The following is a 72,089-nucleotide window of genomic DNA, read 5'->3' on the forward strand; positions in this document are numbered from 1 at the left end:
GATTCCGAGGTGGGTGTAAGCTGTTTATTGCCTTAACCTGAGCAGGATTCACTTCAATCCCCCGGTGAGTCACCATATATCCTAGAAACTTGCCCGATCCCACACCAAAAGAGCATTTAGAGGCATTGAGCCGCAATTTATACTCTCTTAGCTTCTGAAAAGTGTTGCTCAGATCTACTAGATGTGCAGAAACTTCATTACTCTTTACCACCATATCGTCCACGTATACCTCAATAGTTTTTCCTAGCTGTGCCTCAAACATTCTCGTCATCATCCTTTGGTAGGTAGCCCCTGCGTTTTTCAAACTAAAGGGCATTACCTTATAATGATAATTTCCCGTAGGAGTGACGAATGCAGTCTTGTCCTGGTCCTCAACGGCTAAAGGTATTTGGTGATAACCTTGGAAAGCATCAAGAAAACTCATCCAAGGAAGTAGCGTCAACCAATTAATCAATCCGAGGCATTGGGAATGAGTCATTCGGGCAAGCTTTGTTTAAATCTGTGAAGTCTACACGGACTCTCCACTTCCCATTCTTCTTTTTCACCACCACCGTATGGGCTAACCATTCAGGATAAAACACTTCTTTGATAGCACCTGCCTTTTTGAGTTTGAGCACTTCCTCTTTTACGGCTTCGAAATGTTCTTTGGAGGACCTTCGAGGTGGTTGCCTTCTCGGTACTACAGTTGGATTGACCTTTAAATGATGACATATGAAGCTTGGATCAACCCCAGGGGCCTCATACGCATTCCAAGCAAATACATCCATATTTTTCCTTAAAAATAAAATCAGCTCCGTTTTCTCTTCCTGTGGCAATTGAACTCCAACCTGAAAGAACTTCTCAGGGTCATTGTCTATGAGAATTTTCTCCAATTATTCACATACCGCTTCATCTACCTTGGCTGCGGCAAGAGACTTTGATTGCTATGCTTCTCCGTTAGCCGAGGCCGAGGAGTCTGGTTCTGGTCGACGCAGAATTGCAGCCGTGACACACTGTCGAGCCACAGATTGACTCCCAAGTAACTCCACCACCTGGTCTCCAGAATGAAATTTGACTTTGACATGCAAGGTTGAGGAAACAGCCCCTAACGCATGCAGCCAAGGTCTCGCTACAATAGCCGTATAGGGAGAATAAGCATCGACCACGATGAAATCTACGTCTACCACCTCCGGACCTGATTGCACAGGCAGTCTAATTTGTCCCTTCGGAACGACAGCTCTCCCTTCGAAGCTTATCAAGGGTGAGTCATATGCCATAAGATCTTCAACTCTTAAATTCAAGCCTCTAAATAGGTCAGGGTACATGATATATGCGCCACTGCCTTGATCAACCATTACCCTCTTTACATCATAATTCCCTATTCTGAGGGTTACCACTAAGGCATCATCATGAGGCTGGATGGTCCCCATCTTGTCCTCTTCAGAGAAACTTAGGACTGGCAGGATGCTTGCCTTAATCCTCTTCGGCTGATCCCGTGACTCTTCGGCCAATGTTCGAGCCACTGACATTACCCTGAAAGGAGCTGAGCCAGTCCTTCCAGGTGCTGCAAAAATGAAATTGATAGTACCTAGAGGAGGTCTTGACAAAAAGCCGTCGTGGTTTGCTACTCCTGATTGGTTTCCTCGCCCATTAGGTTGGTACAGGAACTGCTTCAGCTTTCCTTCCTTAACCAATTGTTCCAAATGATTCCACAAAGTGCGACAATCCTCGGTGGTATGACCCCTCTCCTAGTGATAATGGCAATGGAGATTTTGGTTGCGTCTCAAAGGGTCCCTTGCCATTTTATTTGGCCATTTGAAAAAAGGCTCATGCCTTATTTTCTCCAACAGCTGCTGCACCGGCTCCCTGAAGACGGTGTTGACCACTTGTGGGGGTATGTGACCAGCTTGCCTGGAAAAATCCCGTGCAGGCCTATTGTTGTTGTATCTGTCCGACCTGAAATCCCTCCTTTCTTGTGGGATAACCTTCGCCTTGCCTTTTCCCTGCTGCTGATCTTCCTCAACCCTTTTGTACTCGTCGATGCGATCCATCAGTCGACGTATGCTTCTGACAGGTTTCTTCGTTAAGGACTTCCTCAAGTCATGCTCCGTTGGTAGGCCGACCTTGAAGGTCCTTATTGCTACATCATCAAAGTCTCTGTCAATCTCGTTGAACATTTCCCAATACCTGTCCGAATACGTTTTCAGGGTTTCCCCTTCCCTTATAGCCATGGATAATAAAGAATCCAATGGATGAGGAACTCTACTGCACGTGATAAAGCGAGAACCAAATGCTCTAGTAAGCTCTTTGAAAGAATCAATGGAGCCTGCCCTAGAAGGAAAGATCTTGCATATCAAAGTTTCATTCCTGGAATGCACTGCCATTCTCTGGCTGAAATGGCTTACGTGCTCCACAGGATCAGTCCGACCATTGTAAATAGTGAAGGCCGGTTGTGTGAAGCGCCGAGGTAACCTCCCTTCCTCCAATCTGCGCGTGAAGGGTGACCTGGAGATTTGGTGTAACGCTCTTCCCATTGCGTCATTTCCCAAGCCCCTAGAGGGGTAGTCTCTGCCATGCCTCCCATGCAGATTGTCTTCTTCGGAAGAGAAATATTCACCTGGGGGAGTTCTGGATCTCTGCCTGTAATTGTCATCCTCGGATCCTTCCGAAGAGGGGTCGGAGACCGGAGGAGTTCTCCTTCGCCTCTCTTGACGCAATCTCCTCTTTAGGCCGTCAATCTCCTTCTGCATGACCTTGGCATTTCTTTCATAAGGAACTCTGCTTCCTCCTTGCGAATGACTTGCACTTCTAATGGTGTGTGTAGTATGTACACTTCCTTCTCGGTTCTCTCCGTGATCAGGATGCAAGGAGTGATCCTCACGCTGGGAGCCCACGGACTCCGCGCTGCGTTGTGGTCCTGATCCTACCATGATGTCCTAAACTTCCTTAAAGACTAAATCCCCACAGACGGCGCCAATTGTAAGGACACAATTCAAATTCCCAAACTATGACTGGAGGGAGATGGGCTTGAAAGACCTTTCTTTACAATAAATTTGTAGATGATGGGTTTGTAATCTAGATTTCAAGGATGGTTTAGACAATTAGGGAAAGGACGGGCTTTGGGCCCAATGGGACAAATTAAAGAGTTGTTTGCAAAAGTAAGACTGAGAATTCCTCCTCGGACGAAATCCGAGGATAGTTTATAATAGTATTTCCTTGAATTTGGATACAAATATTGATTATCATCTACTATTGGCTCTTTTTCTTCCTGAAAAAGCCCCCCCCTTCTTCGTAGGACTTCTCCTTCATTTATACTTCTTTTTTCTCCCCTTCATTGTCCTCCACCTCCTGGTTGTAATGCTCGTTTTGGATACTTGTCCCATCAATCCTTCCCTAAAGCCCGCTGGGGTCAGAGACCAAGTTTCCAAACTTCATGCTCACGTCCCATCCTTCCATCTATACAGTCAGCGTATCAATTACAGAGCTTTTAATGTATGGGCGGTGGTAGCAGCTTTACTTTAGATATTCCACCGCTCTTTCTATTGTCCTCCACGTGTACTGTGTATTCCCATAGTCGTAGGATTCTTTATAACATAACCCCGGGACACTAAAACTTCTCTTCCTATGTCCTCGGCTTAACAATCCGAGGACATATCTACTCCTCGGACGTATTTGGACATTTAGATACTCCAAGATCATTTTGATGTCTTCGGATTTGGGTTTCTAGCCCAAAAGACTTCGTTGGGCCATCCTTCATAAATTACTGGGCCCAATACCCCTACAGTGTCTAATATTGATTCTGTACATTACTTTTTATTATAATGCTATTTGTGTGAATTATGATGTGTGTGGTGGACATTTGTGTGTACAATATAAATATAATATAAATTTATATAATTTAATAATGAGGAAATAAAAATGGTTTGTTACATGTGTGTGTATTGTTATCATGTTATAATAACTTTTTGTTATAAAGTTAGTAAAATTTAAGAAAAAAAAATTGTAAAGTTAGTGTTTGTCCAAGCATTTGATTGGTTAAGTAGACACGTAGTATATAATTTTATATATGAATTAGTGTGATTGTGTGTGTCAATAATTAATACAAAGCTAATAAGTTTAGTTTAGCCATTTAGTTTAAAATATTTTTATAAAAAAAATAACAAATAGATAATACCAATTGCATACAAATAAAAATATAAGATAAACTTAACAAAATAAAATAGTCATAAGCTTATAATTACCCATATTGGCAATAGATACTCATAATGAACTATCATATAACAACTAAAAATTTAAGAATTTGTAGAAGAAAATTGTAAAACTTCATGTATTAATTTTTTTTGTCGATAACTCGATATATTCAAGTCTTATTTTTTATTAAAATTTTTTAATGACCCCCTAAACAAAATTTCTAGAACTGCCACTAATAGATATCTGACTGGATATACTTGTTGGTAGGCTGACGTGGCCACGGCACATAGTTTGATGGGTCTTTTTCTAAGTTCTATACATTTTATTCAAGTATATCTTTAGTTTGAAGTAAAGATATCTGACTGGATATACTTGTCGGTAGGCTGGCATGGCTGCACATGGTTTGATTGGAGAAACCAATGCTCTTCTAAGCAAGCCAATTCACATGAAACCATCTCTCTTAGAAGCAGGGGCGTGTCTTTTTGTCACTAGGATTATACTATTGAAAGAGCTAGTTTGGAACTTCCATTTGCATGGTTAAAGTTACGAAAAAAGAGCAGTTGATCCTTACGAAAAGGAGAAATAAATAGTTTGTTACTCATAACTTCTCTCTTTGTAGAAAATTAGAGCCACGCCTTCAAGGAAATTTCTGTCTAATTCAACCACCGACAAAACGGTGTCCAATCTATAACTTTGTGTTTGTCTTTTTCTAAGTTCTATACATTTCATTCAAGAATATCTATAGTTTGAAGTAAAGATATTTGAAGGGATATAATTGTTGGTAGGCTGGCATGGCTGCGGCACATAGTTTGATTGGAGAAACCAATGCTCTTCAAAGCAAGCCAAATCACATGAAACCATCTCTCATAGAAGCAGGGGCGCGTCTTTTTGTCACTAGGTTCCTTGGAACTTATATCTCAGCTGGATGTCTAATGTGAGTTTACCCTTTACATAGATATCCTCTTTATATATTCATTCTATATATGCACTCTGAAATTCAGTATTGTATATAGATAGTCTATGATAATCTGGGGACATTGAAAATGTATCGTCATGCAAGAGCTAGTTTGGAAGTTTCAATATTATAATTCTGGGGATGTTTTTGTTCAGTCACTGAGGAGGTGTTAAAGGTTAATTTATCTGGAATCTTTTGGATAAGGTTTTGGTGACTTGATTATGTAGGCCTGCAGGGGATTTTGTAACCATGGGCTTTAATTTGAATTTACCTCAATAATGAATTACAACGGATATTACTCTTTGTGCGAACACCATAGGTTCATAGCCAATAGGATCATTAAAATTTATATCCAACATATGGTTTTCAAAATTTAGTCCAACGAATTACAATCCAGATTGTTTTTAATTTCCATGACACCAATTGCAACACCCAGTTTTCCAACTATGCTGGCCACCACCTAGTTATTTATATTTGACACACACCACCAACTGCCACTATTTGTTGATTGCCGCTACCAAGGAAAAACACTACTTGACTACCATCGTCCTACATGTCTTTAATATCAACTGCTGCTACTGTCTGAGAAAAATACTTTCAATGCCCACTGTCTCAACAATCAAATTTTAGGTGGCCAGACCTCAAAGACCCACCCACAAAAAGTCGACCAACATCTAAAGGTCCGGTATTTAGGTCAACCAGATTCTATTTTGATTTAGTTGGATCATGTAGGTCGGCCAACTTCTACTTAGGTTGACCGTCTATTTAAGGCAGTCACATACATAGGTTGGCCAACTTCTACTTAAGTTAACCAGGTAGGTCTACCGATATCTAAGTAGCTCATAGGTCAACTAGCTTTGACTTAGATTGGTCATTGTTAGAAATACTGAATGAATGTATTGTATTTCTCAGAGTAATAAAATATACATGAGTGCCTTTATATAGAAGGCAAATGTGTATAGTACAAGTAAGAGTACTATATAAGTAAACAAGGTGGGCCTAAAGCCCACAACTCAATACATGTTAACAGCCCCCCTCAAACTCAAGGTAGATGTGAGACCAACTTGAGGTTGTCAACCAAAGCATGATAGCGTCCCTTAGGATTTGACTTGGTGAAGATATTTGCAAGTTGATCTTTAGAGGAGACCGAAAATAGCTTGAGAGTACCATGGATAAGATGATAACGGATAAAATGACAATGATCTGGATGTGTTTAGTCCGTTCATGGAAGACATCATTGTAAGCAATATGAATGGCACTCTAGTTGTCACAATAAAGAGGAGTAGCAAAGAATGTGGACACATCTAAGTTCTTAAGAAGCCATCGTAGCCAAAGGGGCTCAGATGTAGTATCAGCAAGGGTACGATATTCTGGTTCATTACTTGAGCGTGCCACATGGGTTTGTTTCTCACTTCGCCAAGAAATCAAAGAAAAACCAAGAAGAAAGCAATAATCAGTGGTGGACCTGCGATCAGTGGGATCTCCTGCCCAATCAGCATCAGAGAATGCACAGAGAACAAGAGGAGACTGAGTTGAGTAGAAAATGCCATAGAAAAGAGTGCCCTTCAGGTATTGAAGAATGCGCAGAATAGCAACATAGTGAGTCGATCGTGGAGCAGACGGATACTAGCTCACCTTGTGAACAGCATAGGAAATGTCTGGACAAGTGACAGTGAGATAAACTAAGCTATCAACCAATTGTCTGTAAAGAAAGGGAATAGACAATGGTTTCCCCCCTGAGGGAGTCAGATGCGTATTAAGTTCAACCGGAGTGTCAATAGCTTTGCTATCAGTGAGTCCAGCTCGAGACAAAAGTTCAGAAGCATACTTGGCTTAAGTAATATAAAGACCATCTGTGGAATGAGTGATTTCAAGACCCAAGAAATAGCTGAGATGTCCAAGATCTTTTATCTTAAATTGCTGACTGAGAAAAACTTTGAGGTCTTGAATGTCATTGAGGTTATCACCAGTTATGATCATATCATCTACATATAAGAGAAGTGAAATGGTGCCTTTGTCGATGCGACGAAGAAATAAGGCAGAATCAAAAGGATTGGCAGTTGAACCCAAGCGAAAGATGGTGGAGCAGGACTTGGAAAACCAAGCTCTCGGAGCTTGTTTAAGGCCATAAAGAGCACGTCGAATGTGACAAACCTTGTTTGATTCAACAGAGAGACCAGGAGGAGGTTGCATATAAACTTCCTCACTTAAATCCCCATTATGGAAGGCATTTTTGACATCCATCTGAAAAATGTCTCATTTACTAGTAGCAGCAACAGCTAAAAGGGCATGAATAGAGGAGATACAAGCAACTAGAGCAAATGTCTCTTCATAATCAATCACATACTCTTGTGTAAAACCTTTTGCAATAAAACGAGCTTTATATCGCTTAATGGACCCATCAGAGTGAGTCTTGATCTTGTAGACCCACTTATAACCAACCACAAATTTCCCAAAGAAGAGAGTCACCAAATTCCAAGTATGATTTTTAGGTAATGCATCAAGTTCCTTTCATTGCAATCTGCCATAAAAGGTCAGCGGAGGCCTCACGATAGGTGTGAGGCTTGTGCAGTGTAGCAAGGGTAGTATAACAATAGTAGTCAAGTAAATGTTCAGGAATGGATCTTACCCGAGTTGAGTGATAAGGTGAAATTTCTTGTGCAAGATCTTCAGGCGGAGCAGGAGTAGGAGACCCAAGCTCAGGGTTTGGTGGCTCATCTTTGACCTGTTCATTAGAGGGTGAGCCAGGAGAGGCATAAAAAATATATGGTTGTTGGATAGAAAAGTCTATAGGAGAATCAGGAGTAACTATAGAAAGAATATGTGGCTCATTTGGAAAAAGTTCAAAGACAGAGGAGGTAGATAGGGAGGCATGAAAGTGAGAGAGCTCGACAAAGGAACGATGTTCCCAAAAGACAATATTGCGGGAGATACGAAGACGATGAAAACAGGATCATAACACCGATACCCCTATTGAGTTTCGTCATAGCCAAGAAAACAATAAAGTCTAGACCGTGGCTCAAGTTTGTTATGCTCATGTGACTAAAGAAGAATGAAACAAGCAGAACCGAAGGAGCGAAGGTGGTGATGGTCTGGAGATGACCCAAAAAGACGCTCATATGGATAACAGGACTTGGAATGCGATTAATAGCATGAACAACATGAAGAGCAGCTTTGCCCCCAAAAGGAGTAGGAACTTTGGCAGAGAGAAAGAGTGCACGAATAGTGTTAAGAATATGACAAAATTTTTGTTCGGCTCTACCATTTTGCTAAGAGATTCCTAGACAAGTTAGTTGATGAACAGTGCCATAGGAATGCACAACAGCTTGGAAAACATATTGAGTGTACTCAAGAGCATTATTAGATCAAAATTTTTTTATATGTTTGGAAAATTGAGTTTAACCATTTTTGCAAAATTGGAATATACTTGCAATAATTCAAAACAATGCTTCATATGAAAAATCCAGCTTTAGCGAGAATAATCATCAACAAAGACAACGAAATATCGAGATCCACCAATACTAGAGACAGAGAAAGGCCCCCAGACATCATAATGAATTAGGTCAAAGATATTAATGGACATTATTTCACTAGTATTGAAAGGCAAATCTAGTTGTTTTCCTAACTGACATGAAACACAATCAAAATTTTATGTGGACACTGAACCTAACAAACCTCTAAAAGTCAAGTGTTGTACCCAAGAGGAAGATGTGTGACCAAGTCGGGCATGCCAAAGTGCAAGGGAAGGAATAGAAGAAACTATAGCAGCTGCAGCAGCAACAAAAACAAGAGCAACATGTGGAAGACGAAGGTTGTCCATGGGAAACATACGCCCAACTCTGAGACCGGTCCCAAGCTCCTGTCCCATCCCCGGATCTTGTACAATACACCCAGAATAATCAAAGGTAATGTGATAACCCAACTCAGCTAATTGGCCCACAGAAAATAAATTGTAAGAAAGGTTAGGAACATTAAAGACCCTAGGAACCGAGAGGTTGGAGGTCGAGATAGAACCTATATTATGACCGAATATTGTGGAACCATTAGCTGTGCGAATATTAAGAGGGTGTGGTGCGGGATCAAGTTGAGAAAATAAGGATGAGTGAAGTGTCATGTGGTTGCAACAAGCAGAATCCATAAGCCAAGAGAAATGAGACATACTAGATAAAGCTGAGAAAAAAAAGGAATAAGAGGCATTACCAACCATACGAATGGTATTAGCGATGATGTTTTTAAGGTTATCTATGGACTATGTAGAGACGGGAGCCATTTGTTGGACACTCTCAGTGTTAGCAATAGTAGTAGCAAAAATTGAAACAACTAATTTTTTGCAATGATAGCAAGTCTCAATATTGTGGCCAAGACGTTTGCAAAAACGTTTGCTGGATTGTTGGCGACGATTATTGCAACTAGAAGAAGACTTGTCCTTATTCTTCATTTGAAAGTGATGATGAGAAGAAGACATATGCAAAAATGGATTGGAAAAATGAAATTTACGCAAAAAACTGGGTAAGGGGCACCTAGACTGCAAAAAGTCAACTCTGGCAAAAAGTCAACAGTCAACAAGGCAGTCAAAATTCAACGGTGATGACGTAATCGCTGATTGAGTGCTGACGCAAGGATGACGTGTTGCTGACGTAAGCAAGATGACGTGGCGCTAACTAGATGATGTGTCAGTGATGACGTGGCTTGATGACGTCACTAAGGCTGGCGTGGCATAGCTGAGGACATCAGCGGATAAAGTTCTAGTGCGTGTAGGCACGTGACAATGCGTGAGGAAGATAGGCGGCACATGGAGGCACGTGATTTGAACGCCAAGATGTTTAGCGGCACGTGGAGGTGCGTGAGGGTTTCGATGAAGACGATTTTTCATAGAAGAGCAGATCAGAGAGAGTACTTTCTAATGGTGCAATCTATGGTCTGATCGAAGAAGCAGAAGCGATGGCAGTGGCAAGGCAATGGTCTTTGATGTACTGGAGTCGCAGTGGAGGCAGTGGTGCTGCTCACAACAACGGCTGTAGTGGATGACACCCAAGAAGACAAGACTGCTTAAGAGCGGCACATAAAAGGATTAGAATAGTGGCTTTGATACCATGTTAAAAATACTGAATAAATGTATGATATTTCTCAGAGTAATAGAATATACATGAGTGCCTTTATATAAAAAACAAATGTATATAGTACAAGTGAAAGTGCTATACAAATAAACAAAGTAAACCCACAACTCAATACATGTTAGCAATCACGAAGGTCTACGTGTTTCAATTGAGGTCAACTATTTAGGTCGTCCAACATCTACTTTGGTTGGCCTCATAGGTCAACCAAAACTTACCTAGATCGAAGTGCTCACTAACCCTCCTCAGATTAGCATTAACAGCATCCTAACAACCAATTGTTGCATGTGATGCTATTTGGGCCTATTGACTTGACAGAACAACCAGTTAGCACGTTAATTACGTGGGGGAATGTGCAGATTAGTGGTGTGGATGGCATGAATATAGTAAGTTAGGCACTGTTTGAAACTATAAAGGAAAATAACAACTCAAGTTTTTGAAACTCGAGATTAACATAAAAAATCGAGTCTCAGAAACTCGCTTTATCCTCGCTTTGCGCTTGCTGAGGTGGAAAAATGCCACCTAGATCTCGAGTTTCTAAAACTCGTTTTACTCCAGCTGAAACTCGAGTCTATAAAACTCGAGTTTCACTAAATCTTATTTTTAAATTATGTTTTCATACGCATGAAACTCGAGTCTTAGAGACTCGAGTTTTTCAGAATAACTCGAGTCTTATAGACTCGATTTCCTCTGGACAGTTTATTTAAAACACATCCCGTGGCATTAACACTCATAGAGACTCACTCACAGAGAAAGCCTAAAAACAGAGCTCCTCTCAGCCTCACTAACTCTCACTCACTCACCCTCACTAACTCTCACTCACCCATAACTCTCTCACACCACTCACTCTCACAAAACCACATTGTCCACTCTCATTGCTCTTCCCTCTCAGCAAATTCATATCTCAGGTAAGGGTTTGCATAATTTGATTGTCATTGTAGTTGGGTATGTTGTCTATGGGTGTCCTCTGATGATAAAGTGATACTTTCTTATGAATTTTAATTATTTATTGAAATATGTATAGTTTGTTTCTTTAGAATCTTTCTTGTGTCCCTTTAGAGTTTTCAACCTCCTCTTTAGCACTTAGTCTCACTGGATCTGCTTTTGTTTTCATGGGCATTGTCTGAAGGGACAAACAATTACATTCATCATCCTTTTTCCTGGCATATTGGGGCTATTCTAGGTTGATTTAATATAAAGTTGTTAATTTTTACGGATCCCTATAAATAAGCAAATATTGTAAGTATAAATCGTAGAAAGCAACACTAGTTTCCTTCTGTTCTTCATAAAATTCGTATTTCTTATGAAAAACACATTGAGGGGCCATTTGGTCTGTAGAATCCTGACAAGATTCCCATCATTCTCCAGGAATTGATTGGATTTTCATCTTTGGTTCTCTAATTACATAACACATTCCAAGAATGTCACCTTCCCATGTTTCAGGGGAATATGATTACCACATGAATGATGCTAACATGAGATACCCACCATGTGGGAAATGTGGCTAAAATGACTAAAATTCTTATATGTATAATACGCACACACTCGAATGCACACACTTACATACATCCATATATACATATGTACATATGAGTAATTAGAAAACATACCATACATCTAATCATCCCATCAGTTTTGCTTGCTCATATGACATCTTGCATACATAGAAAATGATGTTGTTAAGCATTCACAAAGTAGGTTCAAAGAAAGAATGATCCTGAATTACTCAGCAGTGTAATGTAAATGCACTACATTGAGAATTGACATTTCTAGAATGAGCATTTCTTTTTTTGATAAGTAACAGAATAAATTTTATTAAGAATAAAAAACCAACCAAGTACATTGGAAATGTACTACAATGGCAAAAATCGAGAACCCAGATTACATTGATCAAGGTCACCACACAATGGAGTAATAGATAATTCCGTCTCTCCATTCACTAGGATTAGAAGGTTTACGTCTTGGCCTTTAGATATTAATGGGCACTCTATAACCTGGCTTGAATATGTTCATTGGTAAGATTGCATTACTTTTTTCCCTCACTTTACGACTATGTGATTTAACTAACATAGGACTTGACTTGAACAGGTTCACAATGTCTGATATTGTTATAATCATATACCACGGTGCTCCGCTTAAGAATCCCAATGCGAACAAGGGATTGCCATTTGAGGGGCCGGGTATGAAGACCTATTATGCCCAAGTTGATCGTAGGTTAAAAACCCTTGATGAATTGAAGATGTTTGTCATGGAAGAGTTGTGTAAGAATCCTGATGCGTACAACATGCAAATTACTTATTGTATGCCAAATGAAATCATGAAGCACCGGATTAATTACAAGTATATGGTGATAGAAAAAGACAAACATGTGAAGATCATGTTTGACAAGTTGGAGAGTATAGCTGAAGTAAGTAACATTGAGTTGTACATACAGTTGGAGCCACGTGAAGTATGGCAAGAGGATATCCAACAAACAACCACAAGCTTACAAGTTGCGATTCCGGATGCTCAATATGAGTATTCTACACATGTAGAGGATGATGATGTTCATGCCGATGGAGATGATGATGATGACGACGACGACTATGTTGATGAGACTACTGTCGTTAACAATGATGATGACGATGATGATGACGACGACGACGACGACTATGTTGATGAGACTACTGTCGTTAACAATGATGATGACGATGATGATGACAACTATGTTGATGAGAATCTTGCCATTAACGATGAAGATTTTGCCGATAAAGATGACTATGAAGACATGATTGACAGAGGGAACTTTCAGGACTTTAAGGACTTTGAGAGGGACATTGATGACGATGAGACATTGGACGGTGGTGAACCTGATGCAGACAATGTTATTAGTGTCCAAAATATTACAAACACAATCCCTGCCTACGCACCTCCTGCGTTGTCATTCTCTGCAAATACTTGGGAAAATATGGTTGATCCTTCGCATATTGAGATGCCATTTGTGTCTACTTGGAGAGAGGGGATGAATTTGTGCAAAGGGTTGACTTTTGCCAGTAAAGTGGAGGTGAAGCGCGTATTAACAATTTGTGTCCTCAAGGAAAACAAACACTTTAAGATCACTAGGTCGACGAGGAAAAATTTTTGTGCGAAATGCGTGCATGAGTCATGCAAGTGGTATGTCTACACAGTTATGAAGCCCGAGCTCCAAAATCTATGGATGGTCACCGTGTATGTGGGTCCTCACATGTGTATACCGACTAGGGTGCGAAATGATGGTAGAATGATGAGTTGTAATTTTATTGCAGTAGAAATCCATAACAAGTTACATGAGGATCACACCACTCAAATTAAGCATCTCAGATCTCTGATAGAGGCGAAATATAATGGCCATAAGCCTTCTTACTATAAGGTATGGGATGCGAAACAAAAGGCGATTGCGCTTATGTTTGGAGATTGGGAAGAATCTTACCAAAGGCTGCAAAAGTTGCTAATGGCGTATATTGATCAGGACCCGACTACCCAGTTTTGCTATCGTGTCACACCCACCAATGAAGATCACACCGTATTGTTGCATTATGTGTTTTGGTCTTTCGGTCCATGCATATCAGGATTCAAATACTGCAAGCCGGTTATCAGTATTGATGGGACCCATCTTTATGATAAATATCAGGGAAAGTTGTTGGTCGCAATGGCAACCGATGCTAACAACAAGGTATTCCCTCTCGCCTTTGCTGTTGTGGATTGTGAGTCAGGGTCCAGTTGGAGGTGGTTTTTACGATGCCTCAGAGAAACGATTGGCCACCTGATACCTGACGACGGCATTTGCATAATTTCTGACCGACATCTCGGTATCAAAAATGCCATTGCAAACTGGTCTAGAAGGGATGATGGAAAAGCAGGGGTATTTCATAGATATTGTCTTCGACATGTTGCTAGCAACTTCAACACTCATTTTCAGAACTCGACTCTAAAGTCAGCGGCGTTGAAAGCGGGATATGCTAGTCAGGTAGTTAAATTTGCTACCATAATGGACTCCATTAAGCAGGTGGAAATTGAGGCCATTAGAAAGAAGAAGAAGGTGACGGGGAGGGATGGTAAGGAAAAGAATCAAGATTATCTTCCATACACATACCTAATGAGCGAGGATGTGGACATGTGGACCCAGTCATACGATGGTGGGAGACGTTTTGGAGCAATGACAACCAATATATCAGAATGTTTCAATGGTGTGCTGAAAGGTGCACGGGGCATTCCTATTGCCGCGTTGGTTGAGTTCACTTGGAACAAACTTGTTCAATATTTCCACGACCAGCACAAAGAATACCATTATGAGTTGTCAGAGGGTAAGAAATGGAGTGAATATGCCTTATCCACGTAGGATGGAAATAAGCGTAAATCTGAGAAACACTATCTCAAGCCATTTAGCAATGAAGAGCTGATATTTCAAGTAGTTACCCAACTCAACATGTGTAGCGCAGGAGGGGGAAACCACAGTTACGAAGTTCGGTTACGGGAAAAAACATGCAGTTGTGGGAAATGGCAAAATATAGGGATCCCGTGTTCACATGCAATTAGAGTATGTGACTATTTACATATTGATTTGACCACGTATATTCACCCATATTATGGTTTGAACCATGCCCTTAACACTTATGAGCATGCATTTGTGGTTCCTAAGTCACAGTCATTATGGAGGGATCCCATGGGGCCAAAGTGGTTGCCTAATCCGACATTGTTGCGGGCCAAAGGTCGACCGGTGAAGTCATGAATAAGGAATGAGATGGATGGAGTGAGGAATAAGGATCAAGAACCGGGATGGCGGAGGGAGGACGCAGATTTGATAGAGAGTCAACCCAAGCAGACATGTGGACTGTGTCATGCTTCCGGGCATAACCGCAGAAAATGTCCGCAGTCCTATGGCGCTTCCACAAGCGGCCATGTTCCACACTAGGTAGGTAGATGGCAAAAAGTTATGCATCGGTTAAATAACTGTTGTTCATTCGATGTTTACCTAATGTTTACTATCTTGTCTCCTAACGTAAATACTCTATGTTTTTCAGGCATCCTTCCATGGACGACGTTTTTGTCATGCGGACCGCTGATCTTAGGAAAAGTGACTACGTTGTATTGGCTCTATGTGAACTTTTTGATTGTTGTTGAATTTACTTGTAATTCTCTATCCAATGTACCTCTATGAAGATTGTGATTTGAGTAGTATGGTTAGAATTGCAAATTAAGCGTGGTTGGACATGTTTAGAATGGTGATATATTGAGAATGACTTTTGTTGTGATTTGAGTGCATTTACATTGTAAAACTATGGTTATGCAAATAGCGTAACAATTTCTATAGTTTGGTGCCTAATGAGAATGCCTTTTGATGTAATTTGAACTGCATTTACATTCTCAACTTGTCTACCTCTCAATGAGTATTTGTAGATTACATTTTTAGCTTCTTTATCTATGTTTCCCAGCAGGTGTGTGCACACATTTCAATTTTTGGTTTGCTGCATGTTTTGGGGGGGGGGGGGGGAACAGAGCATGCCTCTCTGCCTGAAACAGAGCATGCTTCTGCATTTCTAATAAAAAAATTTGCCCAGTGAAAATCGAGTTTTAGAGACTCGAGTTCCACTGGGCAAATTTTTTTGAAACAGAGCATGCCTCTCTGCCTGAAACAGAGCATGCTTCTGCTGGGGGAAAAAAAATTTGCCCAGTGGAACTCGAGTTTTAGAGACTCGAGTTCCACTGGGCAACATTGCTGAAACAGAGCATGCCTCTCTACCTGAAACAGAGCATGCTTCTGCATTTCTAAAAAAAAAATTTGCCCAGTGAAAATCGAGTTTTAGAGACTCGAGTTCCACTGGGCAAATTTTTTTGAAACAGAGCATGCCTCTCTGCCTGAAACAGAGCATGCTTCTGCTGGGTGAAAAAAAAATTTGCCCAGTGGAACTCGAGTTTTAGAGACTCAAGTTCCACTGGGCAAATTTTTTTGAAACAAAGCATGCCTCTCTGCTTGAAACAGAGCATGCTTCTGTTGGGGGGAAAAAAAATTTGCCCAGTAGAACTCGAGTTTTAGAGACTCAAGTTCCTGTGAAATCTCGATTCTTTAATACTCGAGTTTAATTAAGAAAAATTCCCACTAAACTCAAGTTTTAGAGAATTGAGTTGTATTGGAAAATAAAATCGGTCCATTCAGTTTAATTTGGTCCCAATTCGGTCCTTGAAATCTTCTTTGGTCCTATTTGGTCCACTTTGGTTCTAAAATTCTATCGATTCTAGTTGGTCTAATTTGGTCCATTCAAACCACTTTGTTCCATTTTGGTCAGTTTCGATCCATCTTTGTGCACTTACATATATAATTGGAGACAACAAATTTAGGTTGAGAGCCCTTATTCTAAATCTAAATTTATTAAAACAAATTCTCGAGTTTGGGGGTCAGCTGTCCACCATTGCTACACTGATGTTCGCAGTGCTACATGTGCTGCTCAATAGCTCGGCACTGTTGAACCCTATCTAGTCATATCATTCACACTCACGTCAATACATAGATCTGCATCCTTTTGCAATGCACTGTTTTCAAGAATGCAGAAGACCCCTGAAAAGTTTATGATGCATTTAACACAACTTTGTATTGTCTTATCAAATTCATGTCAGATGAAACACAAGCATGCTAAATACTCTTCACATGAATACTGTTCAGCTGAATAGTCATGGCAGTACACTGCAACTACTGCCCAGAACAAGAGAATCTCACTGTGAGATTGGGAACATTTGAACAAAAAATTCCTATTGTGGTTTTCCAGCCTGTATTGACATGACAAGCCTGAATATGTTAAATTTTATTATTCAATACACAGTGGAATGAGTTTATAAATGTACCACAATTCTTTTCTTATTCCTACACCACTAACTTTGTAGGTTGAGTAAGTTATGAGTCGTAACGCCTCAACATCATCTCGTACACATAGAAACAAGTTTCAATCTACTTCAACAAATGAATTATCACAAGTTCCAGCAGATCAACAACTACAAACATACACAGACCACTATGGAGGGAAATAGGTTGGAAAGAAGAGAGATTTCGTTAATATGCCAATATACACGTACGAGAGTCTTGGAAGCGTTGGCCACATCATGGTCGGCAAACCTACAAAACTAAGTACAAATATCACCGCAATGGAGTTCACCGTAGCAGAACCACCATGGTCAACCCTATATGAGAAGAGGTGTGAGTTGGAGGTGTATTGTCGATGGCACGGGTTACGAGTTCCTAAGGCACGCTCAGCCGAGTTACCTAGAGATGAATCTGCCAACATACTTACTCGCCTTGAACAAGAAAACAATCAAATGCAAAGGCGGCTAGACCGTTTTCATGCAGTCCAAAAAGCTAGGAAGCATCTAAGGGGGAAGGGGCAAGAGCGAGCCATGAAGTCTATTAATGAAATTATTGCGCTAAATGATGAAAGTGACATTTCAGACTTCTCAGATTCAAGCAATGATGATTTCCAAAAATTTCTACCTACGAACATTCAACGTTGTTGTTGATGTCTACACATTTTGTGCAATACAAAATGTTGTTGTTAATGTCTGGCAAATGATCCTATTGTACGTGCACCTTTTGCAAATCTAAAGATGAATTGTTCATTCCTTTTGGCTAAGTTTATATGAAATCACTTGCTCATTTTTTCCCTGCTGTTCGTTGTTGGTATGTTATGAAAAGGTGTACTTGTATTAGTGTTTGCAAGAATTATAAGTGGTTGGTGAAAATTATGGTCTAAACTCACATAATGTACACATCTATTTCAACAAGTTAAACTCACTTAAGGCCACTATATCCCCTGCACCACAGCTAGTGAAAGTTATTATTTAATTGATTTTTTGTATAAATAGATCTCTTATTTAACGACAAGAAACTTAATAAGTTGAGCTCTTCATTAATAATAAAAATGAAAAGTGGTCTTGATGATTGTTATTTATTACTAGGTTTAAGACATCAATTGGTATCTTGTGTAAATAAATCTTCTATTTCACGACAAGAAATTTAATAAGTTGGGTTCATTATTAATAATAAAGTTAAAGGTGGTCCCACATATAGTTCTTTTCATTATGTTTATGGTTGAAACATTCCATAATTTGCTGTTGAGTTATTGAAACTGGTAGACTCAATTCGTCTCTTTTTTGGAAGATATTGTTAAATTCAACCACTCGATTTTCTTCCAATAGCTCAACTTGGACCTCAGCAAAATTTTACAAAAATAACAATCATTAGTGAAACAGTAAAGTTAAGAATACAAAATAAGTCAATTGTTGTGTTTGCATAAAAATTGGATTTGATAGTATGATGAAATCTGCTTGATCCCACAAATCTAAAGGGCAAAAGAAATTCCACTCAATGATAGGAGAGAGAGAGAGAGAGAGAGAGAGAGAGAGAGAGAGAACTACACCTATCACCATATAAATTAAGCAGTCAGCAAGTACTAGAATAAGATGTCTTAGAAATAATAATGGCAGTAGTGATCAACATTAAATTGACTCCCAAAAAAATATCAGTATGAAAATTAATTCTCATGACGTGTCATATTCCATAGATCTTCTAGTATTATTACTTCTACAGTGTCATTTCGATGGATCTACAAGATTAAATCTTTATTGGTGTGTAATAGATGACACTATACAAGTACATTCTATCATATTGAAATGAAGAAAAAAAAAAAGGATTCACATGGAAGCCAACATGGGAATGAATCATATTATTTACTCTTTGTAAAGTCAAATGTTCTTTGATCTAAGTTTACAATATGTACAGTAGTTTCGCACAAACTTCAATCTGAGACAGAAACAGGATTCAAAGGGCCTTTTGATCTAGCCTTTCATTCCAATTTAGGCAGCGAATCAAGTCTTGTTTGTAGTCATCAAACTACATCAAAAGAAATATAGAAGGAGTCAAACAAATGGCTATTCATGAAAAAATAATTAAGACAATAACAAAAGACAAAGGCTGAGTTAAGAAGCTTGTAGTATGGGAAGTCAGAAATCCAAGAGATCCAAGATTAAATGATACAACAGGGGGCACAACATCTCTACATAAATTGGACGCATGTAGTATAACCCCATCTCCCCCCCAAGCAAGCCACAATATCAACCCTTTCATGTAGATCACTGCATCAAGGACATCCAACAGGTCAACAAAATTCTCAATGAAGTATAGGAATATTAAAAGATAAACTATGTTGTTACATTTATGGAGGACCCACAATAAAGCTTAAAGATCAACTAATGCAACTATGATATGGAAAAGAACAAGACTGAATATTCAAAAAGGTCAGAGACATTTGTTACTGTAGTTCCTCTGCCTATTGTCTCATTACGAGAAATCTCAAATTCAAAATTAATTTACCTACCCTTGAAGATGATGATGAAGGCGAGCTCTAAACATTCTCAATATTGTCTCAGAGGCTAGTTGGAGGGGCATATCTGGGGACAATTTCTACCATATAGGAAGCAACAGTTTTTGGTAAGAACATAATAGCTTAAAACACCCAACCAGACTTCTAAAGCAAACAAACTTCATGATCTGTTTAGATCCCTAGATTTGGCATTGTATTGGACTTTGGATTTCCTATTGGAGGTTCCAATCCCAAATTGTTTAGATGTCTAATGAGTTTGGAGTTGGCATTGAATTCCAATTCCACACAAAAATTAAAAGTTTGGAAGCCACAACAGTGTGTCATGTGACAATCACTGGACATCAAATTCTAATTGTGTATATAGATTCCTATTTCTTAACTATGTATGCAACACTAAATTTTAGATGGCCTTATGCATTTATTTCCATAGCCCTATAGTTGGCCAACAAACAGGTCATGTATGCTTGAGACTGAAAGGGGATGTAATACCTCCAAAACTTGCAAAGGATCCAATGATTCTCCATGATTATGTAGAAGGCGAACAACAGCCTTAAACATTGGCTCCTTACCATCCTGTGGATCCAAATACATATCAAGTAACCTGAGTCATCATAAACAAAGAAAGGAGACAAAGTGCCTTAAGAAAATGCTACACAATTGTTATATGTACACATATAAAAAATTTAAGGAGAAGAGAAAAATAACCAACTGCATATAGGCATCTGGTCTGCCAATCTTTGCACAATACTGTTCAGCTGCTTCACTATCTTCCAATTTCCTGAAAGGCAAGTGTATATTAATCACATATATCCAGCTCACAAGCTGGCACCAGCTCCTAAACCATGAATATGTAGGGCTTAAACTCCTTCATATTTTCAAAATTCCACAAAGTATACCCAACAAAGAATTTATCTAAACTAATGCTAATTCAAACCACATATCTCTCTTCTTTTTTAATTAGTAAGTTATACACACAGCAAGTGGGTCTTCAAGCCACAGCCACAAGCAGATCCTCTGCCTATTCTTCGACAAGAGGTACCATTTTAGTGTGGACTGGGCATTTTAGGAGGCTGATAGATGTTGTCTCATGATATACATAATTAAGAATGAAAGACCAAAATTGAAGCTAGGATTGCACACCATGTCTGTTTAATCAATCACACATCACAATTGATCTCACTAAGATAAGCAGCAGACTAATCAAACAAACAGAAAAGCCAACGAAGAAATGAAAATAAGGAAGAAGAAAGTAGAAATTGGAGAAGTTTTGATGAGAATGCAACACTTCCATCTATTTTGCTTCAAAAACAACAAGAATAAATAGCTTGTGATTTCCCAAAACCCACTGTATAGGTTACAAACTACCAAATAAGCTAACTACAGGGTAAATAGGAACCGCTCTTGTATGAAAAATGAGCAACTGAGATGGAAGCACGCTTCAGTTTTGATTTTTTTATGGACGAGCTGGAAGTAAACTAAAAACATCTGCCCAGTACATATACAAATCAGAATAGTAGATGACGGGAATGGTTTGTAACTACTTACATGATGAGGGAGGCAAGCTAAAAGATTTACAATTAACATAAATTAGAACCCCCCCCCCCCCTCCTTGGACTTACTGCCTATTTTCATTCTCAGTTTCCTCTGGAGTATTGTTCTTCTCTTGAATGTTTCAGCAACATTTGGATACTTTCCCTTGATGAAGCTATCCAAGCATTTGCGGTAGGAAAAGTCTTCTTTACGACCATTAGTTGAGACAACGTAGAAGCACCGGCTTTCCTGGAAACTGCTGTGCTTGCTAACCTACATGTCGAGCTCAACATTATAGCAAACATCAATTATCATGTAACGCAAATGCTAAATTACCAATTGAAGAAAAAAAAAAAGAAGAGGGGGGGGGGGGGGGGGTTCCTCCATTCTCAAGACCTACCAAAGACCAAAAATCAAAAATTTTCTTCCCTATTATTAAATAGAGAAACACTGTAGGGGATCTGAAAATCAACGCGCTACATTCAACTACTCAATTAAATTAACTATTTAAAATTAAAAAAATTAAACCATTACTTCAAAGCTCATGTCATACTTTTGATGCCAAAGCAAACGCATAAGAACACATAGTAAGGCGGGACTTACGAGGCAAAAAACAAACTGGAGAATGAACAATGGATAGACAAAAGGAATTTCTAAACCCAAGTACGATCCATGAAATCTTGCATCATAAACAGGACCTGACTAATTTACCTTATAGACTTTTAACCCCTTGAAAAAGGGAATAAGTGGGAATTTTTTTGTTTTGGAATAATACAAAATGCTGACTAATGACTTTAATCACAAAAAGAGAAGGCTATGTTGCTGATAATTATACTAGAACAAAACTGACAAGTCAAACACTTCTCATAAAATTAGTCACAAAAATATCAATGTTTTTATTTTTTATTTTTATTTTATTGATAGGTTACACATACATACCCAATGGGTCTTGAACCCACAATCTCTGTCTAAATGTTTTTCACCCCTTTTTTTTGGGCAATCAAGTAATTTCTTTGAGTAACACACTTTCTGTAATTTCTCCTCACATTTACTTTTAATTAACAAACTGACTTTCGAAATAGCTAGGTCCTATGATGCATTGAAAAATCAAATGTCATATACTACATTAGTGAGATAAAGATAAAGTAGCACTAGGATAATGGCTGATATGTTCTTTTTCTTTTCACTATGTTAAGCCCTAAACAAAGAATTGCTCATTTGTAACAAATGATGACGAGGCAAGCTTCATAGATATTCTAATTAGCTTTAATATTCAGTCATTCCCCTCTGGAGTAGCTAAAGTGCAAGTTTCTCCTACAAAGGAAAGGTCCTGGAAAGGGCAATCTAGATAAGTTCCTAACCTACTGGCTCTTGTCTCCTGCCACTAAATTTAAAAACCATATACAACTATGATGATCCCCACATAGCTAGAGGTTCCTATTAAATCGACCACATTGGTAGGGTTGTTAGAGTTGGTAATCAGGAGCAACTGAGGTTCCTATTAAATTATCTTTTGCGAATCTTCTTCAACAAACAGTTTTTATTATATCACTTATTTCGTGGGGGGGGGGGGGGAGGGGGAGGGATTTGTATAGGAATGTTGCCAGAAATTTCACTTTACAGGATTATATAATAAGAAGAAAATTATGACATCTCATGAAACCAAGTTTTATCTTAAGCAACATATGCATCTCTTCAACACTGAGTCACTGATTAGTTCTTTTTGGGTCCATTTCCCAATGCCACAACCTTATCCTCTACTAGGGGTCTATATGAACTGAGCCAAGCTTTTCTTATCCCTATCTTTATGGAGCAGACAATGAAGAAGAAAACTTCTGCAATACATGAGAACCACCAACTTGGCAGAATTTTGATGGAATTTCTTAAACCATTGTCTCCCTCACTTTTGTTGAATCTATCATTTTCTTTATTTCGTTCACCAAGTAGAAACATTTTCTTCCTCTTCCCATCTAATTTTACCTTTCGGACTTTAATAGCAACTTTTTCCAATAAAAGTAGTTCTAGAAGCTTCAAACATAGTTAATGGACATAGTGGGGCAGAACATGATAATGTATTATTCTATCGTAATCACTGGTTCCTATCATATAAAATAGATGGAGTTTATTGTGTAATCACTCGTTCTTAAAAAAACCAAATACATGAACTACCTATTCTTTTAATAGAAGCTTCAACAAAATATGGCTGTTGATGCTGATATTTCCCAGCCAATAATAGGCAGAGGCACTTAGACTCAGCTGCATTTATATCCTATTTTACCCAGACACTTCACATTCATGTGATTGTATCAACATGATATGACATTCATAAGGGTATGGTACTAAAAACTCAAAACGGTGGAAAATATTTGGAAATATATATATATTCAACACTGGATGCTTACCTGCATATAACATTCATACCCAAGTCTATGTACCAAATGTTATTTCTATGGTATGGAAAATAAACAAACTAAAGCAGGTATTCTTCAAATAACATTTATTTGATCCATTTAACAACCTCAGGGTGCTCCAGCTAATTGTTATAGACTGGTGTCGCATGTGTTAGTTGGCTGGGGAAACTACAGATCATCTACTTCTTCATATAGAGAACTTAAAAGTATGGTGTTTTCTCTTTTTGGGGTTCACTAGGTTATGCCAAAGGGTGTTGTGGAGCTCTTAGCAAGTTGGGAAGGAAGGCATGGTAGACGTAGTAATATAGAGATTTGAAAGGTAATATCTCATTGTCAAATGTGGTGCATCTAGAGGGACAGAAATGCTAAAAAAATTGACGGTTCTGAAAAATCTGTTCTTGACCTAAATATTTTTGAAGGGTTTATTTCTCAAATCTTTATTTGAGTGGATAAATTCTTCAGGTCTATTCTCTTTTGCCAATTTTCCTGAGATGCTTGATAGCTTACTTTAGAGCTTAATGCTGTTTTATACATCCTGTTTACATGACTTGTGCCCCTTTGCTCTTCTTATTGAAATATTTACTTACGAAAAATATATATATATAATACTTTTGATCCATAAAATGATAGTATCCCACTTAATTCAGGTCCAAAATTTATAGAAGAGAAGTGATAAACATATCTGCTGAAAAACATTCTAGCGTAGATGTATTTTTACCCCTCAATTGACATTATTGACAAATTACACAACCACTTCCGAAGATATAGAAGCATATTACGACAACTACTTAACGAGGGAAATCACTTCAACCATGCAACTAATGTGTTAGTGTACGTATGTATTTCTGCAGTTGTGTGTGTGCACGTGCTTGTGTTCACAATATTATGTACCTTTGGAAGATTGCAAAGACGCTCAAAAACAGCATCTGGTCCACCTTTCCTTAGCAGTTGTATAGAAATAGATGTTACTTTACTGGCTGGTATGCGGCCACATGTTTTGTCCTCCACCCACTATATTTAGACAAAAAAAGTTGCAAAGTTATGAGAAATCTAGTAGTATTAAGAGTTTGTATAAACGATTACCCATTTTGAACAAACGAAGAAAAATTTTGACCTCACGGAGGTTTGAAGCTTTGTAGCCGAAAGCAGCATCTTTAGCAAACTCTGTGTCCCCTGCAGGAACAAGCCTACAGACACCATGATCCTTATTATATTTTTGCATCTAATAATGACTGAACAAACCTTTCACCACAAAAAGGGAAACCTTACTTGTCAGAATCTGCAACATAGTGTACATCATCAATAGTGTAACGCCCTACTTGAAGAAAAAATGGGCAAATGATCCATGCATCCATCTCCCCTAATACTGAAACAGCAGCATCAGCTTCCTAAAAAAAAGGCAGTCCTATGTCATGATGTGAATTGAAATTATTCAGTCTCAATAGCATTGACTCCATTGTAGAATAACTTTGACTATGTCACACTTTTTGCATTTGATATTATCAATTTCTGTGGAGCTGAGGTAAGGCACATGTGCAAAAGAAGAACCTTAGAAGTACACAGGTTGTATACCCTAAGATTCTTTATATTTTCACAAAGCTAACGCTTTAAAAAATCATAGTGTAGAAGATGTACTCAAGCCCAAAGGCATCCAACAAAATAATGAACCCACAAACTATGATTCAATTTCTAAAGTAGAGACTACTACTTGGTGTTCAAATGTCCTTCTATTCCACTCCCCCAAGTAACCCACATAAAACTCCCAGGAACTGCATTCCGATGCGAACAGGCCATAAGAGGAAGATTGCAAAGTCAGTTCACTGGACAGTCATATATCTAAAGCAAAGAGGAATGATTGAAGGGAACAGTCAAGAGGGAGAGCAAAGAGGGCGAGGAACAGATAAAAGATGTAATTTTAGCTGCAAGAAAATTTCTGCATAGTTGATGAGAAAAGAGGTAATTTATAAATATCCATCTTAAACTATCACTCAAGATTCAATCTACCCCTAATTTTAAAATTGAGAAATCAACTCATTAGAGAGTTTGAGACTTGTTAAACTAAGAAAAATTAAGAAGGAATCTGCATATCATCCCACAGCTCATTAGAGAGTTTGAGACTTGTTAAAGCTTCTTGCCCAAAAGCTTAAGCGAGTATGTGGAGAAGCCTAACTAGTACATAATTTCACAATCAAGACCATACCAAACTCAAAATGTGGAACTTATCTCTTTCACACCCCTTATCATGTGATGGCCCCAAAAAAAAAAAAAAAAAAAAAAGGGACAATCCAATATGACTAATATTCTCCAACCAACTGAACATCTAGAATAGAAAATGTGTCACAAGCAAATAAGCTCTTTCTCCTAAAAAATTAATTTGAAGTGCAAATTTTTTTCATAACATCTAACAGTAGATTGACATATCTGATTTCCTATTTTGGCAGTTATAAAACTGACTGGAATTAACTAGTGCAAGGGAAAATGTGGATTACAGTAAAATATAGTTGCATGGTTTGTTTGATGCTTACATCTAAGAGCAATATATTTTCTAAGAGAGGAAAAAACGATGAGGAGATTTGGATTCCAATACAGAAAAGTATCCCACTTAATATATGGAAACAATTTGAATGTTACAAAACAAAATGCAAAACAAGGAGACCTATCATGGTAAGCAATTTCAAAGAAATGCATAACCAATAGGAAAAAGTGACCATGTTTCGATGTAATTACAGGGGTGAGCATGTCATGCATTGATGCAATCCACCATCTGATAGGGATCTATGATCACACTTCAAATAATAAATGGACTTCTTTTTAATAAGCACATGTAAGGATATTTGGTAGGGGCTGCTTACCGACTGTGAAAAACAGCACTCCAGAACCAGGAATTCATTGATAAAATCCCAGAGATATGCCACAAGCCAGTATACTCATAATATGTCCTCTTATCAGGCCTCAAAGGCAACTTGTAGTATAAGAGGATGAAAAAGGATACCCAACCATGCTCTCTGCATAGAAAGATTGAGGGCAGACAGGGCAACAGCAACAGGTTCCTACAAGTGTCACAGATATGGCTCATTTGCCACTTCCTAAGAAGACAAACAATAAGGCTATAGACATGGCAGATTTTATGAAGAGTGTTTTCGCCCAAGTGAAATCCAAGATTGAAGTGTCCAATGCAAAGTACAAGTCAGCAGCTGATGTTCATTGAAAGAAGTGTCTCTTCAAGGAAGGAGACCTCGTGTAGGTGGTTTTTACTTTTTAGTCAATAAAGGCAACCTGCTAGATCTTCGAAAAGTAGGTCATTGCAAGGTCTTGAGCAGAGCCAATGACAATGCTTACCAACTAACAAGTGCAGCTTTCACTCCACTTCAACATTTTAAATGTCTTCAATGTGAAGCACTTGCTACTTTACTATGCAGCTGAGGAAGATTTCTCTGACACTGTACAAATTTGTGGACAAGTTTCTTCTATAGGGGGTAATTTCTAATGTAGAAGTATGGAAAATTCACAATTCTAAAACCTTCTGTTTTTTCAAGTTGTCTAATTGTTGTTGTTAATTATTAGCTGTTGTTAGCTGCATGCTTCCATTAGTTGTTTGATAGATGATTGTTAACTGTTAAGAGGCTATAACTTGGTTAAGCAACCAGGGTATGAGGGCTGCATAACCAATTACTGGTTATATGAGTGTATAAATAAACAAGTCCTAGCCATTTTGTAATCAGTTTTGAGTTGTAATGACAATTTTACTTATAATACAGAACAGAGATCTGATTTTCTCTTTTTCTGGACCTGCTACTTTTCTCTAAACTCAAATCTCACTCTTTCTTTGAAATCTAAAATTTAATTTGCGCCAGTTCAATAATAAACCAAGTCTGATTTGAATTAGTTCTTAGGTATATATCTCAACTTACAGAAGAAATTGATAGACTAAGAGAATGGGAAGAAAGCAAAACTAACCTTCCGAAGTAGCATATGCATCCAAAAATCAATGAAAACAAAGTTGCACTTTCCCATCTGCAACCATAATGCTGCCATCAACACCTAAATAACATACAAAATGTACTTGAACTATAATACATAAAAACTACCACTCAGAGAACCACAGATTTGGAAAGCACAAAAACAAATGCAGCCTTTAGGAAAGCAGAAAAATAGTTTATTCGTACAATGGAATGCCGAGAAAGTTTGTCAAAATATCTGATGAACGAGCCACATAGGCCACAAGAAGGGCATAATGTATAAAGATGTAAGACCAACTGCAAAACAACAAGGATGGCCATAAATTTTGATGAAATAATGCACTTGAATAAATTCATCTTTAGATAAATAAATGGCCACAAGGAAAAAAAAGAAGAGCCACTTAAATTAAATAAACGCCTTAAGAAGAAAAGGGAGCTGCTTAAAAAATATATATTTCTTGCTAATGTTGATTGACTATGTCCACTCTTTGCTATTAACAATTAACTGAAGAAAATGCAATTTTAAAGACCATTAATTAAGATTGTTTCAGCATTGTAAGGACATAGTAACGTGGCTCAAATAGGTTTGACATTAATTATTATGGCTCAAGTACATTTTGCCGCCTATAGTTTGGGGAAAGTTACAACTTACAATTCAATTTAGATCTTACATTTCTATTTTAAACAATGAAGGCCCTAAATATTAATATTTTCAACTGTGGCAATCACATTTAATCAAAGATCTAATGTTAATGAAATTGAAAAAAACTGATGAAATGGCTCCCTGTAAAACCTTTTTATTGGAAATAGGTGACATGATATTAGTGAAACGTTCATAAGTCTGCAATTACCGCAATATAATTGTTGGACTATTTTAGACTTGTGTCACTATTAAGAAGTGAATTTGTCTAAAACCATCTGAAAGACTACAGGTCTCATCTAGTGTACCACTGCATACTTGAGGTAGAGCCTCTTCATCCAGAAACTTATGGAAAAAAAGGGGAATCCATAACCATCAGGAGCCTGATGCTGTTGGTGGTGTCATAAAAGCATTATTTGTTAATTTTCTTCAGATTGCCATGGATGTCCCAAGCAGGTGTACATTCCAATAGAAATTGTAAAATTTATAAATTATCTAAAAGTTGTTAAATGTTGACTAGTTTGCAGTTGCCAATTTATTATCCGGAGAATGCACCAGTTTTTTGGAAATTTGATCAATATCTCAATTTTTTCTTGTTCACCTAAAGCCTATTTTGCATGACCAAGCTTTTGTGGAAAAGCAAAATCAATAGTATAATTGTAGCAAGATTTCATGAAGATAATTATATAAAGAACATGTAAAACTTTAAAAAATCACTGATACAAAGCTAGAAGAAGAGTAACTGATTAACAAAATCACATGGCTTCTAAATTCTTGTCTTTTGTCTCAGTATTTTACACGTTAGCTTGCAACAAGTAGCCACACACACACTCACACATGCATTAAAAGTTTAAAGGATGTATGTAAGCCTACCAAGCAATTTGAACTCCCGCTGTCCCCAGAGTTCTCATGGCCATTGATACCTGAAATCGCTCACAGGGTAAATAAATTACGTCCACTTAAAAAGAAAAATTAAATTAAATTGATACACCAATAATTTGTTCTTGGCAATGGACAAATCAAAAACTTAATATATGTATGTGCGTGTGTATTTATATGTACACAACAGAATTTCAAACCTACACCATCATATATTGCCCACCTTAAAATTCTAATAATTTCTAATAAAATTATTTACCACATTTCAGGTATTGCTTCTTTTTCAAGATTCACCAATTTTGCATTTTTTAACCCTTATGTAATGTTTGGGCGCGGGAGGAGGAGGCTGTAGGGCATCATCCTTAGGCTCATCATCGTGCTGCAATGACATTAGATGCATACAATCAATATTCGGTGTAATGATAAGAATAAAGTGAACCACAAGATATATCATTACATTGTTGGTAATGTTATCATACCATAAAGCTGCCTTTGTGTCCTATTTTGTGTCCACCAGTCCCACAAGTGGGTGCTCTTCTAGTACGTTGTGGTCTACCTTGTGAGGGTGAGGGCTGCTGAGGGGGATGCTCGTCCGGTACATCAATGTCAATCCCAACCGGAGGTCCTAAAGGGTTGGATGAAGATGAGGTAGGTGGGTAATGATGCTCTATATAGCTAGGAGTGGGGATCATTGGCATGGGCAAAGTGGGTGCATTGGAGCTGGTGCGTGGGTATGAGGGTGTCTCAGGGTGCGTAGGAGGGGTCATATGAAAATCAAAACCAAGATCAAAACTAGGCTGCGAAGGTGGGGTGGGTGAAGGGATCTCGGGCTGAGGAGATGCATCTGGGATGGGTGGAGGAACCTCAGGTGGAGGAGATGCGTGTGGGATGGGTGCAGGTACCTCGGGACTAGTTACAACCCGAGGGGTTGTTGCACGTCGACCACGGCCCCTAGCTGCACTTGTGCTTGGGCTTGCTGTAGCAGGCCGACCACGACCCCTAGCTGCACTTGTGCTTGGGCTTGCAGTAGCACCTTGACCACGGGTCGATGTACTTCGGGGTGTTGCGTTTGTGCTTGGGATTGCAGTAGCTGTTGATTCAGTCTCATGCCCATTGTTTGCCTGCCCATTTGCTGCAAGGCCACCACCAAGCCCAGCCACATTATTTAGGACACGTCGGACATGGTTGTGTGCTCGGCTGCCTACAGGAAGCATCTCCAACAGTGCTAAATGGCTTTCAATCTAAAACGGAGAAAGAACCAGTACAATCAGATTTGATCTACTCAAATACTCAACTAAGAACAAAAAGTGTTATTAGAATACTATATGTAATAGAAAGTCTTTTTAATTGGAGCTCAGTCAGATCAAACCAGATTTGCTGAAAAAAGAAATTAATTGATTCTACGTTCCTACATGTACTGAAGAAAAAACAAAGTAGGCAATAAAATCTAATTAGAACACATTACCATTATATCTAATTTAGCGCTGTTGCGGTCGACATACTTTCGAGTGACCTGACGGTACCAGCGGTAATAATCATGATTGCGAGGCATCTCACCACTCTGAGGAGGTGCATGGCAAAGTCGTTGTTGTCTCGTATCCCATGTAAGGATATACGGTCCATGCTCCTCCCTCCAATTCTTTTCAACCTTCCCACACAAGTCTATTCTATGTAGTCTATCATCGTACACAACATGGTCGGGCCGCTCTTGCGCCAACCCAAACTGTCGAAGGACACGATCTGGGTGGTGTGTCTCTACTATGCAAAAACACACAAGTGGCACCCTTGTCGTCCACGTATCCCTCCCTGCAACGCAGAAGTCAGGAAGGTGGCCGAAGTCTGCCTCATATGGCTGCCATATAATCTACAATAGAAACAAAAAACAATTATCATAACATCTTAAAATGTGAAACAAAGGAGAATACATAGATAAAGGGAAAAACAAAAATTAAAATAGAAGATATGTTAAAGCAATGATTTCAACATATTCTTAAGGAAAATTAACATAACTTCCACAGAAATTTTGTATATTATATTACCTGGTCCGGCTGCATTCTAACTAATTGCTCACGATAATGGATCAACACCGTGCCAGATGGCCTACTCTTCGGGCTTGGCACCCGCACCCACCTACAGTTACGATCCAATAACATAAGGTATTACCACTTACTTACTAAGAATAGTACATTGCATAACACACTAAATATCAGGAAAATACTTACTTAAATGCAAGTGGAGCTTTTGGCCATGGGCCATAATCGCATCCAGGTGGAGGCTCTATCCTCGAGCACAAGAATGGCAACCTCGCTCATGCCCAATACTGGACCAATTGCAACGCCCCACCAATCTGCGATGCCTCTTTATCACTTGCCCGACACAACTCCCTATACAACCATGCCAGGCAACCACTACCCCAACTATACTCTGGCGGATCATGAAGGTTCCGCAGGAACTCCAAGAACATCAGATGCACCCTATCTCCCGACTTGTCCATGAAAATCTTATCCCCTAGTAGCGCTAAAATATAGCACCGGGCATACTGATGTACTTGCTCCTCCGTTGCATCATGAGGCAGTGGCTCTGCAATGCGCTCAACAAGGCGACTAATGAGAATTCTTTGCCCCACCCAAGTTTTGTTGTCATTCTCCGGAACGCCAAAACCAAGCAACTCCATGCACAGTTGCCTCCAATTCCCATCCACCATAGTAGTCGGCCCAACCAAGACCTCACCGTCTATAGGAAGTCCAAAAATGACCTCCACATCTTCTAGGGTGATTGACATCTCACCATGTGGAAGATGGAACGTATGAGTCTCCGGCCGCCATCGCTCAACTAGGGCCGATATTAGGCAATGATCTATCTCTCTGGAAGGGACCCTAAACAATCCTTCTAACCCCACCAACTTGATAATATCAATCACCCGATTATCTTGCATCGTTATCTTTGCCATCTCCTTAGCGCGACCACGGCATGTAAGTGAGCCCGAGTCCTGTAAAATGGATAAAAATTATAGCGGTCGTTAGAATTAGATATACAACTTTCAAAGAACTTGCTAAAAGTCAAAGACAACATAAAAATTAAAGCAGTTGTTAAAACTAGATATTTCACCTCGCCATTTCAAATGTCCTCTGATCGATGATTTCATTGTCGCGTCAACAATGAAGGATCTTCTGGACCAGGGCGCACAATCTCTGGCTCCTCATCGATCCCAGGCTCCATACTGCAAAGAGTGCAACAATATTCCACAGAATTAAGTCTTCATAAATAACTCTAATGCCCACAAACAATTATATTAAGCCTAGTGAAATTGTTAAAATACATAATTATTTAATTTCTTAAAAGGGCTGTTAAAGTTCAAGTATGCGCGCACACACACACGTGTATATGTATGTATGTATGTACATAACAAGTCTAAAACTAACAATTTAAACACATTAGATTGCATTCCACCTGTAGATTTTGGGCATGTAGCTAAAAAATGGAGGCTCTTACTCTTCCTACTGAAACTAGGAAATATAGTAACTGAACTCCAATTTTCCTAGGCTCAGATTCTTGAGCTTCTACATAACCATGAATGTAGCCAAGGGTTGCTGGAACCAATCTAAAACAGATTATGAGAAGATAAAAGAGGTTGAAATGACATGAGCCCTAAATGGGATATAGTATTCTTAATCAGCAATAGACTGCCTTACATTAGCTGTAGACCTGGTTTTTATATTTCTATATTCTCCTAATAAATACCTACTAGTTTCAAGATTCTCTAGAGACCTATCAAACAAAAAAAAAAAAAGATTCTCTAGAGACAACTACCTCAATAATACCAACTAGTCAAAAATGAGATCAGACTTGTCAACTGACTTAAATTCAGCACAAACTTAAAATAAAGGCTAAAATGCAAATTGCACCCTCTAAGTTTGACTAAAATTCATTTTAGTCTTCTAACTTTACTTTTGTTCAATTGAATCATTTTAAGTTTCAAATTTAGTCCTTTCATCCAATTTTGTTAAAAATTTAGAGAACTCAATTGAACAAAAATAAAGTTAGAAGATTGAAATGAACTTCAGTTAAACTTAGAAGGTGCATTTTACATTTTAGCCTAAAATAAAAGACTTAATAACATAACAGACCCCTAAATCAAAAGTAAATAGTAAACTACCCAGAAATATTGAAGAGCCATTTTAAGCATGAAATTTAAATCATAGTTGCTGGCTGCATCAATTATCCACAAACAATACAACAATTCAACAATCAATCAAAAAGAGTTATCAAAACAAAAATGTTGCTGAATTTTTTTCAAAAAATGTATGTTAAAGGATATTCGGTTTGGCTATTTAAATATAAAGATGGAGCAAAGAAAAGAAAGATGAAAGGAAATGGAGAGAAGGGACTAGGGAGAGGGGTGTCTATTATCCCATGAGTTGATTAATCATTAATTTGTTATGGATCCAATTTTATTTTGTCATAAACATAAAATTCTATCATCCAATTTTATGAACCTATGTCCATATGGTTCCAATTTGATTTTGTGTTATGGATCATAAAATTGTAGTAGGATTGAGACTGTACTTGATCTCTCGATCTTGTTTGGGATCCTAATGCATCCTTTAAAATATTTTAGCTTTGCACTTAGATAATTTTATTTTTATTTTTATAAGTAGTGTAATTTTATTGTTAATGAAAAATGCTTTGAGTTCTTGATGATGAATACAAAGAGTCATAAAAATTACAAAAATATCAAATGGAAAATCTAAGAGAAACTTGGTACTCTAAAATGGAAGAACAATATGTTAAACCCCAAACCTGGGGCCAATGAAAAAGAGTGCAAACAAGTAATGGTATTGATTGACCCAAAGAGCTCTCAGAATTCTCAAATATATGCCAACTTTACTCCTTCCATACAATCCACATCAAACAAGCTGACACCAGATTCCAAACATACGAGCTGTGCTTCCCAAACCAATTTCTCCATCCAAATAATAAAGGTGCAACAGACCCGGCATGACCTAATGAATCTCATAAGTCTAAAACACCTCTACCCACAAGGCATAAGCAGCATAAAAAATATCAGATAATAAATTAGATAATTTATTTATTTATAAATAAAATGATGTTAACTAACATACTACATTCTAGATCTTACAAATTCTACCACTGACCATGAGGAACATTTCCTAGCCAACCATCATAGCAATGATTGTTTGATCAATTTTTTATTTATTTATTTTTATATGTAACCAAAAAAAAAAAATATATATATATATATATATATAAGAAAAAAGGAGTCACCCAATTATACGGGAAATATACTGGGGTGAAACAATCAATTACAAAAATTGCATTAATCTAATAAATCAACAATAGAAAGGAAAGACAAATTCCTCTAGGCAGTCAGCTAGTCCATTAAGGTACAGAAAAAGAATAACTTGAGATTAGGCATAGAATGCTCGATATCTTCAAAACTTCTGCTATTCCTTTCCCTCCAAATGCACCACTTCAAACAATGTGGGATTCAAATGATTGTTTGATCATGTGGATTGACCGTTCAATTCCATCAAAAGTCTGGCTATTCTACAAGATGCAAAAAGGAACTACATTCCAAGTTTTATAATTTCATTCACTCTAAAAATTTCTCTCCAATAACTTAGCATTTGCACGAGTCTTTGGCATAGTCCATGTTACTCCAAATAACGCCCACACAAATGACCTAATAGTTCTTGCTACCATACAGTGATTTAGAAGGTGTTCCACTGATTCTCCCCTAGCTTTACACATGAAAAGAATGGTAAGATTTTAATATATGTATTGAGTTTTTAACACCATATCACTCTTTTAGGTTTTAATGATACATGATTGGAAATCCTTTTGCACCGTAGTAAAGCTTTTTAACCTTTACTAAATCAGCATGGAGCTTCTGGAGTAGACCTTCACACAGTTGGTACATCATCAAGGCTTGATGCTATTCGATCGGTTTATGGGGTGTCAGTTGCTCGAACTCTTATCAAAATAGAGACTTCAGACAATAATCCATCAAGTTCAGTTTTCAAGATGAATGGTTTCATCTCTGATTCAAATTATGTTGCAAAGAAGATAACAATGGTCCTTTTTATCAATGGTATGTATTATTGTGCATACTTGAAATGTAGTGTACTTTTATGGTCCATTAGACTCAATTACAAAGACTAATTACAAAGACTCAATTGGAAGTTTAGAAAAAGATCCCCTAGTAGAGAAGCCTAAGAGTTAAGACATTCTAATAATTTAAGAGTAAAAGAGCTTATATGAAGCTGAATCAAAATTCAGCAAAACAATAATTAGACGCATTCAGAGAGACATCAAGTTATAAGCTAAAACAAATTCATCAAATGGTCCCAAACGATTAGAAAACCATTATGCAAAAACGAAAGCATTCATACTAGTTATATAACAACAAGAAATAGACCAAAACTATCGCCCTCATCGTGCCACCACTAACATAGCTAGATATTACCAAGTTAGATTATAATGAGCTAATGCACCAATCAATTTGCTTTAAAAGATCACAACCATATTCAACAAATTTTCCTAAGAACTCAACTTTGTTAACAACTAACTCATATGTATTGGCATGAAGAATCAGAAATTGTCGCATCTATTAATGAAATCTAAAAGAACCCATTTCTAAAACCAAAAAAAAAAAAAAATGGTCTTGCTATATCAGTAACATCATATAAACAGAACAAAACAAAATTAAATTCCTAAATTCATGCCTCTGTGAATTAATCTAGAAGAACCCATTTCATAAAAAGCCATGTTCAAACAAATGACACCAAACCCATTTTTGTGGAAGGCTATATCATAAACAATAAACCCAACTCTTCATAACCCTCCTCTCTCTTATTTACAATCAAAACAGAGTAATAGGACCAAAAGGTGTAAGCACCTGTGGAATTAAAGAAGAGAGAGAGGCTTACCGGTGGTGTTACGGCGGTGTTACGGCGGACCGGCAGTCGGTGTAGCAGCAGCTGAGAAGCGAGAGAGAGAGGGTTCTGAAAGAGGAGAGCGTTAGAGGGTGAGGGTGACTGGTTTCGGTGTTTGAAAGTGTTTGACAGATTGAGAGAGAGCGTTTGAGAGACTGAGAGTTGAGAGATTGAGAGTGTTTCAGTTAGGCGTTTGAAAGGTAAAGTGGGGGAATATTGTGCAGATTTCGAGTCTTATAAACTCGATTTCTACGTGGCTAAATTCCTCTAGTGGAAAATTTGTCCACGTAACGGAAGTGACAAACCCAATAACTCGAGTTTTAAAATCTCGATTTTTAATGCAGATTTCGAGTCTTATAAACTCGATTTCTACGTGGCTAAATTCCTTCAGGTGGAAACTTTGTCCACGTAATCGAAGAACAAACACGACAATTCGAGTTTTAAAAACTTGAGTTTTAATTAAATCTCGAGTTTCTAAAACTCGAGATGTTAGTTTCCCACATACTTTCAAAACCGGCCAACTAACGAAATCATTAGCACAGTAACGTTATTTGGAAAGGGTGTTCTTAATTACGTTGCCACCCCGACACAAAATAATTAGGCCTTCATATGTCCCTTCCGCCCAAAATCCTCTCCCTAGCCTATGCACAATAAATACTTACTCACTTAGCCAAAAAAATTAAGGCAAGCTCCATATGCACCGTACGGATCTTTGGGATTCTATGTCTATTCTTCTCCACTAGTTTTCTGACTTAACTAATAAAGCCTCCTTAGCCACCCCATTTTTGGGTCCTTGGATGGCTTGAGATCTTCTTCTTTAACATGTGATTTGTTCGGTAGAAGTTAAGGTTGTAGCTAGGGTCCCATCGTGTCCCCTAAATTTTAGCCACTCACAATTTCACACAAACTATACTTAAATTGAATCAATAAGATTGATATACTATGCTTGTGGTATTGCAGTTTATTGGAGGAAGGGGACACAATATTGACCTTTGAAGGAGACATGAGAAAGTGTTCTATGAAAATAGTTCTTAAAGTTCACAATCCCCAGTTTTATTGGAAGGTACTCTTAATCTATGTTGGAATCATTTTTATATGGATCACTTGCAACATACTATATATAACTATAGTTAAAATTAGCAAGAATTTTTTTTCAAAGTTAATATATAGGTTGCAAATTATATTAGCATTTTATTATACTGCAGAATTTTCTCAACACCATTGATGAGCTCTAGATTGTTTTGACCAGATTATGACACGGGCTGATTTAGGCCTTGCTGATGCATATATTGATGGGGATATTTCTTTCAACGATGAAAATGAAGGTCTTCTAAACCTCTTTTTGGTAAGATTGATTAGAGTTTGAGTTAATTCCAAAACGGCACTGCTCTGACCCTAATACTTACAAAGCATGTGTGTGGTATGTACCTCCTTAGAATTTACCTTGCTGATATGATTTGCAGATTCTTATTGCCAGCAGAGAGTCAAAGTCCTCTATCTTGAAATTGAATAAAAGAAGGTATGTATTCCAACTGCCAGACTTTGCTGGAAGCTTGGATAATCATATTATAATTAATTATCCCCTTTTTTGGCTCAACTTTTACTTATTTATTTATTTATTACTTTAGGGTTGGTGGACACCATTGATATTTACGGCTGCTATAGGATCTGCAAGCTATTTTTTGAAGCATTTTTCAAGGAAAAATACTCTTACACAGGCACGCAGGAACATCTCTCGTCATTATGAGCTGGTATAAGACTATGGCCTTTCAATTCCTTGTTTTTATTTGAGATCTTTTTCTTTTCAATTTGAGGAGGTGGTTTTCAAAAAAAAAAAAAAAGGGGGACATATTATGGATGCCGCAACGTTGGATCTAGGTGCTTTTATGTGCCTTTGTTTTGCGTGAGGTGTGACATTGGCTTGGTTTTTAGTTTGAGTTAATGAGAAATCTCTTTGAGAGTGATATGCAGAAATTTTAGTGTCAAGAAAATTTACCCTTTGTTTCAGATGCAGCCCTAGTCTTGGTATTTGTGAAGGAAAGTTATTTGGGTGTATTAGAATTTGGATTGTGTGAGTGCATCTACACCATCCTTGTACTCTCCAAATTTGTTAATGAATTTTTCTCTTTTTTTTTCACCCATGGATGGAGGCTAAAGGCCAACAACACAAATTCTTAGTGCTCTCTCTATGTGTTCGTGCCTCTATTCTTTTAGGTTTTTTTTTTTTTTTTTAAACTTAATTCCTACTTTTTATTTGGAGATCTTTCTAAAGCACCTTAAGCACGTAATATTTTCCGAACTAGTCTTGATATTTGGGTTGCTTTTACAACAAACTCGTATTAGAGGTAAGCTTCACTACCTAGTTGTTTGCAGTTGTTCTCTTTAGTGACTTCTTATTAGTTCATGGATCTAATTATTGGGAATAAGAATTTTCAGGTAAGTCCTCTACAAAACTTTTGGCAGTTAGGACAATGGTTTCTAATGCAAAATTCATGTATTTGCCTTCCAATTTCTTCTATACTATTTAGCTTTTTTCTCTCACATAACAAAATACTTTTAATTTTTGGCCAAACACAAATGGATGGTGCAACAAACTTGTCTATTTTTCCTCTCATAGTCTTTATCAAAGAAAGTCAATTTTGTACTCAAATCCATTTTAATTTGGTCAAGAGAACGAAATGTTTCTATATCAAATAATACCAGTGTACTATTTTGAAATTAATGCTTTTATATATATATATATATATATATATATATATGTTTATGTATAATAACTATTTTCATTAAGATTTAAACAAATAAATTTAGTAGTTTTTTAGTGATCATTTGGGCCAATCAATACAATTTCTTAGATCATTAACCCAAGCCCAAAAACCTTTTTCTTATTTACTTTTTAAATTCCTTATTATTTCAAATTGATCAAATCTCTCTCTCTCTCTCTCTCTCTCTCTCTCTCTCTCTCTCTCTCTCTCTCTCTCTCTCTCTCTCTCTCTCTCTCTCTCTCTCTCTCTCTCTCTCTCTCTCTCTCTCTCTCTCTCAACACATGCAACACAGATACAATTTTCATTTCAAATTGAAAAATACTAAGATCACAACTTGCTCACATGGCAAGTCATGAGTGGTGGAATAAAAGTGGTGGCTCCACAACTCCACTACTCATGACTTGCCACGTGAGCAAGTTGTGGCAAAAGTTATGGTAGCATTACTCTTTCAAATTTCTCAACAACACTGCCTAAAAATAGACATGGCAATAGGGGTCATAATTTTCTGACCCGACTCTACCCAAAAAATACATGACCCGAACCTGATTTTTCTGACCCGTGACCCGACCCGTTAAAAATATTTGCTAAAAAAAATTTAAGCTATGTCTTGATACTAGGTGTATAAAGCACAAAGCACAAAGCACCAAAACTAATAATCAATATATTATAGATATAAAATCATATCCAATTAAGCTTTAGTTCTTCATAAACATGACATGAGACAAAACAACACGTTACATAAGGCTTTCAAGACTCAAGACAACCATTTAAAAAAAAAAAAAAAAATCTCATTCAACACTAGGCCTAGCTGTAGTCGGCCAATGGCCTCCTTTAAGTCTTGTTGGTCCCATCATTGATGTGATCAATTTTAGTTTCTAAAGAGTTACTGTTCAACGGTGAATAAAAATAAGTCTTATGTTCATTAAAGCGCTAATTTGGATTGAGAGGTAGAGGAGTAAAGTAGTGTTAGCTGAAAATTAGTAATTTTTAGCTAACAGTACTACTCTACTCCTCAGTCCTCTCTATACCCCTCAATCCAAACAACAGTGTCGCTTGAATGGTTGAACCTCTTGGCCCATTTATTGATAGGAAAAAACTTAGATACATTACCTTAAGTGTTGTTTTTTAGGTTCTCTTTTTAACATTCAGTCATGTGGCTACTTAACTAAAAAATACACTTCCATCTCATAAAAAAAATTCACATAGTAAAATCTTAAAGAGAGAACCTAATGAACAACACCTAAGTACTATACCTAAGTCTTGCTTTTATTAACATGACGATTATAGTCACTACAAAAAACGGGGCCTATAGCCGCGTTTCAAAAACGCGGCTATAGACCCCGAAAACGCGGCCTAAGCGGCGCAGCAACAGACCCGCGGGGTCTGTAGCCGCGTTTTTAAAAACGCGGCTACAGACCAGACCTGAAGCCGCGTTTTTGAACCACGGCTATAGGCATCAGGTCTATAGCCGCGTTTTTCAAAAACGCGGCTACAAACCCGCTTGAGCCGCGGTTATCAAAGCGGCTACAGGCTGCAAACTATAGCCGCGTTTATAAAAAACGCGGCTATAGCCCTCTGTCAGTTCGTTTGCCAACCTAGCATAGAAACTATAGCCGCGTTTTTAAAACGCGGCTATATCTTCTCTTTTTTTTCTTTTTTTTTCTCCTGCCCTCTTTTTTGGCTGTTTTTTTGCTGTTATCAGAACTGAAGAATTTTCCCCTGCTATCACAAGTTTCCAACACAACCATCCAAAATAAACAAGTTTCAACAACAATCCAATACCTTAAATTCACACAACCCAATCCACAAATACATTCCAACCAAAAAAACATCAACTACATATTCACACCATCTCTCCCCCCAAAACACAAAAACAATCCATCAAATAACAACAACCCAATTCCTAGAAACTGAAACTGAAACAAACCCAGAAGCACAAATGAATGAGTAACACTAACACATGAAAGTGATATTAATGAATCTTCCAAGTACTTAATTTCTTATTTTCCTTTTACTTTTGCAGGCTTTTCTTGCCAAGCAAATAGAGTAACAAATCCATTAAAAACATCCTTTTAAAATGAAACAAATAACAAGTACTCATGTATAATTAAAAGAAAAATGTCACATGCGTTAAAAAAAGAAGACCAAAAGGTTTAGAGAACACGTGTATCTTTTCAACAACAATATCATGTTGCCTAATTAGGCATAGTGGATGACTCACATGGCTATTGTGAAGTGCATGTGAATGACTTCCATAAATGCCTTAATATGCAAAGTGGTCCATTGTAGGAAAAGCATGTACTAAGAATTCTTTACTAAAAAAAAAAAAGACTCTAATAATAAAAAAATAAATATTCTATTAATCTTCATGAAAGTAAATATTCTGTGGTTAATTTTCATTATCAAGTTAGGAAATAGATGACAACAAAATGAAGAAAAGAACTTGAAGGATAGACACCTCACATGCCAGTTGTCATTCATGTTTTAGTTTAAACTAAAACATGAGCAGTGATTTTTAATGGCCTGGGTAATAGCACAACTTTCAATAGAAAAAAAAAATTGATTTAAATTTTATTGGAGTAACACTGTAGTAAAAATGCCAAAAGGAAGCAAGAAATTCCACTAAAAAATGCTACAAACACATTTGGGTTTTTTTTTTCCTTTTTTTCATTGAGCAAGTACATCACTGTTTAGTAAAGTCTTAATACATGGGAGATGCTCCTCCACCCAATACATCATTGTCTAGCAAACCCAGCTAGTTCATTGTCTACTAGTTCACTTGTTCAAAGAAAGCCATAAGAGAAAAATATATTCCTAGAAGAACCAAGCGATCTAACATCATTAAGGAAGGATATGGCCAATGCTCAAATTGGTAGGTCCAACTGACTTCATCTATTGGACTTTTAAATTCACAATCTACCTCAACTGCTTGAAGCCCCAAATCCACATCAAACTGCTCATCGTAATCTTAAAGTCTACACTTCAATTTGATCATTTCCTTCTACTATTCTTGCATATAGAGCTCCTATACATTGACTTCCACTATCATTGTACCTTCAAGCCACACCATCTATTGTTCTACAATTTCTTGATGGCAAAATTTACCTTATAACATGAACCTATAGGAGGCCATGTACACTTCAACAGGCTATCTAGACTGATTATTTCTTTAAGCTTCCATATATTCCATAGCAAGTGTACAGGTTGTTTGCACCAAATCCACTACTAACTTCGAGTTTCATTAACATTCCTTTGTTTTAAATTTTACCATAATAGCCAACCTCCACCGCCATCGGATGCCCATTTTGTTTTACCCAACTTAACGAGTTCAAAATAAGACGGAATATATCTGTACCATGACAAAATATTATGGACATGTATAAGGCAAACAACCATAAGTACTAAACAAAAAAAACAAAAAAATCTCCCAAGTGAAACACAAACTATGAAACTCAAACATTCAAAAGAGGCAATCATGGAGAGAACCTATTATGCATTAAGCAAAAAAGTATAGAAGTAGAAAAGCAGTCCCCTGAGACTTAAGGGAAGCTCAAGGCAGCAAATACAAAACCTCAACTTAAGGCCAATCTTAGGACTAAGCACAGTGCTCAAAATCTTTCATAAACCATAGCATGTCAATTCAAATGACATGCAAGCAATGGGAAGGGGACAATGAAAAAGTTAAAGATAGCTGATTTCTAAGGACTATGTTGTCATAGCAACTAAAATATGCTAGCACAAAGTTATTATTATAATGCAACTCAAATCAGTCAAGAAAAGAACATTTATTATGTCAACAAATCATCCAATAAAACCAAAATTTGCCTCATTTGTGTCACATAATACAATCTTTTTTAGGCATTTTATCAAACACACCATGCATATAGCAAACAATAGTTGACAGATTTATACACATAAAATGAGAAACAATTTGATAAACCACAAACCATAAGTAACATTGTACAATAATCTAAATAAAATACAAGTTCTAGAATTCAAGTAAGATCTAGCGGTTTAGGAGCAGTAACTACAATTTCATAGTAACTACTATGCTCTCTTTGCAAGTGATACAATGTTCAAGCTCAATTATTATTGTGTAAATAATTTTCCGATAATTTAGCGTTGTCTAGAAAGTAGAACCTACTGAAGAAATGTGCCATTTGAGCCTTTTCCTTATCATCATTTTGATCAAATTGGTCTGTTCCAAGCCCTGCAACACTTGACTTTATTCCACCAACTCCTATATTAGTTAAATACAGAGCCATGGTGAAAATGCCCATTTGAAGACTATTGGCCTCTACGCATTTGTTGGATAAAGTAGGATTGCAAGGAGGCGGGCATAAATTTGGAAGAGAAGTGGATATGGCTAACAAACACGTTCCCTAATTTATTATCCCGGTTGACAATCTATTAGTACAATTATCAAATATAGAACTTAGCAAGCAAGGAAGCGGAATACTTGGATTAAAATTTAAAAAAGAAAAAGAAAAAGGTGTAGCATATAAATATCACATTACGATTGCATGTTAACATGCTAAAAGTATACTCACCCCTGCACGAATTGTAGCAGCAATGGCTATCATCCAATATTGGCCTAAGAAAGAATCTGCAACAATGCCTCCAAACAAGCTTAGAAGATATGCTGTGCCCCCTGATGTTGATGCAAAATTGGAAGCACTTGCGCTAGGAAGATGCATTGTGCCAACTAAATATGTCACGAGGTTCACAATTATTGCCATTGTGGCAAATCTCTCGCATATTTCAATTCCTGTGAAAATTATCAAAATCAGTACGAGTATAATATAAATTAATTAAAATTTCAGTTTTGATTAGAGTCAAGTCTAAAACCAATTAGAAAATGAACTGAATCACGTTGTTAGTTTTTTCATGATAATTAAGGCTGTAATCAATCTTTATATATGCATTAATATAGTAATTATTTTGACTCATAAAGACACAGAAAGCAAACAATTATGGGTTAAAAAAAAAAAAAGGAATATCCAGGATTTTGTCACCTGGATCGAACAGTATCCTCACTTTCATTTTACTGGACTCTCTCATGATGTAGAACTGTTTTCTTTACACTAAGAGTTCTCAATCTTCCCATAACAAAAATAATTTAAAAAAAAACGAAAAGAAAAAAGAATACACTGTTTGTAATTAAAATCGTTGTTGGTTTAATATGTTGTTAAATAAATCACCCATGGCAATTTCTCCATTTTAGGCGAGACCCAATTTTTGATGAATCGGTCTGGATTGAAGCTTCAAAACCTAATTCGCTCAAATTCACACACAATTTGCAATAAAAGAACGATAAAGATTCGAAATTGATAGGTACCGTACCCAATATCGGGGTTAGAGAAACTTAACGAGGGCTTGATTATCGGAAATAGAAGCGGAGCCACCGAGACTAATCAGCTTCGCGGCGTCGATCTGAGTGGTCTCGGGATCCTCACGCGAATCGAGATCGGAAGCGCTAATCGCTAGGGCTAACTGTACCTGAAACTCCTCCTCCAACAGATTGAAATCCACCTCAGCAGCAACAACAACACCACCACCACCACCACCATCGGCAACCGTCCGATCACCCGCCGTCGAAGACGAAGACTCAACGGCGCCGATTCTCCCCATCGAGGACGACTCGAAAGCGCTCGGGCTTTGACTCGGAGTGGGACTCAAACTCGGAGAAGGACGAGTCGACTCGGACGAGGCGAGTCTGTGATGGTCATTGATTCCACCACCACCGATGTGAAGCTTTCTCAGTAGATGCTTCATTTTCGACATCGATCATCAATAACAATCTCTCAAATCTCTCTATCTCTAAAGCCTTATTATTTTCGCTAAAATTTTTTTTTTCCAAACTGGGGCTTAACGTGCACACAATGAGAAGAAAGGAGATTCGCTTAACCTACACACTCTTCTTCTTCTTCTTCGTTGGAGGAGCGGGTGGAGATGATTTAGGGAGAGCGATCTGATTTAGGGATTTTTTTTTTTTTTATTTATACTAAATGTTAGGCCGCGTTTGATTAAACGCAGCTCCAGACATGTTGAAGCTGCGTTTAATTAAACGCAGCTTCAACATGTCTGGAGCTGCGTTTAATCAAACGCAGCTCTAGAAATAATGAAAAAAAAATAAAAAAAAATCCCTATAGCCGCGTTTCTAAAAACACGGCTATAGTCCTACCCAACCAAACGCAGCCTCAGCCCCCAAGAACGCGGCTTCAAAGCGGGTCTATAGCCGCGTTTAGTAAACGCGGCTATTTGTCATTCCTGGAGCTGCGTTTTTAATAAACGCGGTTCAAAATCCCTGTCTGTAGCTGCGTTTTACGAAAATGCGGCTAAAAAACGCGGCCCAAAAACGCGTTTTTTGTAGTGAGTTTTCATAGAGTTACTATTTCTTTTGTGGTACCTAAAAGGAGCTTTTATTTTTATATATTGTTAGCTTGAGTCAACTACATGATACACTCACAAATTCATTCAAAGGATTAAACGGCAATGCAATTTTATCAATTTATTACAAATTTTGTTTACATTCAAACCAATGTATAACTCAAACAATTAAGGAGACATGGACCAAATATTATAGATTGAAATTTTATTATATCTATTTAAAAAATAGAAACAATTTAGATGAAATTTTAGCTGTTTTTCATAGCCCTCTTCAAGCTTACTTGATCCCTTTTGATGTCAATAACTATAGTTTCCAAAGATTAAAAGTCTTTTAGCTTAATTGACAACTTTTGATACTTTCAATAAAAATGTTCATGGCTCAAATCCCTAACATATATTTAAACATTTTTTTAATCCACATTCAAGAAAGTTCAAAATGTTATTTATCCTTATCCCTTAGTATATCTCTAAGGGATAACTAAAAAAATCAGTAAAAAAATTTGAATAAGTTTAGGAATACAATTTTTTCCACAACTTGTTAAGATGACAGCTTGTGAGTGATAGAAAATAAGTTATGTCAGTAATAAATGCATGGAAAAATGATTATCCACCACTCACAACTTATCATTTCAATAAAGTATGAAAAATACTTTGAATGAAAGATATGTTTATACTCTATATATACTCTATATATGCATTTTGACAATGAACTATTAACATTGAAGATTTTTTACATTATGAATTTATGACTATAAAGAATTTTTGTCATGCTCAAAACTATCAGAATTGGAAGGATATTAACAAGTGGCATTAAGTGCAATTTATTTGCTTAATTAATTTTATTTATTCTCTCTAAACAGGTTGTCATTGATTTGTTTTTGTAATTGAAAAAAAAAAAAAAAAAAAAAAAAAAAAAAAACAACAACAACAACAACAACAACAACCTTGTTTGAAAAATATGGGTCAACTCGACCCAACCCGACCCGACCCGACCTGCAACCCGATTGACCCTTTTAAAAATGACTCTTTTTGACCCGCAACCCGTTTGACCCGACCCGAACCGCCCATTTTGCCACGTCCACCTAGAAATATGCTCCACTAACTACTTCTCCTACCACTTTATGGCCTTGTTGTCATCACCCTTCTCCTTTCTTCTTCTTTTTTTTTTTTTTTGGTAAAAAATCGTGAAGAAGCAATCCAAGCCAAAACACATGTTTTGCTCGAAATAGTCCAAACTAGTTTGTCTCCAAAATAGTATCTGACTCTTGTATTAAGTTGTGCATAACTTTGCATTGCCTTTTCGTTTTATCAAATTTGTTATTAAAAATCATAGTCTTTAGTCTCTTGACTACCAAAGGTTTTAGAGGACTTTGCCGAAGGTATTGTATAGAACTCGCTTGACACCTTTGTACCCACTAATTAAATCCACGAACCAATCAGTAAAATTCCAGAGAGAACAATCCAAAGGTATAGGTAGTGAACCTTGATTCATACCAATTTGTTGTGAGAAAGTGCATCCAGATAAAATCTCACACAAGATTGATTGTGAAAATAATTAGAATGATCTCAAAAAATATATAAGAGAAGTGAAGAAAGCCCAAAAGAAAAATATACAACCACACACACAACAGAGAGAGAGAGAGAGAGAGAGAGGGGGGGGGGGGGGCAATACCAAAATTTTACATGATTTAGCCTTTGACCTACGTCCTGAAAAATTCACTAACAATATGAATAGATGAAAAATGGTGTAGAATGTAGCCACGTGTGACAGTGTGAGTTCAATTCACGTGTTGAAATTTGAGACTATATGTTTAGAATGATAATCTTCTTCGTTGAATGATAGTATATAAACCTAATTAGTGACATAACTGATAGAATGATAGTATTCAAACATGATTAGTGACATAATTGATATCAGGCATAAGCTTATTATTCGTTTTATTTGTGTTTCTAGAGTAATGAACTTTTTGCTCTGTTCCTGGACGAAACAATGACATACTCCACTGCTGTATTTAAGGTCAGGGTCAAAATTAATCTTTTCATGATTTAATGACTTCCTTTTTAAGATTTAGCTTTAACTTAAATTCACCTTTATGACACTATTTCTTAGAAGGAAGATGAGGACTTAAAGGTTGCGCAGCTGAGAAAAATGTCTACTTTGATTGAAAAGGTGAGAAAGTAATACTGGATTATGTCAAATTTTTAAAGATTTTCCTGCCCTTACCTAATCCTTTTTTTTTTCTTTCTTTCAATTAACTTAGGCAAGAATTAATGAAAAGCATGAAGTTCTTGATATTGGGTGTCGCTGGGGAAGCTTTGCTATTGAAGTTGTCAATCGAACTGGATGCAAATACACTGGCATCACTTTGTCTAATGAGCAACTAAAACTTGCGGAAAAGAAAGTGGAAGATGCTGGCCTTCAGGTACTAATTTGATGAATGACATTCACCATAAATGCATATATCATTAATATCAATACATATGGAATATATTGGATGGTAAAAATATTTTGTTTCTGATTGTACATAGTATCATTTCAGTTGGTGTTATTGAGTAGTTAATAGCATTAGCATATAGGGACATCACTTGATCCAAAAGGCTTTAAATCTTTGAGTTTTGGTCAACTATGTTATAATAACCACTCACTCTTCTTATTATTAGTCAATGTGGGGCTTCACTCATACATGTATACTCAATAATTTCTCAGCCCCTTACATGTGAGTCTATGCTTCCTCGTGGGCTTCAAGACCACTTTGGGTTCATGAAAAAATCCTAATTGCTCTCCCTTACCTTATGAGTTTTTTCTTCATCAATGCATCATTCATGGGCCTTACACCATCCATGTGAACAACGAGTCAACCTTGCACATTTATCAATGGAAACTCGGCCTGCACTTCCATGTCCATGGGAACCTCACACCACAACATTATCTAGCACGATTAGCAATATTCATTTGTTGGGTCTTTTTCCAAGATCATTTGTGTGACCTTTATGGGCTTGTTTTGTACGATAAAATGTTCTCGCTCCAACTGCGATAGTGACGTTGATAACCTTGTCACCTCATCCAATTGAATAGTTAATATAATATGTAGAGACACCACTTGACCCAAAATGTTTAAGTCTTTAAGTTTGGGTCTGACTATGTTATATTATCCACTCAATCTTCTTATCATTATTCAATGTAAGATTTCACACATATAAGTGTATACCTAACAATTTTATCCATTTACCTTTGTTATAGGATAGTTAATAAATTTATTTTATGTTGGACCTATTTTATAGTAAAAATATGATAATTGATAAATCGAAAAAAAAGTACTGCATCATTTAAAAAGTCATCGCACTTTATTTGGTGGAATTAAATTTTAATGATGTTGAACTATATATATAATCTTAAATTAATGAAAACTAAAACTAAATCAAGGACCATTTTTTGTGATAAAAGAATAGAATCACGATCGCTGTTTTGTTGTGGTCACATTGACATACTTAACAAGCACATAGCAAAGAATTTGGAAGTCTGTTTTGCCTTGTTTAGGTCTACAATTTGCACATAATAATGGGTTCTTATCCTAGCAAGAAACATCTGCTTAAGTATGGCACATCTTATGAAATTTTTCTTTTTCTTACGATCAATTCACTTCAAAACTAACCTTAATCAACTTTGCTCTCAGGACCGCATTAAGTTTCTTCTATGTGATTATCGCCAATTGCCAGATTCCTACAAATATGACAGAATTATATCCTGGTGAGTTCCTTTTGTTAGGTTCTATATATGTATATGTTAATTGGCAAACATATAAACACAAATTTGTCTAGATATAAGAACAAGAAAGTTATTATTTAAAGTAATCAGTTTTCAGCAATTTCAATCGATCAAAGTTCACATTTGCAGAATTTGCTTTGCAACCCAATAAATAGCCCATCAAATGTTTTGCATTTCAATCCTACTTCACTACGTATAAAAAGAAAACTCTAATACATCTTTTTCTGGACTTGGGATCTACTCTTTTAGATTTGAGGTTTTGTACCTTGTACTCCTTCATGCTTCTATCAAAGATTACACACATACACTTAATACCGGTGGAATCAAATTGCAAACCAAGCTTTAGCTATCAAGTTCTAAAGCATGAACTGGAGGTTCATGTTGGAACAGATTTATGTCAGAGAAGTATGCAGGATTCAAAGTTAAGTTTGATAACTTTAGCTAGATTTACTATAAATTAATATTCTGACTATAAATCTCTATATGATAGTGGATTGGTCTCTTTAGGATTTGTGCCTCCAGGTTTTTCCTTTGGAACAAGTTGTTTTGTTAGGTTTCCTGGAGTCATTATATCTTATGTTTTTTACTTTTCCACTATACATGATATGCTTGATTATTTATATGACCTAAGGCTTGCATAATTGACCTAATTAATAACTTGGCCTTAACAAATACTGTTTGTTCAGGGGTCTAAAAACCAACACCTTTGCCACTAACTATTTTAAATAGTCCATAATGAATATGATCGGGTAAAGTTAGATTAAAGAAAGAAAAACAACATAAAGATTTTATCGTTGTTCAGTAATATACCTACTTCCACAAGAGTGGGAAGCAACTAATCCATTATATAAGAAATTGGGGTAACCGAAATTAATGTTTACATATTATATCCGTTTGTGACATTCCACTCCACTTGCCCTACTATGCTACATCCATATGAGCCAACTCCAACATAATCTGGCCTTAATCATTAGAAAAGAAAAAAAAAATGATATTTTGATAGCATTTTTCAGTGAGATGATAGAACATGTCGGCCATGAATATATGGAAGAGTTTTTTGGTTGCTGTGAATCATTATTAGCAGAAGACGGGCTTTTTGTTCTGCAGGTAATCAAACAAATGATGTCCTATATTTTTTTTTTCCCAGTTTTATTATAATGTCTTGGTCTTTATAACTCTTCTATGCGTTTAATTTAAATATACTTCGAACCATTGAAGCTGGTTTGTGGTTGTCTCTTCGTAGTTCATATCAATACCAGACGAATGTTACGACGAGTACAGGCGAAGTTCGGATTTTATAAAGGAATATATATTTCCCGGTGGATGCCTACCTTCATTGAGCAGGATAATATCAGCCATGGCTAACGCATCCAGACTCTGGTATTAATTCATTGTTTCGTTTTACTATTTATTTCTCTTGAAAATTAATTCAAAGTTTTGTAAGTGCAGCGTGGAGCACGTGGAGAACATAGGAATTCATTACTACCAAACACTCAGATGTTGGAGAAAAAATTTAGTGGACAACCAGAGGTAAGAAAAATAAATCATTTTATTATTTTACTTCTCGTTTCAAAGAAAGAGGCCTCCTGAACATAGAAATATACGCATACGTATGTCTATTTACTTTTTTTTTTTTTTCATTTTCCATTTTTATGCCTTACAACATTTTTTGAGATTTTGAATCGAATAAAACATGAACGAATTTTGTAACTTATATATACCATTCGTTATATCACTAAGTTTGAGTAGAACCATCATTACGAAATTAAAATTCTTCCCTTCTTCCTATTATGTCTCATGATTGAACTGTTCAATATGAATACTTTTGCAATTTTTTTTTCTTTTTTGGAAATTTGATATAGTTTCTCGTCAAGTAAAATAGTTAATAATTATAAACTTAAATTTAAATAAATATCCAAATTGTGAAAATGTATCATATCTAAAACGAATTTCTTTGGCTAAAACTTAGTTGAAGATGGTTAAATGCTAGCTCGTTTGGAAGGTGGTATCATATGGAGCACCTGCATACTTCCTCGTAGATGTGAGGTCCATTAGGTCCGCTGCTCCACGAGATAATGGTTGCCTGTTTCAGTATTTAATTAAAAAATGATCTCCTACTCTATTGGGCAGGCCTCCCAATAAGGGCCCCTCAAGCCCAAGACCGGCCTTCTTATGAGTATGGGTGACAATTAGTGTTTATATATCAGATTTGCGTTATGTCAACTCATAAATATCCGACTATATGAGTCAAAATAAATCCGATATGTTTATTAAACGGGTCAAGATTTCTCAACTCTATCACGACCTATTTAATAAACAGGTCAATCGTGTCAGCCTATTTATTAGGTTTATCAAAAAAAAAAAAAAATTTAGTATTAATCAAATGACAAAATTTAGCTACAAAATTGGTTGTAATTTAAAGTTATAAACTCACTCAATAAAATAAATATTACAACATATTTTGAAAATATAACCGTTGAATTGCATGTTCTTTACGCTCTTAATACACGTCTCAAATTTTGTGTCAATTGGATATTATTTATTATATGATCTATAAGCTTATATTTTACGCATAGTTTTAAATTACAAAAACTTGCAATTTAAAAAATTTATTGATGACATAGTTATTGGTCTTTAATTTTCTTGAAATATTGCAAGTATGGAGGAAATAAGAAGAAAATGTAATCCAATAATGGATTTGTCAGAATTCACATTCAATAAAAAAATATTAATTAAGCTTGTAGCTGAAGACTACAACTAATTTTGTAGCTAAACTCTGTCCTTAACCAAATTGATATGAATCATGAAAAACCAAAAAAATAAAATATTTTTAGCATAACATTCCGAACTAATGAGTTACTACATCACAAATAATCATTCAAAACTAAAGCATATTTCAATATTACAAATGGTTATTAATCACAATATGTCAAAGAAAATAAATCACAACAATTAATAAGTTCATATACCTAAGGTTTGAACTTATTACAATAAAATCTCTATTGGGAATTTAGAACCCGACTAATGCAAGTTAACCAATTTTATGCCAAGTTTGATTGATTAATCAATTATGTTTGCAAGATAGGTCCACGGTTAATCAAAGCACACACCAAAATCGCAAATATAATCACAAAGGAAAATAAATAACACAGGCAATATGGTTATAAAAAGAAAACTCATAAAAACTCCTCAGCGGTTTACAATCAATGTTCCTCAAGAAAACAAATCCACTAAATAGAATGGAAGTTTTATAGTAGAATTAACATTAACTCTACAACTACTCCAAGTAGTACTTATTGATATGATCATATCTAACTTCAAATCCTTGGACTTTCTACTGTGGACTTTGTTCACATGAACACCATGTTCGTAACTTCAAGAATCCTCTGGAACATTCTTCATGGCAACAACGACATGGAATGTGTGCAAATAACTTCACCTTGTCACCAACCTCGAAATATTATTCTTCAGTTCATGGTGTAAGAGAACTCAATTACAAAAACCCCAGGCACACAATATGCAGTTCTCCAAAAATCCATTCGGTCGTCCTATATCATTTTTTATACTCTAGCAATTAGGTCACGAAATACTAAAGTTTGGACTACTTGATGGCCTGATTTGAATTATAGACCTGTAATTCTCCATCAATCGAATAAGTGTTAAACCAAGTGTTGAGACTCCAAACACTTCAGTTGCATTGAGCTATTCCAGCATAAGTTTTGTACACCAAACAGTTTTCAAAAACTCATTCTAGACCAACTTTTGCTCATGGTTTTCCAACCTATAATTATAGACCTAATAAAATCCTCAAAAATCTATACAAACAATAAACTAACTAGATTAACATAGAATTTCATTACTTGTACTACGAGTAAAACTATTAGGATTACATTATGTGCAATACAAAATGCATCCTAATTTTATCAATTTCGACTATGATATATAAGAGATTTGGGATCTTAATATTTTTAACACCCATTATTGTTATCATGATGCTGCATCATCCCTCCACTGAAAATTGCTTAGAATTTTTTATTAGTTAAAGAAACAAAGCCATCGTAGAGCATTGTCAATTAGTTTCTACAAAGTAAAAAAATGTCGATGCAAATTTGAATGTGCAAGATGCTCCTCTAGTAATTTTAGTTGTTTATAGGATTTATTAAACATTTAATTGGATACCCTTGAAACTGCCATGAATGCTAGACATGAATTAATAACCAAGTTTTTGTAACATATATTTCAAAATTATTTTCGTTACAGGTTGATGAAGACTAGGACATGCATAAGTTTTTGTTACTTTATGGTAGAATAGAAGAGATGAGAAAGAACAAGTTTGTTATGAGAATGTGTAACTGAAACTATTATGTGGATGTGGCAAATTATGATTATTCTACATTTTGAAACTGATTATGATATCAAGCTAATTACAAAGTTTTGCATTTTGATGTCGGCCGGGGCTTTAATGTTTCTGTTTAGCAAAATCCTTGCTCTTGACTTTGATGAAAAGTTCATACGGACGTGGGAATATTACTTTGATTATTGTGCAGCTGGTTTTAAGTCACGTATACTTGGAGATTATCAGGTATATTTCTTACCTAAAGTAATATTATGCTACAAAAGAACATATAAAGTCATGTGAGATGTTGCTAAAAAATTCATGTCAAATGTCACTATGACCACTATTTCTTTAACCATTAATTACCCATTACGAAATTATTTGTTGAGAAAATGATTCATACATTTTTTTTTAAATATTTGATACAAGCTAAAATGGTTGATAGAATTAATTTTCGTGATCAACAAGAAATTATATCAAGATTGTAGAAAATGGTTCATATTTTATGCCTTAACTATTTTCTAAACCAAGCATACGCCTCCTTCTCATGCCCCTCTCCTTCTCCACTACATTACAAACACCATCACTTCCCTCAACTTACTCCACACCACCATCATTGTGCCTCTATGCCTACCTCAAGTTTTTTGTGTTACCATCAATTTTTACCTAATTTCCCAACACCTATTATCCTCCACCCCAACATTCTCCCACCACCACTATCATATCCCCTCTTTTGCATTGCCAACAATAGCACGGTCTCCAATACCCACTTGTATATACTGGTACCACCACCTCTCCCCCTCTCCCTCACTCCTCTCACCACTACTGCCACCATAATAATAGGTTGAGCTGGGGTTCGAGAGAGACAACCCCCCCCCCCCCTCCCCACAAACCTCACCCAAGAAACCCCCTTTTATTGAGCCCTAGCCTCCTCCCCCTTACTCAAAAAAAAAAAAAAAGGATACTTCCTCTCCCACAAAACCAATTCCGTTGATCTTAATTTGATGTAAATAAAATCACATAAACATAAATCTGAACAAATAAATTACTTTTTTGATTTGAAAACCTTTTTAGATATTGTCATTCTTTTGACGCTTTCTACAGGTTTTTTTTTTCAAAATATATACAATTAATTATTTTATAACTTTTAATTGTAGGATGGTATATCTGCAATTAACTAAGATTATTGATAAACTTGAACATAATATTAATTCACAATTGAATACAAATCTCATGTCCCACGTTTTGTGTTTTACTTTATGTTCCACTGATTATGGTATGCCATGTATCTAATTTTAAACTTCAATTATTTTATAAGAAAAGTAAAAAAGAATATATATATATATATATATATATATATATGGTAAATTATAACTAGTAGAGTATACAATGAAACACAAAAAATGAGACATAAGATTTGTATTCGTCACAAAGGAATTCTAAATTGACTCCCTTTAAGGACATTTTATGAATCATCATGTAATTGTTAACAATTGATTTTTTTTTTATTATTTTTTTTTTGATATCTTAATGATAGAGACTAGATTTGAAGTTTTTGTCAATAAAAAGTACCATACATCTTCATTGGGTACAATTTTATTTTAGAGTCTAAGTTGTTAACAATTGCAAAATTATGCTGAGGCTTAGCATTGGTAATTATATTACTCATGAAATGACACATCTCCCGTTAAAGCAAATTGCTATAACAATGACTCTTAAACTTGCTGATCTATCTTGAAATTATACTTTGTAGCTACTTGGACATAGAACTCAAAAATATTTGGCTACTATATACAATGTAGGTTGTATTCTCACGCCCTAGAAATGTTGTTGCACTCAACAATTGATATCAAAGTTTCCATCAGAATCTTGATTCTGTTCCCAAAAGAGAGATTAATCCTTCATATTAATGCCCAACCAACCTATAATTAGTTCATTTTCATGTTCTAGCTTTCATTGGTTGCTTCTCCAATGTTTACTTAATCATGGGTCAAATACTTAAGAATGGTTTGAGATTGTACTAAAATTATATGGCATCTTTCTTTACTTTATTTCACTTGTTCATTATCTAAGAATAAAATGCTATAGAAAAAATGGTAAGAAGAGGCTCTCTTTGCTTTATATGGCTTTAAATTTCCAGAGGCGGTTTGGTTTTGACAACATCCTCCTTGCACATATAGGGAAAGGGTTGTAAATGAACCAAACCGATCATGAACAACTCAAGCTCGGCTTGATAAAAAGCCTGTTCATGTTTGTTTGTTTATTTATAAATAAGTCAAGCTTGAGCCTTAATTTTATACTCGTTTAATAAACAAGTCGAGCCCAAGCAAAAAAAATTGTTCACGAACAAGCTTGTGAGCTATTAGGTTTGATACACAACAATTCAAGTATAAACTTATATATAAGTTTACATGTGTTAGTTAAATATACTCATTACACATATCTTAATAATGACATGGTCAACATGAGACCACTATCTATATTACCTTAATTTTTTCATTCCCTTTAAACTGATCAAGAACCACTTTAGATTATAGTTACATTTAAAAATATATAAATAATTAAGTAAGTCACATATGATCATTTCCTATCAATCATCTAAAGTAAAGTTATGAAACATGTTAGTATCTTCTCATTCATAATAGTTACAAATAGACATTTTTTTAGTCCTTTACCATCTAACGTGAATGTAAAAATTGTATTTTGAACAATTGCTGAAGTTGTAGACAAGGAATGATGAATGAATGGATTTAATTATGTAAATTATTAATTTCTCATCCACCATATTTCACCTCCAAACAAACACACCTTAGTAAGAGCATCCACAATAGTGGTGCAATTTTTTTAGCTATTTGGCACTAAAAAAATTTACTTTATCTATTTTACCTACTTATTTTATAAAACATCCAACATCAATAGATCTATTTTAGCTTTTAACACAATAAAATAATATAAACCAAGGGAGTCAATACCATACCGAAAGCTATTTTGGTTTGATCATAGGTACAAAATATTTTGGTACCAGTTGATACTGGTGTACCATTTCGGGATTATCACTATATATATATATATATATATATATATATATATATATATATATATATATATATATATACATATATATATTACATTCTAACCCAACCAGACATTGTAATTGTAAAATTATAATAATAATATAGATATTCAGGTACATATATAGATCCTTTTTTTTTCCTTGGATTAATCCTAAAAAATAGGTAGTTTTATAATGAAAAATATATATAAAAAGTAAAAAAATAAAAGTAAAGTGAATGCTTAATTTTTGAACAATAAGCGGAAATGTCATACCATATGAGTACAATTCAATCAACTAAAAAAATAAAGAAAAAAGCTTAAATTCTAAATTTCAAAAAGACTGTGGCTGTCATTCACATTGAAAAAGGCAAAACCTAAAGCTTTTTTCAAATTCTCAACACCCTCCCATCAACCACGTGTCCTAGAAACTCACTTTTATTATATATTTTTAAACTTTTGCATTAAGAAGAGCACTGGTCAGCGTACAAAACAGGAAGGAAATAAACTTAGCATGCCTTCTAGCCAAATCTTCAGTACACCCACAAGAAAAAAAAATGTAAAACAGAGGAGGAGAAGAAGAAGAAGTAGGGGTGAGAAGAAGGCTGTAAAACTAAAACAATACAAGAAGGAGAAACAAAGAAGGTTGCAAGGTTGAAAGCGATGGCAATAACATTTTCTTGGCTTTTTTTCTTTTTTAGTGGTATGTTTTTCTGGTTTCTTCTTTACCGGCCCAAATCAGATTTACCGGCCAAAACACCTGATTTTCTCCGATAAGACCGGTACAGTCCGGTATCGGCTGAAATTTAAAGCAGAATGAAATGTAAGTGTTTTTGTACCAGTTCACTGATCAGTAAGAAAAATACCGACTATTGACTTCTTTATATAAACATCACAATAAAATAATATATTTACTACAATAAAATGATACATCCACTACAATAAACAACAATCCCAACCACTACAACCGCTACCCGCTACTACTATTGCCACCTCCACCGCTGCCGCCACCGACGCTACCACCACTGCCGTCACCGCTACCACATGATAGCAAATAATCATCTAATGTAACAAGTAATTTTTTTAACTCCAAATTATACTTATAAAAAAAAATTCACTAAAACAATTTCTTAATCATCATGATAACAAATAATCATCTCCTATAACAATTATATTTTGTTTTAACCCCAAATTATATATAAATATATACAAATTTATCTTTTGACTAAAAAAATTTCGCACTCGTCATAATAGCAAATAATTGTCTAGTATAACAACATTATTTTATTTAACCCCAAAATATATATATATACACACACACAAATTTATCTTTGGCTAAAACAATTGTCTCAATTGTCCTGAAGCAATCTTGGATCAATGTGAACTATGAGATGGAGGAGCCTTATAAGAAAACATATAAAATGGAACACATATTATAGCTGGAAAAATGTAGTCCATAGATTACTCACATACATAACTCAAACCAAATTACAATAAAACTCACTCGCACAAGTTCCTATGACTCATGCTTCTCAACATATATATATATATATATATATATATATATATATATATATATATATATATATATATATATATATATATATTAAAAAAAAGTTCCTACAACTCGCCTTGGAATTGCCATAAATGTTCAACGAGGTCCAACTGGAGTTGAGAATGAATTTCTCGGTCTCAAATGCATCCATAGCTCTGAATGTATGCCATAAATCCATCACTTTGTTCACGTGACACTTGTATAGGAGGATTATCCACTCCATCAATTTGTTCATAATCCAAGTCTACCACTTCAGTATCATTTTGCTCATCTTCAACAATCATGTTATGGAAAAATCGTGCAGGTCCATAAACAATTGCAAAATGTGCTTAAAGCACTCCAAATACATGCTCAACATCCTTCCTATATGTCTCTTGGGTTGTTGCAAATAATTTTCGCTTTTGTCCTTGTGGAGCTAGGATTGTTTTCACAAATATTGCCCACTTTGGATATATGTCATCAGCAAGGTAATATCTCATTGTATAGTCATAACCATTGATTGAGTAATGTACCGCAGGAGCACGTCCTTCAGCAAGATCAAAAAATATATGAGACCGCTCAAACACATTAATGTCATTATTTGACCCAGGTAACCCAAAAAATGCATGTCAAATTCAAAGATCATATGATACTACTGCCTCCAAAATAATAGTAGGCTCACAAATATGACCACAATATTGACATTTCCATGCAGTTGGAAAAATTTTTCACTTCCAATGCATGCAATCAATTGAATCTAACATACTTGGAAAATACCGGCATTCACCATGAGCTAATAGTCTAGTAATGTCTTCATTGTTTGGTTTTCTCAAGTATTTTTCAAAGAAAACATCAATTACCTCAGTAACAAATTTTTTCAAACTTTGTAATGCAGTAGTTTCTCCAATTTGTACATATTCGTCTATCAAATCACCTGATACTTTATACGCAAGTATTCTAAGTGCAGCATTTATCTTTTGTAATGAAAATAAACCAAGTTTGTTGGCACTCTTTCTTTTTTGGACAAAGTAAGAGTCATGAGCTTCTACCTTAGATTGAATATGAAAAAAAAAAAAACACTTAATCTGTAATCTCACGAAATAAAGCGGTATATATTGGTGTGGGAGCAAAGTAGTCAAGAAAAAACCTCTCATGGCCTACCAAATTATTACGTCAGATATAGCGACGATGTTTATGTTGTGATGTTTTCATGACAACTTTTTCGATTATCTCATCCTCATCTAAGTCATCAAGAAGCAACTTGCAAAATAAAGAGAAATCCATGGATGCAACCTTCAAGACAATTGGAAAGCAATTATTACTATAGATGCAAGAAACATAATCAACCCATGCTTTTAGTGCCATAAGCAATCATTACACCCACAAGCGCGCGCACACACACACACACACACAACACAAACAAGATGAACAATAAATTTTAAGATTTATACATATATCTAGTTTAAGATTAAAGTCAAGTGACATAAGCCACTACTAAAATACATGAAAGCCTCTCATAAGTTACTACCAAAATACATAAAGACCTATTATAAGCCACTACCAAAATACATGAAGGCCTATCATAAGCTATTACCAAAAGACATGAAGGCCTACCATGAGCTGCATAAAAAAAATAAAAAAAAGGTTATACCAAAGCATCATCTAAATGTGCCAACATTTTCCTAACATTACAAAATACATAAAGGTCTAAGCTATATCCAAAATTCAATTAAACCCATTAATTACATAAACTTCATCATGCCATGATTTCCTTTTGGAGTTGTTCGTAAAAAGCTTTTTGTGCTCCAGCCAAGGCACTTGTATCTTTCATCATGATTCTCTCCTCCTTTAACATATGTTGCATCTCAAATTTTTTTCCTCTCAATCATGACTCTTTCCTTCTCAATAAAAAAAATTTTCTCTTCCAATCGAGTTCTCTCCTTATCCCTCAACTCTCCTAAGCGCAACTTCTTTGCTTTGATACGAAGACTCTCTTTTTCTTGTTCTTGTGATTCCTCAATAAATTTCATTTTCTTGGTCAAATATTCCCCTATATCTTTTCCAATGGCATTGTTCTTTCAGTTGGCCTTTTCGGCCTTCCTACCAATTCGCCTCTCAAAATTGGAAGTGTCACCAAGTCCGGACCCACAATCCCCTTCGCCAATAGATGTTGACTCCGGAGTTGAAGGCATGAATGCTCTCGATCTTTCATTAGGATTGGCGCACTTTGGTTGGTCCTTCAACATGAGCCAACAATGTTCAAGATGAAAGGATTTCTTGAAGGTCTCTTTATACAAAGCCTTCGCATTGGTAATCTAAAAAAATTGACAAGAAATATAACATGAATAGTATCTTCAAACTATTGGTGAATGGGTATGTTAATACTATTGCAATATAATTTATACCTTATCTTGTTTGGATATACCACTTTGATGACGTGTGTTAATTTTAGCCATACACCCACAAAACTTATTTGTCTCCTTGTGAATCGTTGCCCAACAACTTATCAAGGAGATAGCAGTATGTGTGATACCGGATGTATTGTACTGCGTGAAGTATTTCCAAATTTTTCAACGAAACTTATTATGTGTTTGTTCATTACTATGTATGGCATCAACGCTAGTATTGAACCATGCTGACACTAGGACTTGATCTTCCTCTACACTAAAGTTAGTGTCCCATTTTCCTTTCGTAGAAAAGGCATTTTTAACTTGAGGTGGAGAATCAGAAACTGACCTAGGATTATTTTGAGATATTCCCAAAAGTTATGAGTCAATATCTATATCCCCGTTCATGATACCCGTGTAATATGGTAGGTCTCGTTATGACTCCATAAAATTAGAAATAGAAATATATACTTCCAAGCAAACTAAAAGTAAAGACCAATACTATATAAATTAGAAGAAAAGAAAATGTAAACTTCCCTACACACATAAAATTCTCAAACTAACATTTACATTAACACATTAGAAACAACAAACATAAACTTCCCTGCAACTAGAAAATTCTCAAAACAATTTCCAACATGGCATTTATTGTAATAAATTAGAATCAACAAACAGAAAATCAGAAATAAGCAAAAACAAAAACAAAACAAAACAAAAAAAATGTAGTCTTTCCTGCACACAAAAAATTCCCAAACTAACATTTAAAAACAAAAACATAAAGTCCTGGTAATAGAAAATTCCCAATACATTCCAATTCTCTGTGATTTATCATTAGATTCAACAAATATAAATTCCCTACAAACAAAAAATTCTCAACTGACATGAAAAATTTATCATTCCAATTACCCAAATAAAAAATCCCAAGCATTACATGATGAAGAGGACAAAGACAACTCACCTGATCAGCAAGCAAGCTTCAGCCTTGGTGGGTCAAGCAGAAGAGAAAAGAAGCCGACCTGGATCGGAGAGGCTGAGATGGGTTAGAGCATCAGAGAATGCGAGACGAGTTGGCATGGGTCAGCTTTAGACTTGGGGCTTGGGGCTTGGGTTGGCTTGGGACTTCAACGGAGTGGTTCAATGGGTAGGCCGGAAACATTGACCTTGGGTAGGCCGGTGACAATGAGGTTCAAGTGGGATGGCACAGTGAGATAGAGAGGTGAGAGTTGCGAGAGAGGTGAGAATTTAAGAGAGTTGAGACACAGACGGGTTGGAAAAAAGAAATAGAAACAAAACAACAAACAAATAATATTTTAAACAGAGGGAGAATAAAAAAGTTTTTTTTTTTTTTTTTAGCTTTCAGCTACAGTGCACAATCATATATAGTTGTGCACTGTAGCAATGTAGGTAAAAAATTTACCTATACTACCACTATTGCAGCACTTTTTTTGTATATATTGGTGCTAAAAATAGATTTATAGCTTTTTAGCACCACTATTGTGGATGCTATAAGGGTGGTAAAATTAGACACAACTCGTAAACCAGACATAACATGACACGAAATTAACAGGTTATAAGTTGAGACTTAATGAGTTCGTGTCATATTCGGGTTAACATGACTAACCCATTTAATAAATGGATTGGATTAGTGTTCAACCTATGAAACTCGTTTAACCTGTTTGACCCGTTTAATTAAATAGCATTTTACTAATATACCATTCGAACCCTAGGTATATAAACTCATTAGTTGTTGTGGTTTACTTTCTTTGACATAATGTGATTGATTATTTGTGATATTGAGATATAATTTAGTTTTGAATGATTATTTGTGATGCATTTATTCATTAGTTTTGAACTTTATATTAAAAAAATTTGTTTTTTTTGTTTTTCCATAATTTTTTTTCATTTTTGTAAAATCTGATAAACGGGTCGACGCGACTAATCCATTTAATAAATGAGTTATGTTAGGGTTGAGCAATCTTGACTCGTTTAATAAACATGTCACGTTAATGTTAACTCATATAGTCGAATACTCATAAGTTGACACGATCCGAACCTAACAAGCTTAGCTTATGTGAGACAAACTTTCGAGTTCTCTTATCTCTTGTTTCCCCTTTTTTGGGAACTTTGTAGTGGAACCTAACTCTTCGTAGGCCCCAACGTTACAGACCCTTCGTTTTAATTTTGTTTGGGTTTGCTATATCCTTATGTATAGTATTTCGGTTTGCACCCACTTTTGAGCTTTCCGCTCCTTTATTCAAAAGTTTACTCATTCTTGGGCTTGCCATTCCTTATTCAAGGTTTGGGCTCATCATGTCTTGGTGGTACATTTGTAGGTTTGCAGACCTCTTTTTCCTCTTTTCCTTGGGCTCAGTAGAACCCTTAAATTTTCGGTATCAACAGTAATTTTTCTTTTTTAATAGATAATTTAGAATATGATTGTAGGTGACATTCATGAGAGATGTCTGTCATTAAGTTCCAGATATCATACCGGCACCAAACTCTTTGGTTGTTTATTGAGAGCAGACCTGATGCAATTCAACTACTTTCTCTCACAAAATTTTTTATATTGTTTACTTTTTAACTTTAATTTTTTAACTTTTTTTAATATATTTTATTTAATGGTTGAGATTAAAAGTTATTTTTTTAACTTTCAATCTCAGCCATTGATTACAATTGCATAAAGTGTATTGCACAATCCGGACGAGTATAGGTTAGCTTAATCTCCTTCTCTGAACACAAAAACAATTATTGTGATGCTTTATTGCCACCAAACACTTTAATTGTTCAAGTACTGTTGTTGGATCTCATACTCTAAACACAAAAATAATTATTGTAATTACTTTCTTCCATCCGTATTGCTTTGTTTGGATATTGGGTGTGCACAAGAGAATTACTTACTGTTAAGACCATCTTATCAACACAAAAACAATTATTGTAATACTTTCTTGCCACCAAACGCTTTAATTGTTCAATTACTATTGTTGGATCTCCTACTCTAAACACAAAAATAATTATTGTAGTTGCTTTCTTCCATCCGTACTGCTTTCTTCCATCGATATTGGGTGTGCACAAGAGAATTACTTACTGCTAAGACCATCTTATCAACAATTTAATAAATCAACTAAATACCAAAACAAAATTCACTAATTTATTGCCAAGGTCATTTCCATCTGTATTGCTTTGTTTGAACAATTTAATTGAAGATTGGGACAAATTATTTAGGTTAATTATGAGATCTAGGTTAAATAGTAATAAATCATATTATCCATAGCGGAAAAGTAAATAACACAACAATATGATTACTCAGGAAAACGAATAAAACTAACCATTTCAAAGTAAAATTCTAGGGAGGATTTAACCTACCTATTCTCAAAGTAAACAAACCCACCATAATATAATGAAAAATTACAATATATTTAAGGGTCATGCTAACGAATGTCCCTAGGGTATTGGTTAACAATCTATTTTAGGAAAGTTTTAATACCACTTTTATAGGAAATAAAAAAAGATGTCAAAATATTAATTGTTTTATTTCATTTTCCCATAAAAACTTTCTTTAAATGGATTATTAACTAATGCCCATAGGGAATTTGTTAGCATTTCCCTATATTTAAACCCTAAATTTAAAGCTACCTCATGTAAAACTTACTAACACGACCACGTGCAACTCCAACTCTACGGACTCTTCTATTTTGAATTTGCTAAACACAAATACCCACGTTAGCAACACAAACTCTCCAGTTAGTTCCTTTTATACCCAGAAGTGTTTTACTTGAAACCCTAAACGTTTTTGTAATGTTTGGACTGAAATAGAATTCTGTAGAAATTCCTGTCGGTGATTTTCAATCGGTCAAGGCTTAAGTTTGATCAGTTGAACTTCACTGAAAGTAAATTCTTCTTTCTTCAGCTTCGATGTTCTTGATTCCTAACTTGTATTATCATGAGCAATGTTTGATACATAATCTAGACACGTTTTGATCTCGGTTTGCCAACATACATAAAAAATAGAAATCTAAATATTTAAGCATAAACATTTAGAACCTAACAATCTCCCCCTTTGGCAATCCATGACAAATTATACATACAAATGAATTGCTCAACTTCAAGAACTAACCAAAGTAAAAAAGTCCAAAATAATTATATTATCATCTACTATCTATGCTAAAGTAGGCAACAGTTGTTGAAGAATCAACCTGTAAATTCTTAAAACACTAAAATAAACCATAAACATATGTGTGAAAAATACAGTGTAAACAATAAATAACAAATACACAATAAAATAAAATAAAATAAATGCAAACTAACTCTCCCCCTAAATTAGATACATTAAAATAAAAATAAATAAATAAATAAAAAACCCTTTCATTTTCTCCCCCATTCAAAAACAATTTCATCTCCCCCTAACTAAAAACAATTACAAAACCTTTCCAAAATTTCATCTATTTCTCCCCCTTTTGTTAACATATTGACAAAGACAACTCAATCAAAAGATAGACAGTAAACATACACAACAAAGGTTAAGAGAAAATAGAGAATCAAGGGAATACAAAAGAATTCAGCTCTATAAAATTCAACTCCTCCTATGAAAAGAAAAAACTCTCCCTATAAACAACATAGGTTTTAAAAAGCTTTCTCCCCCTATAAAAATAGGAAAAAACAATAAGGGAAAAACAATTTTTGGGGAAAATTTAAAAGGTGGGGAAAAATAAAAGGCGTAAATGCACTTTTAGTCCCTACATTTTGACGTTTTTCTATTTTAGTCCTTACATTTTAATTTTACCACTTTTAGTCCCTAATTCAATTAACGCGTTCCATTTTGGTCCTTTTCGTCAGCCAACCAACGAAAATAGCTGAGGTGGTAGCCGGAGGAATTAAAATATAATAAAAATGCCACATCACCCATGACACGTCAGCAAATAAATTTAAAAAATTAATTTATTAATTTTAACTAAATAATAAAAATAAAAACTAAATTAAAAACTAAAATTCAATTAAAACATAATTTAAAAAAGTATCTTCAACTCAAACCCCATTCTCTCATCTCAAACTCAAACTCTCTCATCTTAAACTCAAACTCAAACAAGAGTAAAGAAAAAGAAGCTGAAAACAGAAGAAATCAAACCCAAAAAAAAAATACCCAAACCCAGAAAATTGCCGGACACGGCGAGATTCTCTGGCAACGAAGTCGTTTCTCCGGCGTCACCCTCGAGATCCTTCTTCAGATCAACGTTCTCCGACTCCTCTTTCAAACTCCGGTCTCTCTCCTCCTTCAACCTCTTAAGCTTCAACTCCAACGACCTGTAGACATAACAACTACAACAACAAACTCAGATCTTAAACCAACAGATCTCCAATGAAAAATGAACACAGAAAACCCAGAAAGAGAAGATGAAAACGGAGAAAAAGAAGCTGAATACGGAAGGCATTGGGTTGATGTGAGAGAACTGGAGGTGGAGGCGCTCGGACATTGGAAGCGGGTCAGAGCTCGTCGTCTCCGACTTCATCTATGACGTCATCGTCGAGCCCTTCGGCATCGACTCCGTCCAAAACCCGGCCACAAGATCCATACGGCTCGTAGTATTCCTGCAGGGGCGAGTGAACGGCCGGTATATCATCGAGGGACTCTCGTCCGGGTTCATGTTCATCCTGGGTGGGTCGCGACTCGCTTGGGGGTTTGGGGATATTTTTCAACCCGATCTGAGAGCAAGTCATTGATTATAATTGGGTTTGCTAGTTTGTTGTTGTGTTCTTTGTTTGGGTTTGCTAGTTTGTTATTGTGTTCTTTGTTTGTTGGATCTGAGAGCAAGGTAAAAATTTTCTTGAGATGCGTTTTTCTGGGTTGAGATTTTTTTTTTTGTTTGGGTTGGTTGTGATGTATTTTTGGATTGATTTGGTACTTTGGGTTCTGGGATTAGATGATTTTGCTGGGTTTGAGAAAATTGTGCCTTTGAGATTTATGATTTTGTTTTTGAGCTGAAATTTTTTGGGTTTTTTGTGTGTTTGTTTCCTTAGAAAATTTTTGGGTTGGTGTTCTTGTTCAAGAAATTTCTGGGTTCAAGAAATTTTTTAGGTGTTGAATTTAGGTTTTTTCTTCTTGTTTTCATTTATGTCCCAGTGATCTGGGTTTGAGTTCTTCGTAGCTGGGTTGTGTTCTTGGTTGCTGGGTTTGATTTGAGAAGAATATGAAGAACAAGTTGTAAAATAAAGAACAATCTGAAGAACATGAAGAACAATCTTAATTAATGTGAATTTTAGTTTTTAATTCTGTTTTTATTTTTATTAATTAGTTAAAATTAATAAATTAGTTTTTTAAATTTATTTGCTGACGTGTCATGGGTGATGTGGCATTTTTTATAATATTTTAATTCATCCGGCTGCCACCTCAGCTATTTCCGTCGATTGGCTGACGGAAAAGACCAAAATGGAACGTGTTAATTGAATTAGAGACTAAAAGTGGTAAAATTAAAATTTAGGGACTAAAATGGAAAAACGTCAAAATGTAAGGACTAAAAGTGCATTTACGCCAAAATAAAAAGACTCCAACCTAGCTAAAAAAATTGAGGATCCACATGAATACAAACATTCACTTTTTTAATATATGCAAACTTGACACTATGTGAACAGAAAACAGATGCATGCAAACACTTCCAGGCACAACAAGTGAAGACTATACAATATGTATCTCAATAATATAAAAATCCAGCATGCAATGTGTTTTAGATAAAATATTTGCACATTTATTATCCACCAAATCTCAAAAAAAAATATTCACAATTTTTAGCAGTTCACACATCAAGAAAAAAAGCATATACTAAAATGTATAGAACCCAAAAAATAATCAATCAATTTTTAAATCAAATTGAGTACCCAATTTAGTAAAGTGTATGCATGTTGTGTGTGAAACCAATGCAAGATATGACAGCAAAAATGCAAGATGGATAAAGAAAACAATGAAATGCATGTGAATCCTAACAAAAATGATGCATAAAAAGACTAATTGGTCAAGAAACTAAAAACTGAAAATTTTTCAGTTTCGATCGATCGAAAGGAATCAAGCATCAATAAAAAAAAACTATAAGAATTTTTAATCGGACATCAATCAAATTAGACAAAGAGTTTTTGCTTTAAAACCTGAACATTTTCGATTGGTAGAGAGTAATCTTCGATCAGTCCAGACAGTGAAAATTTTTAAAACTTAAAAATCTAGAAATTTTATGGAAAAAAACAACTTGAAAGCAGTTTTAATGACTCGATGCAAATTAACATGATCCAAAAAAGTTTTAAAACATGATGCCTCTTAAATACAAATATCAAAACCAATCAAGAAGTTAAAATCACAAAATTTTATACTTCTAGACACATTTTTCTTTGAATTCCAACAAAAAAAAATTGCATTTACACATCAAATCATATGCAATTAAAGATGGCCAGATTAGACAACACACACACAGTCTTACGTACAGAATTTAGCATTGACTTGTGTGTAGTGTGTGCAACTAGTAAGTGTACAAAGTATTTAATAGGTGATATGTCCATAGTAACTAAACAAATTTTCTACGTCATCAATCACATTGGTTTGAAAGTGACTATCACCTAAAGAGTTAAATCATATAGTTACATCAAATAACTCTCACATTTCCTAGAAAACATGCTTGCAATCATGTAAAAGCATTTTTGTTTATTTATTTATTTTTTTTCCTATTTTTTTCTTTTCTTTTCTTTTTCTTTGATACAATATGATTTTCTTCTTCTTTTTAAAACTAACACCTCGTTTACTCTCGCTATGCAAGTGCTACACCTTACGAAGCACAGCTTGTATAATTTGCACACAGGTGTTCATGATTGGCGAGCAAAAGTGGTGAGATGGTTATATACACTTTCCTCCTAAGAGTTTTTAATCCTTTCGATCAAAAGAATGTAACATCAAAATCAAGATCGTTTGCTTAAAGACTATAAACAACTCACACAATCAAATACTACATAGCACAAACTAGCAAAGTGCAAAAAATAGCTCATCAAAGCTAAACAAGGTACACAATAATGAAATCTAAATTTCATTGGCCAACCTTAATTACACACTTAGTGGTGCGCAAAACAAAAACAAAAAAAAAAATCTTTTTGTGTTTTCAAAATTTTTATGATAAAAAACAAAAGGCACACATTATACTAATTGAATAAAATGCAACAACAATGCATGATAATGCTCAACTAAGCTATAGACGGTACACAAATAAGAAATATCAATTTCTTAATCAACCCATGAGTATATGTACAAACTAGTAAATACTCACACACAATTAAATATAGCTCATTCACTCAATTATGCAACACATACTTTTTATGTTTTTCCACAATATCAAGCATATTCTAAGTCAAGAGAGAGATATTATAATTCATGTAATCCTCAAGAAAAATAAAACTAGACACAAAATAAAATATTTTTGTCTTTTTGAAACTTTTCAATGTTTTTGGATTTTTTTTTTTATATAAACAAAACAACCTAAGAAAATAAAACAACAAAAAACTGAAAGAAAACATGTCCACAAATAATTGAAAAAATTAAATCAAGGACAGGTAAACAACACTCATCTTAGCAATTCTTTTCTCACCCATATAGCACGCATCTATAGCTTTAGCTTTGTAGATGAAAAACCATGAGAAACAAAGTGTATTTATGGGATTACACACTTCTTTTGAGAGAGACTGAAATCCTACAGTTTCCTTTCACAGGCCAAGAAGCTTAAATTTTTCAAAAGCATATGAAACAATTTATCAAGACTTGTAGCAGGAAATACATCATCACATATCTTAGACTGAAACACAGAATGCTTAAATTTTAATTTATGATAGTTAGGACGAATATGACCAAACACACCACAAAAGTGACAAACAAAAACAAATTTAGAAACATCATATTCTTAACAATAGATTTAGTCTCAGATTTTGGTTTTTGCCTCAACAAAGAACAATTTGGTCTAATGTGATGGACAACACCACAAATGTGACAAGTAGGCATAAAAACATATTTCTTTTGTACTCCACTTGTAGGTTTAGATTTAGATTTAGAAACTTCAGCGTCTACATCAGAACTTTAACCTTTGTCTAACTTAGCAAAATAAGCCTTTTTTTTTTTTATAGTTCCTACTAAAAGGAGGAATATAACCTTTGTCAGCTTTAGGCTTAAAAGGAACAGAACCAGTTCTGTCATCAAACATAACAGGTTTGGTACAAGACAATTTTATCAATTCAGCTTTAGACTTAGTTAACACTTGTTCCAAACTTTTCATCTTTTCATCTCGAGAGGAAAATTGATTTCTCAAAAATTCATTCTTTTTCTTTGATTCATCCAATCTTACAATCAATTCCACTTTTTCAAGATTATCCCATTTTAACTCTTCCTTAAATTTCTTAGCAATTTTTATAGATTTAAATAATTCCTTATGGAGAATTTCACAAGCATCAATAAAATCAACAGAAGAAATAATGCCCTTTTATTCAAATCTCAGAAATATGAATAGACAGACACTTAAAACTATCCATGATTGCAGCGATCAAGGATCATACTCAATATGTTAATTCAAACAAAGTGAACCCGCTTTGATACCTCTTAAAAATCAGAATAGTTTAATCTTATGAATTAGCCAAGTATTTACTTAGGTAATTATGAGATCTAGGTTAAACAATAATAAATAATATCATGCACAGCGGAAAAATAAATAACACAACAGCATAATAACCTAGAAAAACTAATGAAACCAACCGTTTCAAGGTAGAAACCTTGGGAGGATTTGACCTAACTATTCTCAAGGTAAAAAAAGACGAAACTACAATGTTGGTCCCTCAAGTTTACCCTATGTGCGTTGTTAGTCCCTCAAGTTTCAAGCAAGCATAATTAGTCCCTTAAGTTTTAAAACTTAGTTATATTAGTCATTTTACTAACTATCATTAGATTTGTTACTTACATGGCTAACTAAACAATGACTTTGCATTATTTTTAATGACGTGGCACTTTATTATTAATAAAAATTACAAAATAAAATGCTGGTTTGGCAAGTTGAGAAAGCGACAACATTGAACAAAAAAAAAATTATTGATTCACGCAAATGCATTCAGTAATAACTGATTTTGCTATTAAAATTTTTTTTTTCCTTTCTTCAATATTTTAATTTATTCATAATTTTTCACCTTTCTCAACCTCTCCCCTTCTTTTACTTTCTTTCATCTCTAGTTCTGTGATTTCATTTCTCTCTCTCTCTCTCTCTCTCTCTCTCTCTCTCTCTCTCTCTATACAAGGAATCTCTGACCTTTTCTCTCTAATGGAGGAAACCTTCGCTCTGTGCATCTCACTCTTGGCTTCGATCCCATCAATTTCTCACTCCTCTTCTCTCTCCGCATTGACTTCCTATCACAAATCCTCAATTTCTCATTCTCCTCATCCCTCTCGTCCTCTACGTATCTCTGTCAAAGCTTCTTTAGATTTCGGCAACTTTTTCGCCAACAATTCATTGGTCTTCTTCTCTATCATCTCTGTCAGATGCTTCTCTCTCCTCTGCATCCCTTTGAATTTCAGCGCCATCACCATCACTTTCACTAACAAACCCTTAGCCTCACCCATTTGTACCACTAATACCTTCGGGAAAAAAAAAAAACAAAGCCTCTAATCTCAAATACAACGAGCCTCCTCCTCATACTGTGTGAGAAAAACTAATAACCCCTGTCCCTGCCACTAAACATGCCATCTTGGTCTTCGATCTCTACAATGGAAGTGTGAACAATAGTTCTCTCTGTGATCTCAACTAGGTTTGATTGTGTTTGACTAAACCTGACAACATTTTTGTGTAATAGGAAGGCGGCCGATGACATTTTGAGAAGGCAGGTCTTCAATCTCGAATCCAATCGCATGAAGTGGAGCATCCCAAATTGCTGTCTTGGACGATGACATTTCTACCATAACAAAATCTTTGATCTTGTTTCTTTCTTATTGTTTCTGTGTCATGAAATCATTCTCTCATCCTATCATCTATAAAGAACTAGGGATTCTAACTGTAACTGTTTCTTGGGTTTATGAATTTTGAGGTGATGACCTTTTCTAGGGAAAAAGAAATTATAGAGTTTTTTAATTTTGGTTTTGGTCTTGGGTTGTCGTCAACGGTGGTCAATCTCCCCTTTTCTCTCGTGGCAGAGTTTGTGAATCAGTTGCAAATAATGGTTTTAATTTGTTACCGGTGGATTTCTTGTGTAAATTTATTTTGTAATTTTTATTAGTCAAAAAATGCAACATCATTAAAAATAATGTCAAGTCATTTTTCCGTTAGCCACGTAAGTAGCACCACTAACGGTAGTTAGTAAAAGGACTAATACAACTCAATTTTAAAACTTGAGGGACTAATTGTGCTTGCTTGAAACTTGAGGGATCAATTGTGTGCACATGGTAAACTTGAGGGACAAACATTATAGTTTCGCCGTAAAAAATCCACTATGATAGAATGGAATATTACAATAGATTTAAACCCTAAATCTAAAGCAACTTCATGTAGAACTTACTAACACGACCACGTACAGCTCCGACTCTATAGACTCTTCTTTCTTGATTTTGCTGAACTCAAACACCCACTTTTGTGACTTTGAGATCCCACTCAAAGGTTTAGCAACACAAATACTCTAGTTTGGGACTTCAAGACCACCCTTAAAGATTTAAATCATTAGCTATGAATGATCTTGTTACAGCAACTTTAGATCTACCGGTTCTAATAATATGTAGATGGAATTTTGGTAGTGACTTTGAAATGAAAAGACACAGTACATTTTAGATCTCAAAAGTGCACCTCCAAAGTCCCATAAGACCATCTAAAACGTAGTTAAGGTT

General features: G+C 35.6%; 1 protein-coding gene, 2 long non-coding RNA genes and 1 pseudogene across 3 annotated transcripts; 1 reads left to right on the forward strand and 3 right to left on the reverse strand.

Annotated features, from left to right (window-relative positions):
* The first annotated feature begins 4,558 nt into the window (after positions 1-4,558).
* Positions 4,559-55,161, forward strand: LOC142625061 (uncharacterized; annotated as a pseudogene).
* On the reverse strand, positions 19,624-21,111 carry LOC142623214 (uncharacterized). The gene is made up of 3 exons (XR_012842079.1): positions 20,328-21,111; positions 20,112-20,223; positions 19,624-19,702 (listed from the first exon to the last, which is right to left on the reverse strand). It is a non-coding gene; the product is annotated as an uncharacterized LOC142623214 (long non-coding RNA).
* Positions 21,210-26,680, reverse strand: LOC142624220 (uncharacterized). Its single transcript, XM_075797758.1, has 7 exons — positions 26,664-26,680; positions 26,416-26,568; positions 26,291-26,327; positions 24,833-24,951; positions 24,678-24,750; positions 24,455-24,574; positions 21,210-21,425 (listed from the first exon to the last, which is right to left on the reverse strand). The coding sequence occupies exons 1-7, from the start codon at positions 26,678-26,680 to the stop codon at positions 21,210-21,212; spliced, it is 735 nt and encodes a 244-aa protein (XP_075653873.1).
* Positions 27,521-29,085, reverse strand: LOC142624241 (uncharacterized). Its single transcript, XR_012842301.1, has 3 exons — positions 29,036-29,085; positions 27,730-27,819; positions 27,521-27,577 (listed from the first exon to the last, which is right to left on the reverse strand). It is a non-coding gene; the product is annotated as an uncharacterized LOC142624241 (long non-coding RNA).
* Positions 55,162-72,089: the final 16,928 nt, after the last annotated feature.

Source organism: Castanea sativa, chromosome 2, assembly GCF_040712315.1.
Source record: "Castanea sativa cultivar Marrone di Chiusa Pesio chromosome 2, ASM4071231v1".
Lineage (NCBI taxonomy): Eukaryota > Viridiplantae > Streptophyta > Magnoliopsida > Fagales > Fagaceae > Castanea > Castanea sativa.

Coding starts and splice junctions, on each gene's coding strand:
- LOC142624220 (XM_075797758.1), bottom strand. Junction 26,328..26,415: donor AGTGCTGTTTTTCACAGTCG/GTAAGCAGCCCC, acceptor GATCCCTATCAG/ATGGTGGATTGCATCAATGC. Junction 24,952..26,290: donor TGCATGACATGCTCACCCCT/GTAATTACATCG, acceptor CCTTTTTTTTAG/GAAGCTGATGCTGCTGTTTC.